Here is a 72,089-nt window from a genome sequence, read left to right as displayed (position 1 = left end):
TCTGGAAGTTGTTGGGAGGAATGAATTATTGTCAGCCTTTCAATAAGCTACTGCAGATGCAATCAATTTTTCAGAAGAATAGTGGCCATTTTACTATCCTGTTTCTTATGCCATGAGAGGGTTGAGAGCAAAAGTGTATTTGGGTAGATGAGAATATAACTAATGGCAGTGATACAGCATCAGTTCCTAGGGTGAACTTATTGAAGAATAAATGAGCCAGAAGGAAAGGGTGGTGAATGTACACTGAGCATGCAGAGACATTTCTGCTCCAGATCGTGATGTGTACGCTCTGCCCGACTGCTTCTGCTCCCCGTTGCTGGAAGCTCTCCACACACGCATGTGCTCTTGTCTATCCTGCAACTCCACTTCTAGTCCACTGGCTTTCCTATCTGCTGTGCCAAGGAAATCTGTCCCCTCTGTTCTATCTGAACAGAGAGCATTGACAAAAACACGCACGCAACTCGAATTCAGGCCTGAGGTTGGCTGCTTTACAGAACATATAAAAAGCCCAAGGCATGGATGTGGGAGAGATTCCCGGTGGCAGAGTTCCCACTCTTTCCACTTTGACACTGTTCATTCAGCAAGCTGAGGAGACACGGCTTCCTCTCTTCTTCATTTCAGTGGGCTTCATGAGAGCTCCTCTCTGTTTCATTTCCTCACAGATTTGTTGTGCTGTTTATTTTAACTATACTTTATAGGGAAGAAGAAAAACCAATTTTGATTTGCCCCGGGTCTGATACCTCTGCCCTTTGGAGATCATCATTACACTGAATTTAAAGAGCTTACAAATGGTCAAGGAAGAGCCTAAAGATGATAAAATTAGAGGGAAATAGAGCCCTATGAGAAAATATGTTTACAGAAATTGAATCATTTATCATAAAGAAATAAAAGAAGGGCAGGGATGTTGAAGGCATGGCAGCAAAGATCCCAGACAATGAGCTAATGGTGTGTAAACAGAGACACAGAACCCCTAAACATACATAGGAGGGAAACCTAAACCCCGAATTGTGTGATTGTACCCACAGGTAACAAGGCACTGGAAGGGATTCCCTGGTTCCCATATGTCAGAATCACATCCTTGTGTATATATTGTTATTACATTATTAAATCGTATTTCCCAATCACATTTTTAAGACTCCCCTCTGATGCTACCCTTTTGATGGTCCCTTTTGTTTCTCCCGCTAGTTGGCCTGTCCATCTACATCCCCGAGACTCTTCTACTGTGCACAGGACCTGCCATCATTTTTATAGTAGTTTGTATTCAAGTGCATTGCTCTTGTGGTGACTTTCACAGGGACCTTGAGCTCTATGAAGGTAACAATCTCATCCTTTTAATATTTTTATAATTGAAGAGATATGGTTCTTCCTGTATAATTGGTGCTCAATGAGTAATTTTATTTTTTTTTAATCATCTGAAGTTGTTGGAGGGATAGTTTGATTCTGAAACAGACTTTTACAGAAGATGTTTCATGCACCTAGATCTCTGCAGGGTGCTAGGAAGCCAGAAACCCAGCTGCTCACATCCCTGCACCAGCCTTGTTTTTTCCCCAGATTTTTGTTTGTTGGTTTTTTTTTTTCTTCCTGCCATCTTCTCAGCTCCTTCTGAAAAATTCCAACAAACTACAGAAACCTAATAATTAGCATTCAAAATGAACTCAATGTAAAATTTTAAAACCCTAACTAATGGAACGAAAAGGAGGACATACAAGCGGTCCTTTGCCACTTACCCACATGATTCATTGACTTTTCCATAGAATCTGGGGCACCATATGGATGTGCTGAATGAGCTGATTCCCTGAGCAAGAAGTCTGAAGCAGCAACCCTTTGTGCTTCTATGGGAACAAAATAGTACAAATAATATGTTCATTGTTTGAAACTGGCCTACAAAGCCAGAAAGTGTCTATTTGTTCAATATTCCATTATTTTTATGACCAGTCATAAAAGACTGGTCATAAAAGGTCAAAAGACTTATAGTCTATTGTTATAAGTAGCAATTACTAATCTAAATATTCAACAACAAAATAAAGTTCCCTGGTACTTGTCCTAGGTTCCTTGTTACCTTCAGCAAAAAGCAACCAGGAACAAACCACTGACCACTTAAAGTTTGTTTTTGACATTTCATGATCTCTTTTCCTCTGATATTTGCCACTTACCATCCTCACTGCTTTCTTGGAGCATGGCCACAATGTTTAATACAGCATTCTTTCTGCATAAAATGAATTTACTTCTTAAGTCTAATCAAACCAAGGAATTTCAGATTCCTTTCTAAAGGATTTTGGGAAAAGTGAAAAAAAATCAGGCACTTCAATGAACTTGAAGAAGGAAACAGTTTATGGCATTGGGGGAGGAGCATATTTGAGGCACTGAAGTCTGAGCCTGTAGGTGACCACCTCCTCTGTATAGGTAGGCACATCATGGGATTCAGTAACAAGGGGGATTTGGAAGTATTTTTCTTTTTTTTTCTTTTTTTTTTTTAAGATTTTATTTATTTATTTGACAGAGAGAGATCACAAGTAGGCAGAGAGGCAGGCAGAGAGAGAGGAGGAAGCAGGCTCCCTGCTGAGCAGAGAGCCCGATGCGGGACTCGATTCCAGGACCCTGAGATCATGACCTGAGCCGAAGGCAGCGGCTTAACCCACTGAGCCACCCAGGCGCCCCTGGAAGTATTTTTCAAGTTTAATAGCTAATTCATTGCTTTGAATAATTCGTTTCTTAAAAAAAAATTTTAATCTGAGTCTTATTGTATCCTAACTACGTGAAGGAATATGAGTCCCATAGTAAATAAATAGGCTCTGTATGTTCTAAATGCATGGAATATTGACCTCTACTCTGCCGGCAGTGTGGTAGAGTGGAATGGCAGAGATGACTTATGAGGCGAGTCTACTACATTAATTTAGGTGACATAGTCTTCTCTTCACAAATGGCTTCGACATTCTCTGCCCACACAGCAAGTCCCTTCCTCACAGTCAGCAGTCAGCAGTAACATTTGCTCACTTCCACACATTTAAATAACCAGTTCATAAATAGACTCATGAAGAGTTTGTTTATACACATCAAAAGAGAATAGACCCTAGGGTTTGGGAAACTTCATAGTTAGCACTGGCCTTTCAATGACTATTTTTAGTCAAAATATTAATTTTTTGAACATTTTAATTGGGAAATGAATTAGCCATTAAACTTGAGCAAATAAAAGCAAAACATAACATAACATTACTAGAAATGTGAAAGTTGTGGAAACAAAAAGAGAAGTTATGACAAAATTTCATTGCCCTTGCAATAATTGTGCTGTTCATCAGCTTCAAATCCAAAGTTTTCATCTTATTTTAGTGAAAGAACTACATATTTTACAGGGTCTTTTAAGTGCAGCATAGCCAAAAATGTATCATATTTATGGTTTATTTTCTTGATGGACTCCTGTAGCTTTGAAAAGCAAGGTCCGTAATGAATATGACCGCTCTGCATTTTTTACAGTCTTTCAGCTCTGTAAATATTATGAAGTACTTTGAAAGTCAAGATTTCTCACCTTTATATGTACTTTATGTTCAAATTATAAAAGTAAGGTAGATGGGCAGATGAGAGTTTATTTATCTTACCCTTTAGAGGAGAAAGTAAGAGATAAAATTAATAAATGGCTTTCTTCAATGTTAGGAGCAAATTAGGAGACCAGTAGAGTTTTCCTGAAACCTCTAGCTAGTTTTGAAATGACTGTACTTTCAAGAAGATGTACCTAAAAGGGGAAATTTCTTTTTTTTTTATTTAATAATTTTATACTTCTTTGTAACAGGATGTTACACAGGATGTCGAAGTGTAAATAACAGTACATGCTTTAGGGGCACTTGGGTGGTTCGGTCAGTTAAGTCTCTGCCTTCAGCTCAGGTCATGATCCCAGGGTTCTGGGATTGAGCCAGCATTGAGTTCCCTGCTCAGTGGGGAGTCTGCTTCTCCTCCTTCTCCCCACTTGTGCTCTCTGTCACTAACTCTGTCTCTCTCTCTCTCAAATAAATAAAATCTTAAAAAAACAGTGCATCACTTTGATTTTATTTGTATTTATTATGCATACTCACCATTGTTAAAAATAAAAGTATTTAAAGCACCTTATGAGATATCAATTACTTATTTATTCTTTTTTTTTTTTTTTTTTTTTTTTAGAGTGGGAGAGCAGGGGAGAGGGAGAGAGATCTAAGCAGGCTCTATGTCCAGCATGGAGTCCAACATGAGTCTTGATCTCACAATCCTGAGATCATGACCTGAGCCAAAATCAAGAGTTGGATGCTTAACTGATTGAGCCTTGCAGGAAGCCCTAAATACCATTTTTTTTTAAATAAGAAAGTTAAAGAGTGGGAAAATAAATAGGAGGATAGGAGGAATAAGATAAATTTGGGGATAATATTTAATCATAAAATATATCTTATAATATCCAATAGATTTTACTAGGAGCTTAGCTAAAAATTTGACCTTACTCTTCCTGGTAACTAACCCAAAGAGCACTCAAGGAGTATTTTATTCCTGATACTGTTAAGATTTTTCCTGTGGATTATACCATTAGTTTATATGAAATATGTATTTCAAGCATATACTTCCAAAATGATGGACTTAACAAAGGGATAATATAGTGAGAAAAGATTGTTACATTAAGAAAGGCAAACTGAATTTTTATCAAAACATAACCTAAATCAGTCTTGGTATCGGAATTTTAGTTGGGATGAAATGATTTCTTGGCTGTCCAAGAAAAATGAAGAGAATATGAAAGTGGACATTATTGTGTTTTTGTGGTAATATTTATTCAACATCTTCCATTTAACTTAAGATTATAGTGAATCATTGTATTTTGACAAATTATTAAATTGGCCTCTGAGGAACTGTAAGTAAATATCGAATATAAGCTGAAGAGAGCTAGCTATCTCTGTAAAACATACTGTAGGAATGCCAGTGATACTGGCCAACTGGGAAAGCATCCAGAGACATATTTGGACCTTGATACCATTTTCCTTATTTCATAGATCATGCAAATATCTATACCCCATCCAGATATTAGTTAAAATAATGTTAAATTATTTATTGAATAACAATTACACATCACAGTTTGCAGTTGCTATGGCTGATATTAAGAAAGAACGAATCCATAATTTGCAATGTCTATAATATAATAAGTATATGAGACAAATAAACCAAAGACTGTAATCCACAATCTGCCTAGGGAAGGTCACTGAATACTACCAGCCATATCTGTTGGAATGCCAAAGAGGTAAGGGTGGCCTCTTTTGAAGGGATGGAAAAGGTTTTCATGGAAAAGATGCTATTTGGGATAGGTCTTTAATCATGAATATGAGTGGAGCTGGTGAAGGAAAATGTTCCATGCAGAAAGAATGCCACGAAGCACTGAAGTGGCATTTAGTTCCACTCACATCCTTAATTCTCTGTCCTGAGCCATCCAGAGAAGTAGCCACTATAGAAAAAAACAATTAATCTCTCCTCTCCTTTATACAGCGTTAGACTGTGTCTCAAATCCTCCACTTCGAAACTTGTCCCCTTGTTCTATCTCTATCCTCCTGGTGTCCCCACAGACTCCTTATCTGTAACATTTATCTAAACCTATAATTTGGGGTGCCTGGGTGGCTCAGTCAGTTAAGCATCTGCCTTCAACTCAGGTTGTGATTTCCAGGTCCTGGGATTGAGCCCCGAGTCAGGCTCCGAGCTCAGCAGGGAGCCTGCTTCTCCCTCTCCTTCTGCCCCTCTCATTGCTTGAGCTATCTGTGTCTCTATCTCAAATGAATAGATTAAATCTTTAAAAAAAAATCAATAATTTATTTAGATGTCTGCATGATTTTTCTCATTAGCAACTCTAAGAGATGATCTGACTCTTATCATGCCCTTAGTGGCTAGCCAGCTGCCTAGAGATAAGACTACAAGGAACACCTCTTCCTCCCTGTGCTTCTCCCTATCTTCCGTTGTGGCAGGCATCCAACACCAATACTTCAGATGAGTGACTCAGGGTCTCTGATTCTCTGCTTATCTAGGAGGCAGGGCCAGATAATGGGAACAGCCAATGATACAGGAACTGCAAGTTATCTGGTTTATTAGGAATAGGAGATACACTCAGTAGATTGGTAAAACCCAGGCTGCAACGATAATCTAGACTCATAATGTAGAAGGGTTTGAATGACAGGCTGAGAAAATTGTATTTGATTTGATAAGAAATGGGAGTCCAATAGAGGATTTTGAGCGGGGTCTACTCTTTATATTCATTTCTCTCTCTCTAGAGACTGCGTGAATGTGTGTGTGTGTTTTCCATGATACAGTCTTTTTTTTTTTTTTTTTTGAGAGAGAGATAGCGTACACATGAGCCGGGGAAGAGGCAGAGGGAGAGACAGAATCCTTAGCACTAGGTGGGGCTCGATCTCAGAACCCTGCGATTTCCGTGATACATTTTTATAGAAAAAAAGGATGGGGTCTATTAGATTTTCTTCTCAGTGCCATTCACAACTGTGTGCACAAGAGAAAGATTCTGTGGAGAAGAGGATGATTATGAAAGTTGGGGAAGTTTGTTATACCACGGCGTGTTTCAGAATGCCATCTTCATAAAAGGTTCAAGCATCCTTGAAAGGGAAACGTATTGCTTATAAGAGAGAAAGTAGACAGTGCCAGTAAAAATGGAAATATGTATTTGCTCTGTGGAAGTCTTTAGTTTTAACTGGCAGAGACCGGATGGAAACTGAAACAAATCTCAGAGTTTCATGCTCTACTGACAGCAGAGATGTGGTTCAGTTAGCTTCTAGCCGAGTGTTTAAAGGATATTGAAACCCTTCCAGTTTACAGTACATTTGGCAGCTCTCTGTTGGATAATCTTTTTTATGTGTATTCTGTTTGGAAGTGAATTGTACACCAGTTATTTTAAGTAGTATTTTTTAATCTGTTGCTGTGTTAATTATAGCAAGGACAATGGCAACACAATCATAGACTGATGTGAATGTTTTATTCAATGAACCAAAGAAATATCCACCAGGGCTGTATAGAAATTGCAGTGGACTGAAAATAATCAAATATGAATGGGTTTAGGTAGCCAATGGCACTGACAGCTTATGAAGCTGAACACTAGATTTTTTTTTTTTTTCTGCTGCAGTTTATGTGAGAGTCACTGAAGAAAGAAACCCTTGGCATGATTATATTTTCTTGCGGAATGTAACTAATTTCACAGTGGAATAATTTTGACAAGAGTTCTTAGTTTCCTTCCATATGTTTTATTTCATTTTCTAGAAAAGGGGTACTTGCCCTGGCACATTTGAATACTATTGAACACCGTAGGAAAACTGTTTGTTTTTTGTGTAGTCATCAGTGGCAAACAAACAAACAAACACACACACACACACACACACACACACACACAAGACAAGAAGGAAAGACCAAAAAAGAAAGAAACGCAAAGGGAAGGTGAGTCAGGGTGAATGCTTTTATGCCACTGCATGCTAGCTGGGAGACCTAAAAACCAAACAAAGCAAGGGGATATCTCAGTTTCTCATCAAGGTCTGAACCAAAGAAAACATTCTGGATGAACATGTGCGTGGAGTTCCACACCTTATTTCCACCCCTGCTGACCAAGTATATAACAAACTTCGTTCTAAAGACAGCCTGAGGGGTTACTGTATTTTCATTCAACTACAGAAACACTTCAGAAGCAGTAACATGAGAAGGGGCTGATTCTAGAAAATTAAATTTTAACTTTTTTTTTTCTATAAAAAGCTATCCTAAAATTTATGTCTAGGATATGCAAGGAGGAAAATAAAGGATAAATAGATGTAGTACTAACTGATGTAGGATTCACTGAAGGGCAGGTCTCTTGTTTCCTTGAATTTCCTATTGATATACTTCAAAGGTATCATTTCTAAATAGGTTTCTGGGACTAAGGATCTTGGCACAAAATCTTCAATATGTTCCAGAAAGCTTTACTCTGGTACTCAAGTATTTCATAGGCCAGAAAAGAAGCTTAGGACCATAAATGATCCTTCCACCCCATATGCACACAAACATAGACACTCCTGACATTTTTTTGACTTGTACTCCAGATAAAAACCAATCTGCTAAATAACTGCTGCTTGTTATTGTTAAGTATTATAGAATAGGGAAAGGAAAAGTAGAGCTGCAAAAAAGCAGTGCTATAAATGTTGTTACATGTAGCTAACACCAATTTAGTAGCATTAAAGCCCAGAAGAAAAAAGTAAGCAGACATGAATGATTCATTCACAGAAAATTTATTGCTGACTTCTAGATGCCTAGTATTGTGCTAACATACAAATGTGTGGAAAGTGAATGAGAAATGATACTTGAGATCTTCAAAATCTAAGAACAATAGTATTTGCTTCTATATAATAGCAAAGATAGAAACATTTATGACATGATGTAATGAGCTCAATAATAAATGAATAGTTAATAGGCAGAGAATAAAGAGGGTTATTATAAACAGAATCAAAAGCAAACAACACAAATAAAAAAAAAATTTCAGCTCATATTATAGAAAAAGATCTAATTTCCTTAATATAAAAAGATCGTCTATAAATGAATGAGATTACCCAGTAGAAGAATATAGAAATAGTATAAACAAATAATTAAAAAGGAGATCCACAACACTCTTTAGATTTTCTTTAGAAAATCTAGAACTGTGGAAAAGAATCTGAGTCATAATTAAAGAAATGGAAATTAATATTATGCTGAAATAATGTCTTTTACCTATTAAGATTGATAAAGATGCATAAGTTTGAAAATACTGTGTTATCGAAAATATGGGTCAAATAAACACTTCACATATTGGTTGAGAAAGTGTAAATTGCTGCTCAGTTATATGCAGGACAATGAAAAGTGTTTATGAAAATTTTATGCTCTCAGAACAATTCCAATTTATTCTTTAAATATAATAATATGTATTTGCAAGATGACATATTATGAGGCTTTTAATCACTATGAGACTATTATTGCTCAAAGTTCCATCAATAGGAGACGGGTTAAATACACTATGCTCTACCTCTGTCATAAAATACCATATAGCTACAGAATGAAGCATTAATAGGTACTCTACGTATTAAATACCTCTCTCCAAAGCATTTCTCATTTACTAAGAAAAAAAGCAGTGTGCAGAACATACCGAATAGTATGCTACCACTTGTGTAAAACCAGAGGAAAATTATGCTTATCTTGGCTTATTTATGCATAAATATCTTTGGAAATGCAAAAACCAAGTGATGGGAAGGAAAACTGGGTAACACAAAATGGTGGTGCAAAGCAGACTCTTTAGTACATGCCTCTTTCTATTTTCAGCTTTAGAATCCTGTGAATGAATTACCTGTTTAAAAAATTGGGCATATTTTTAAAAAAGAAAAGAGGAAGGAACAAATAATTCCAGTCTAGATGGTCAGGAAGGGCCTTAGAAAGGAAGTGGTATTTGAGATGAATATTGGAAGATGAGACGTTCAAGCAGAGAGGAAAAAAGAAAGAATATCATGAGCAAATACTCAAAAGTATGAAAATATGTGGAGGGTCAGAAAAGCTGTAAAATGGCACTCGGAAGGCAGCTTCAAAGAGCTGAGAAGAGAGCGGTGATATATAAAACAAAGGGAATGGAAGGTTCAGGAATGAGGGCATGATCATTAGCATGGAGAGCTGCAGAGAGGTCACTCAAGGCTAGAGCACTCCCGCGGTTTGCCTGCGGCTGATTCCACTTTCAGCTCTTAGCTTGTTGCCATTGGCCTCTGCGGTTAAGGGTGTTGGTTGTAGGTCTAGTTTTGTTAACCAGTAATCTGCACCTTGTTTTCTATAAATAGAGCTCTTTGTTAGATACCTGCGTAATTAAAATAATAAATAAATAACAGGGGTATAAGAGAGGACTGAAAAGATTTAAAAAATCTATTTTGGGAGAGCAATTGCACGTGCTAAACAAATTATGAATGGCTACAAAGCAGTCTATCTAAAGGTAAAAACAGTACAAATAAATTCTTGATTTTCCTAGCACTGGGTTTATTAAGATACTTCAACACATTTGTTGACGTCATCAAATGAAGTAACATGTCATTAAATGAAGTAACATGTGTGTGAATAAGCCATTCTAGAGTGCCATCCCTTATAAATGTAAGGGGTGATGATGGAGATGTTTGTGATGACACAGTCATGGTGATCGTATTAGTAGTAATGATCCTGAAATGAAATGGAGTTTTCACTCAAGCCTTGGGTTTTCCTTCACACCTAGAGCCAGTTCTCCTCCTCCGCACCCTGGGTAAGTACTTAGCTCTGTGGTTAAATGAATAAAATTGGTTAGAGTTCCAAAACAGTTCCATGGTTTTCTGCTAGAGAAATAAGTAGGGCCTGCCAGGGAGAAAAAGTGTGTTGGAAAATGTAGACAGAGGAACCAAGAGCATGAGCCAAGCCCTAGTCTTCGGAAAGGGCCTGATGGGTTCTAGTGTCCGAAGTAGGAAGAGTTACTGCTGTTCTGACCTGGTCATTAACGAGGTGGATGACATGGGCCTCAACATTTCACTTCTCACAGCTCCAGTTTACTCACTTATCAAATGAGGAGTATCCTAGTCAAGATGCATGGTTTTTTATTTTTCCCTTAGCAGCACCATTTTATTTTTCCAAGAGAACCCTGCTTAAAGAGACCATAAGAGAAGAATGGTGGGAGCGGCTCTGAATGAAGCAGGTGTGGGCAGCTGCTCTCTCTCCTTAGCACCTTTGAAGGAGGTATTGCAACCCATTTGTAAATGACCAAATCAGATCATCTTATGGCCCTCCTCAAATGCAAGGTTTATAACTGTTCATGCCTTCAGTATTCTGAGAGCACTAAAAAGATGAATAGCCTAAGGGGTGTGTGTGGGGGGGGTTAATATAAGAGAGCTTTCATTTTAGTTTTTCGACTTTTCATTGTAATAAAGCCATTCATCTGGATATCTGGGTGGTTTATGCTTGCCGAATGACCTTACTGAAATACCTATATACCAATTTTGAAATCACATAACTGAAAGATACACAGATTGGCGATAATTTATCATGTAGACCCTAAAGGCAAAGGCAACGTGAGACATTTAAAACAATCTTATCTTATTACCAAATTATATTTACTAACAATGTATTTTTCTCCTATATTATTCTCCGGTTAATCTCTTGTATTTTTACAAGATGATCAATTACTTTAGGACAAATAAATAATGTATCAAAAGTTTGTTTTGTTTTGTTTTGTTTTTTCCACAGTGTGGCTAGATTTCTATTTATAATTGATTAGGGCACACATGTGAAAGTTCATGAAATTAAAAGCCTACATGTTGTCATGAATTGAGCTAACCTTGTAGGCTGTACTTGAAGTGGTCCAAGTTGTTTATCACAGAGAAACGGTATCACGCAAATAGTTAACTAATCTACATTTCTAACCCTTATACGATGCAAAACTTGGTAAGCCAGCATCTTGCTTGCCAGAAAGATCCATTGATGGTACCTTACTAAAATTAAACAACATTCTCGGAGCATTTGCCAAAGTGGATCCTGTAGGAGAAAAATTCAAGGTGCTCAGTGGCCACTTTATTCAATAAAATTGACTGCAAAGGATTAGAAGCTGGTGAGTGAGAAATGTAGTGGCTTTGGCTGCCCTCCGATAGCTTGGGCAGGTGTGTGTCAGCGGCATGTTTTTCTTTGTGCAAGGGAGTTAAGGAAGTCCCCTTGTGTATATGTCCAAGACTGGCTTCTGTTGCTGGAGTAAATATTGGAATGTTGTGCAGTCCTTGTAGTTCCTAGTAAGTACTCTGTATGATTGGCATGTGCTCCAGAAAGTAGCCAGACTGGATAGGAGACAGAAGGGAAAGGGAGAATGATATGGATAGCCTCCAGGGGGATTTATTTTAAAGCCTGCCATCTTGTCAACATTGTTTCAATTCGACAGCTGAGTCTGTTGCCAAGTATTGAACATCTGACCCACTTGGCTCATCACTTTAAGCTGTGCCTTGTTCTAAATGGAAGGGCTGACCCTCAGAGAAGCCATAGTCTGAATCGGAGTTTGGTTCAACACCAAGTTCAAGATGATTATCTGAAGTTTGTTTCAACCTCAAGGGAGTTTAAAATTGAACTGAAAAATCTCACCGGGACAAATTTCTCCAGTGATTTTTTTGTCCTTTTAGCTTTTGCTTAGAAATGACATGAAAGCAGCTTTTGTCCTCTGGCCATTTGGGATTGGATGGTAGATTCCAGATATATCACATGCCAATCTGGTGATATCCCAGCAGGGAAAGACATTTCTTTAATCATTTTTGAAATGAGCACTAGGATGTGGAGTTTAGTGTCACGTTCGAACATTGTTTAAATTGTGTTTCTTCTGCTGACAGACATTTTCATATGCAGCAGTTTATATATTTCATTCAGCTCCCAGAGACCGAGATTTTTTTTCCCCACTAAAACTTTAACAAGGATAAGTCAAATTAACCCTCAGAAATAGTTAATAAAAGTGTAAACTTCAGAGTTAGACCTGGGTTTGAATTTTGGCTCTACCACTACTTAGAGATGAAACCAAGAGCAAGTTATTAACCTCTTTGAACTTCAGTCTACTTATCTTTAAAACAAGGGCAGGCAATGGTCCCCTTACAGGCCTGAAATGAGGATTAGATAACCTCTAAGAATAGGGTCTGGATCATAGTAAATTCTTTAGAAATGGTTAATTATCTTTATGTTAATAGAGGACACAGTAGACAGGTAATATATGCAATTAATCTACCAACTTTTTAAAGTCACTTAGCCACCATTCTTTCCAAGGCAAGAGATTTTATTGAAAACAATAGTGGCAGTAATGCAATAATTTTGGAGAGGGATTATGAGACTAAATATTGCCATTATATTTTATATGTTTTTGTAAGACAGGACTCATACCCTTATATTTCACTACATACTGTTGGTATTTGCTATTTTTTCCTTAAAAAAATCTGCCATGCTACTGTACTCCATCAGCCAATATTTTAACTATTTTATTTATTTTTTTTATTAACATATAATGTATTATTTGTTTCAGAGGTACAGGTCTGTGATATTTTAACAATTTTTAAGTAACAATTCTTTTCATCATGATAAGATGTGACAGGCTTTGTTTAGTTGGAGATTATAATTTAAGAGGTTTTGATCCTCAGAGTTTTGTCTTCCTAAAAATGGAGGAACATGGCCATTTTTAGGGTTGTAAACAACTATGCCAGGCATGATAATAGTCCCAAGCTGGCTGCAGAATTTGGACTAGTATTGAACTGGTTTAAAGTGGAAATTAAGGACCAAAATTTATTAACTAACTTGTGACATTTAGGCAGGACTGTGTAGGCAACTTTTCTTCCAAAGTGTTTATCTGGTGATACAATGTGCCCTAATGTAACCAAATCAATAGTAAAGTGGCAGTGGGTTAGTGAATCCATTCATGACCACTCACATAGGTTATTTAGCATACCATGGTACAAAAATTTAAGAATCATGAATCTGTATTTAAATTGGAAGTTCTAAGAGTTTAATTATTTATTTATTTTTTAATTATTCAGTTTAATTGTATGGCTCTGTCCACGAAATAAGGAGGCAGCAAATATTCTGAGTGGAGAGTACTTATTTTGATATATTGAGGGAGGCAGCAGAATTCAAGCTATTCCATAGGATATGGGAAGTTAGAGAGCCTGATTTCCTATATAACTGGAATTATGCACAATGTCCATTCCAAAAAATGAGGCTTTAAAAATACTTAGAACTTATTATTGGCTTTTGTGTAGGTCACTTTGAAAAGAAATACTCAATTAATTGATAGGTAGTTTAATGCTTAAACAATTTTGTTTCTTTACCATGTTGCTTTTATTTACAAATCTAGTCTTTCTCCTGAACACTAGCCTTAGTCTGTGTATTTCCCCTATGTCTCTTTATTTAGAAAACTGAAAATATGAAATAGATTCTTAAAAACTCATTTCAATTCCATATCAAAAGAACCTGATACTAGTAGCCAGTCATTACGCCATCCTAAGTCACTCTTAAACATCAGTCAATTTTCACAGGAAAAGAACACTGTGGATATTTGATTGTCTTTAGCTTTCTAAAAATAGGTCCTTGATTTTCTTCAAAGTAAAATGAACATTTCCCCCTCAAAGTTGACTAGTTAAGTGTATGAGTAATGAAAGCAACCAACTATAGAGCAAAAGGCAGTCGCTTATGATTTGGTCCATTTACTAAGTGCACAAACTTATTTTCTAAACTGCATCATAGGGAATAATAACGGGACTAATCATGATTAACAGGCCCATAAGAAGGATGGCCTTCAGCTATTCAAAACATCACAGTATATGCATTTATTAAAGACTCAGAAGAAAGGCTGGTATCTTTCAGGTACTGTGTACATTTTGCTTGATTAAACATCAATCTTTCCTACTATATTCTCAATTTCATATGTGTGTATGTATTCTTAGGAACTATGAAAAACAGAGTTATCACCTTTTACCAAAGTCTGTTCCATGGTAGAATATCCTCTGGGTTCAATGCATTCTATTCCTTTTAGAAAATACATATCATATCATTATATGTGTGTGTGTGTGTGTGTGTGTGTGTGTGTATTCATATGATATATATCATACACCTTAAACTATTCTCTCCTCTAAACTCTGTGAATGTTTCTATCTCCCTGATTACTTAAGGACTATAAAATGACCAGACTATTTTGTCAAACATCTAATCATTCCAGTGGCTCATCTCCTGAATTATCTAATTTACCCCAAGGAGAGATGACTATATTCAATAGGAAAATTATGTCATCATTCTTATTCATCACACATAGGCTAATAATGTTTTTGTTCTTTTTAGCAACAGCATTACCTTGTTGGTAATTATTTCTGTTAATCTGACCAAAGGCATTTAAAAAAACTAATTGTACTCTGCCTAGTCTCTTCATAACTGTGTTCTATTAGTTTCTCATCACTTTTTGATTTAATCAGTGCTGTTTTGAATACCACTCCAATCTGCTAAGAATGGCTGGGTACCTGGAAGGTTAGAGGGAAAAATTGGGTGAAACAGATTTAATGATAAGTAAACCTTCCCTGAACATTTTATTTTTTTCTGTTCTTTATTAATGTGTATGGTCCCATCTCAAAGGGGCTTTATCTTATCTTACATTGAATGATGGAGTTGACTACGAATACTATAATGCAAATTTCACTCAAGTTTTCCTTTTAAAAATGTAATAGATTTTATTTTGCACAATTAGTTTTAGTCTTCAGATCTCTGCCATGCTTTCTAATTTAGTCTCACAATGCCATGAGCACAAGCAACACAGGTCATGTCTTCTATGAATTATTATGAAATAAAATGAAATGGTTATAAACTATGCAGTACCACTGGCCTATTTTTTCTTAATAAAATTCCTTCTCTTGAGTACACCCTACTGATAGTAGGAGGGTGCTTCAGACCTATTTTTCCTCCTTCATGTTCTAGTACTTCTTTCTTTCGTTTTGCTCATTCATTATTCATATATTCTAAGGAGTCACACTTTCAAGGCGGGCTGTGTTCTTTTATTGAACCAGGAATCTTGGTATTCTCATCTCCTCTTGTTCCTCCCTCCTTGCAAAAGTTCTGTTTCTCAGCTGATCTCATAGGAGGATGAAGAGTTGGTTCCTCCCTGTGCTTTTCAGAGTCTTCTTAATGACTCTGCATTGCTCAAAGGCTTTTCTCCCAAACTCTAGTCTTCAGAAAACATGATTCCACTTTTTTTCTTGTTTGTCCTTATAACTAGTGGGTGTTGTTTGGAGAGTTAAAGTTCCTAGTCTAACACTTGAAAGCGACAAGCCTAATATAAATTTCATAGTCATTATTTCCTAGAAAATATACCAACATAACAGGGTGATATAATTAATTTATAAAGAAAACACAGACAATTTGGTCATGGATACTGAACCAAAGAAATAAAGAAACATGACAAATGGAGGTAAAAGAATGTTTTCCAATTAAAAAGAAGCAATTTATATCTTAGGTCTATAAAAATCCCTTCTAAGATAGTGCGGAGGCCAGAAAATATACAATGATTTCTCTACCCAAGAATGGTGTGTGATTGGAATGCTGGACTAATTTGGGGAAGAAACTCAAATTGCTTTAGTTATATTACTGCTTTGTTCTCATAAGCCAGCTCCCTTTGCTACAGCCAAAGGGCTGTTAACCTAGAGTTTGAAGTTTTAAAGTGTCCTGAATCCTGTTTTCTGTGAACAACTGAAATCCTCATGTACTAGACAAAGTGGAATTTCAACAACTGAACATACGATCCGAAGATCCTCTTATGAGGGGTTGATAATGAATGAAATTAATGGCAGCATTTGATATCATGCAGCAATTTTCACAAAAGACAGAGAGCACACAAAACTCCACGAGTTGCATTGTAATCAAACTACTCTTGTAATGAATGCAGGCCCTTAATTTATTGAAACTAATTTTGAAATCATGGTACCATACATACCATCTACTGTAGAAATAATTTATAAACATTAATTGCAGGGAAGAGAGGAGCCATTTGCTTCAAAGAGCCCATCAGCAAGCTGTCCTTCCTGTTTTATCAGTAAGCAAAGCTGAGAGCAAATAACAGATGGAACTGTCCCTTGGTGGTGGCACAGAGCACTCATGAAATATAGCACAATCTTCCTCCAGTGTGTTAGGTTTTTAACAGCGGAAGATCAGAAGCAGGCGAGGTGTGGGCTAGGATGAATGACTGCCTCTGATGAAACATTCTTTTCCTCTAAGAAGATTCCTGGAGCAACTGGGCTTTGGCAGTTGATCTCACTGGCTTGAGACAGTGTCATTACAGAATGCATCTGGAAGATTCTGTAGAAAGGGACAAACTTCGGAAGACCAAGGTGAATCTCAGGCCTGATCTGTGCTCTTAATGAGTGGTTAAATTCTAGTTCCTTTAAATAGCCATCAAAGACGCCACAAAGCCAAAGATAAAGCTGCCCCAGACACAGAAATTTGGGACTCATTTACCATCTGCCACAATCATTTCATCCTCTTGCAATATTTTATCCTACTTACTAAAACTATAAGAAGGTATTTGTGCATTGCACGTGTGTGGGTGTGTGGCTAAAATCTCCTTCTGCGTCTGTTGTTTGTGTAATCACATTGAAGGCTGTTACTAGGGCTGGGGAAGCTGGATTTAGTATATCCTTTTTTTTCCCCTAATGGAAAAACCTATCAGCCCAACTTCAGGGGTTGTTATGAAACAGCTTTTTAGGCAGTGAGATAGGAAGTATTCCTCAATTCTACCAGTGCATCATTTATTCATGCGTCGTTCACTATCGCTTTTCATCATAGCTTTACTAAATGTTTTCCACTCGCCCCAGGTTCTTAACTCTGACTCATTCTCTCAGCACTGAACACTGTTCTTATCTTCTGTTTAAGTGAAAGGATCAAGACTATTTGAGAGAACTTTTTCTTATAAACAACTGCAACCTTCCTTCCTCCAACTTACAGTATCCCTGCCGTAGTTAGTTCTTTCCTCTTCTCTAATTTTGGGTAGAAAATTACCCTCCTCCTCCTCATGAAGTTAATCCAAACACATGTGTTCTTAATTTTACCCAATTCCACTCATTTTTCCATTAATCTCTCAGTTACTGAAATATTCAGCCTTTTTCTCATAAGTGTGTCCTCTGATTGACTTGTCTTTATCCCTTATAAAGGAAAAGAAATAAAACAATACATTCAAGACCGTTGTCCTTCAAGCTACTATCACTTCTATTCCTCCAAAACTTCCGGGAAGATTAGTCTCCAGTTCCTGTCATCAAGTTTCATGGACTCTGCTCCCATTTTCTGCTCCCCCATTCTTTGAAACTCTTCTATAAAAGTGCCCATTTTCTATCTGTTGAGTACAATTGCCATAGTTTTATACTATGCTGCAGCTGAGTGCTCTTTCTGCTTGATTTAAATCCTTGGGTTTCTACTTCTTGGCAGAAAGCAGAGTTTCATGTTCAAGAAAAAAGAGATCAGATGCTCCTTGTACATCTCAGAAGCTAGGACAAAGGGACCAATTCTTGGTTTGGCAGTCATAGGGTCCCGCGTAAGGATAGAGGAGATTTTTTTTCCACAGAGGGGCAGCCATGGAGTCTGGAACACAGGAGATGATGCTAGCTACAGAGTCTCTGGTGTCCTAAACTAGACTTTCTCTCTTTAGTGCTTCCTGTTGATTATCTCTCTTGGTTCCTTTCTGTATTTCCTGTTCTCTGAACCTGATTTTCCAAGTTTTACATAATTCTGAATGCTAACTAATATCTTTGTCATAAATCCTGTTAATTTTACCATATTTGGTTCATGTTCTTTTGGGTTAGAGACCTCACTGATACACAGAAACGTACTTGGGAATGGGTTTAATGTAATGGAGCCTTAGGGAGAGGGGGGTGAGGAGTGAGGATGTGGCTGGTTTTCAGACTGGGGCTGAAAACAGTGAAATTCCATTCATCTTTGGGGACTTCAGCAGCTCATTGCCTGCCGTGGTGAAAGAGCTAATTAAACGTAGCCTCTGGTCTCTGGAATGAAAGACTCCCTTGGAATCAAATGCCTATTCAAGGTAAGGCTTTGGGAGAACCAAGTTGCCACTGTCATTAAACAGATAAAATAAAAGGCTATAGGGATACGGGGATGTTTTGAGAGCATTGAACAGATGACAAAGGTAAATGGTAAGTTTCTCTCCTTAGATTCTTGATGATGGCAAAGACTGAATCGCAGAGACTCTGACAATGAAAGAGTCTCTGAATTCTTTCGGCTTCTTTCAACTTGCATGTACTTGAAAATGAAACTCAAGGTTTGATATGGTTGCTGAATTATAATAAAAATTAACCTTACAGTCTTGCTGTCTTCTTATGTGAAAGTGAGAGCACTGATCAGAAAAACGCAGCATCCTAAGCCTCAGAATTAGACCATGAGAGCTGATCCCAAAGACTTGCAAGTCCTTGAATTCCTACCCTCCTGCACACCCAGCTTCACCCTGCCCTCTGTGGTGGTGTCCTGGACCCAGTTCTTTATGGCTCATGAGTGTGATTGTATTCATTTCCTCACTGTGTTCAGTGATACCATGTTGACCACTTGAAATCAGCCACAGAAGAATTTTAAATGCCGAAAATCAGGATTCCTTACCCCACCCCCCTTGCTGCTAAATGTTTAACTCGGTTGTTAAATATTTAGCAGCACATCACTGTTCTAGGGATTTCTGAAGTACTTCCTTATTGTTTTGATGGGGCTATCACTTCTTGGCTGGAGCCCCTACGTTAGGGGTTAATTTAGCAAGAGAGAGCCAATTTACCCATTGGAACTGCAGTGGAGGAGAAATTTTTCCTTCTTCCCTTTTAAGTTCTTTGGCCTAATAATTAAGTTGGTCTAAATAATTAAAAAATAAATTAAATTGACATAAGACAGAGTAACAGAAGAAAAGCAAATTCAATTTCATATGTATAGGAACCCATAGAAATATGAAACTCAAAGATGTGGCCAAAGCAGGCAGCTCTTACACCTGTTAGACAAGAAAACAGTAAACTTATGAAGAATTGACAAAATGAAGGTGTTTGGGCTTTGGGTAGCTGATTGGCAAAGAAGCAACAAGACTTGATTTTATAGCCTCATAGCCCTGAATTTCCTATACCTGGCTCTAAGGATAACGTATATCTTCCTGATATCAAGAGAGCACTTCTGTGTGAAAGATTCAGGGTGACAAATGAGGGTCAGAGTGCCCTACTTGTATTGGCTATGACTCAAGTAACTTTAATTCAAATTAATCAATATGCCAAAGTGGCATATTTTGGGAGGGCATATCCTGCTCCTCTTCAGAACCTATAAACCTCCCATTATTTCCAAACTTCTAACTACTGGTCAGATGCCAACATGTTCCTGAGTTTTCAATTGCATCGTGAAATGTGCATGAAGTTTTTTCCTTTTCTTATATGATGACAAAACTTGGGACTATTTTGAGAATGATAAAGACTACTAACAGTGACTGACCTTGGACAGGTAAAGCAAAATTTTTCAAAGTGATGACTATGTCATTCTGAGCTAGCTGGTGTGGGTCTGTTTCTTGGTTCATTTGCTTGACTATAATCTCAAATCAGTGGAGGCTAAAGATAGTGAAGATTCTAGAAATTCCTTAAATAACACAGAGAAGGAGAGCAAGTACTCTGGAGTGAAATTACCATATACAATTTATCCTTCCCCTAGTTTGTCCCCCCCCCCCACAAATTCTGGATCATTTCCAAGGTCTTCAGAAATGTGATAGATAGGGGAGTGGCAGGAGTGTTGGAGAGTTTGTACTACTGTTTTTCTAAGCTAAGGATGTTAGGGGCAGATGCTTCTGTTGAAATGGCTTCCCTGATTGAAACGAGGAAGAAATGAGTGTAGGGCAGTAGAGGCCAAGTGGCAGCATTCGAAAGTAAAAGAAAAATTGTTGTGGTTACCATAGTATGTCAATCTCATCAGTCAGGATGCTCTGAATTACAGGAATCTTTGATAGTGTTTGGCTGATTATGAGGTCCCTCAACTGAAATATGTGATAGTGCATTAGTCCTTCTTGATTTGTGTTATGAAAACACTCCACAACTGGGAAGCAGGGGTTCTGACATGGGCCATCAATGCAGGGAGCTGCTCATTGTAGCCCAATTCTCAGATTTGAGTTAGTTCCATCATCAAGGATTTCTTACTGATGGACTCAACAGTATCACTTGTATGTGCAATTAATCTCCTTCCTAGCCTTCACTGAAGGCTATTTGGTGGCCATTTACTATGTATTGCAGATAAATAGTTGTTAATCTGGTTAGCCTGTTCTCTGCTCTCTGTTCATTCAGAATGGCTGGGAAATTCTGTCCCTTTGAAGAAAGAATTCCAAAAGACTATTGCTCTTTTATACCAATGATCTAGCAACCATCAAGAATAGTAGTATTACATTGTAAGGATAATGTGCTTTTAGGGGTCAATGTTCACATAAACATTATCAGGTACCAAATGTTATTGTTTCGACTTTGTGATGAAAATAGACTGTATTACAGGTCATGTTGCTACAAACACATCCTAGAATCTGGGTACACAGACATTCCATGCCAGATATTATCTGTGTGTGAATAGAATACAAAGAAGGCATAAAATTCCTTATAGTAAAAATACATATAGTAAACATGTCCTGGGAAAGAGAAATGACTGGAGCTTTGGGATATGGTTGAACACTGATTCTGAGGTACCTAATTCCTGACGACTGAGAATACCATTGTGGTCTACTAATCAGAATGAGAAATTGTACTTCAGGTTATAAATTGAGTTTTGATTTGAGTCTCTCTCTAGGCAGTCCAGTCCCGTGGTTATTTTTCTGAGTATATAAGTGGAATAAGTCTCATAAGCAATTGGTACCGTCCCCCACCATATCCCTGTACCACAAACAGGGCTATTGAGATTGGAATTGCCAATCTTCTGGAGTTGACCTTACCTTCTAAAGTGTTAAAATCCAAAATGATATTGAATCCATAGGTGAATCACTAAAGTTAAAAGACATCATCAAAAGCATGAATGATGTAGGGTTGATGATTCCATTCATGTCTCCATTTAGGTTTATGTAGAAGACTCAGAGGTATGTTGAGTGATTATTTTACCCAGTTGTCCCTTTCATAATTATTTATTCAGTACCCACCAAGATTCACACTTTGCTAGATGTCATGGGTGCAAATATGAGCCAATCTTAACGTAGTATTTGCTTTTGTGGCACAGGTGTTTTGGTGTAGAAGACTGGCATTGATCAAGATAATTCCATGAGCTTGTGTTACAGGGACACCTGTATTGTCCTGGTGTTTATGTGTAAGTGTGTGCAGGAAAGGTTTGGAAGGGAGATCAGGAGAGATAAGGAAAGTCTTCCTTCAGCAGTGGCACTTCAGATGAACTCTGAGGCAGAGGTGAGTGTTAGCTAAGCAAAGGGAAAGGGCCAAACACCACCCACGGTGGAAGAGAAGAGAGCACCTAAGCATCCCAATGAAAGATAGTGTACTTGGTGTGGTGGCTGTGAGGGGCCAAGTGGGCAGAGAGGATACTGAAGCAGTAGACAGGGGTTAAGCTGGCAGGATTTGCTCCTATCTTAAGAGCAATGTGAATCAAGTACATGATTTTAAGTAGGGAAATGTCATGTTCAGATATTTGAAAGACTTCTCAGACTTCACTATGGGTTTATTCAGAGAGTGACAAGACGGGTTTAATCAGAGAGTGACAATAGGTATGTGGTATTGATCTATTGCAGCAATCTAAGTGAGACTTTGTTGTATGGATCTAGAAATAGGTAGGTAAATTTATGAGATCTCTAAGAGGTGATAATAATAGGATTGGCAATGGACTATTGATAATGAATTGAATATTGAGCACATGGAAGTAGAAAATGTAAAGTAATACTCTCATATTTCTGGCTTATATAGCAAGAGATTATCTGTCTATCTATCTATCAATCAGTCTATCACTTACCATCCATCTAAAATTTCTGGCTTTTATAGTAGTGTGTATATATATGTGTGTGTGTGTATATATTATATGTGTGTATATATATACATATAAAGTAGTATGTATCTGTATGTGTGTGCATATATGTGCATATATATAGATACATACACAGTCTGAACTAGCTGGAGTAGGTCTGATTCTTAGCTTATTTGCATGGGGAGAGAGTGGATAAAATTGGGGCAATGATCATTAACTTCATTCTTGGATCTGTAGAGCCTGAGGGGCTTGAGACGTTTATATGAAGATGCTGAGTGAAAACAGTCATGAGTGTGAGGAATGAGAGCTGATTTGGTGATGAAATACATAACAAACACAGGGGTCCCTGATCCATGGATAAGAAGTGAGGCCAGAGCTATGGAGAAATGGCAAGGAAAGAAGAGAGATTCTGAGACCTGAGACGGGAGCACTGCGGGACTCAGCAGCTAAGGTATGCGTGCCCCCCTGGGGGGCGGTCTGTTCCATACGCTGCACTTTGCAAGAATTCACTAGAGGTTTATGGGCTTAAAAACAAACAAACCAAAACAGATAGAGAAGGAGAGCACCGTTCAGTCCCTCTGGCCTTTTATTAGCTTACTCTGAAACAGTGAGTACAAAACAAAAACGCTCCAAGTTGGAGCGTCATGTTCGGCTAGACTCCTCTGCTTTTGATAATATTGGCTTTTAGGTATTCGGTCTGGCAATTCAAATAAGGTATAAACTATTTCTCATTTGTAAAATGACTTCCTAGTACTCTCTATTTTGTGCTTTTTTCAGTACTTAGTCAGTACTTTACATTTAAAGTACCCATCTGGGAAGCTGTCCATCTTTCCACCCTGGGAAGTTTGGCAGAGGATGGCCACGCTTCACTCACCTTTATGTTCACGTTGTTGCCTCTGTCTCTTATGAACATGATTTTTTACAGTGTTCTTCGATATCTGGCGTTAAAAAGTATGTATATGCTGGAAAACAAATTGGAAAAACTTATTTATTTATTCTTAAGTAGTCTCCATGCCCAGCATGAACCCAGTGTGGATCCAAATGTGGGTCTTAAACTCAAGACCTCGAGATCAAGACCTGAGCTGAGATCGAGAGTCGGGCACCTCACCAACTGAGCCCCTCAGGTGCCCCAACCTGGCAAAAGCTTAAGCACAAGCTCTCATTTTTATTATTCGGCTTAAAAAGTAAATGGGCCCATTAATGAGCTTTCTGTGCCCTTTGATGTTTCATCAGATTGTCCCCAAGTTTTCTTTCCTTGACAAAAAGATGCACTTCCAAAACTAGGCCACTGGGGGGAAGCATAGTGCAAAGTTAGCATTTAGTTATCCTGGTGCCCAGTGTAGACTCTGAAAAGCCTGTGGGTCAGACTCCTGCTATGCCTTCAGTGTAAGCACAGCCTTTGTCTGACTGTCTGTCCATTAGTCTTTTTCCCTTTATCAAATTCTTTCCTCTTTCTCTTTTTTCAGGGTACTTTGTGGGTTAAAACTTTTATTTTGAAACTTCTAGGAGCTTAATTAATAAACATGAAAACCAAGTCAAAGCGGGCACAATGCCCATTTTTGCTCAACCACATGGGCATGCTACGGTAATTGGACTTATTTACATTTGGCATCCAACTGACTCAACGAGCAACATTGCCTTTTTTTCCTAGAGTACCGAAGCTATTAAATTAAACAGGTTAATGTGGCTACAGCATTTCACCCCCTACTATCCCCATAGCTACAGTAAATCTGCCACCTGTTTATTTCCATAAAAATTCAATTAGGAACCACCAGTTATTCTTCTTATGTGAGCAATTAACCTCAGGCAGTTTCAGGCCCCAAAGAAAGGCCGGGCTGGCCTGTTTCTTTTTTCCCTCTTGGCTCCCTTTAGCTGCCGGTGGTTTCTTTTGCTAAGTGACTGCACACCTTCACACCAGTGAAAAATGAAAGAGTAGACTAGACTGCTGTGCACTGTCATGCCGGTGAAAAGAGCAAAAACTGAAAAATTGCAAACAACCTTTCTGCCTCCCTCTGTCCGAGCAGTGGGGAAGCCTCCCAGCCCAAGGAAGCCAGCAATGAGCCTGCAGCCAGGGCCCAGGGGACTCCCCAGCATTGTTGAGAAACACACCAACATGAAGAAGAACTTGTCTTAAAACTGGTTTATTTTCTTCCTTCTTTATCTTTGTATTAAAAAAAAAAAAAAAATGTGACCATGTAGGGAAAGGTTGGCAAAATGCCGCAGCATCCTGGTGAAGGCAACAACACAGTGATGAAGAGAAAGAACCACACTCTTCTGTGTTTCGCGGGCAATATTGGTACAACTGAAGGTGATTTTCTTTCACTGTTTAAGAGGAATGCATCTTTACTATACATTGAAAATGCTGACTTTCTTTTTCCTTCTCCTTTTTTTTTTTTTTTTTATTTTTTAAATGTCTGCTTCTCTTTGCTGCATTTCCTTCCCTGCTTTCAAGGTCTACAGTAAAAATAAAAATGACTGAATCTCACATCTAAAGATTTCTTACATGATTGTTGAACAGGGACCGGTGTCCCGGCTTCTCATTAAATCCCTTTAGTGTCATTGACACTGATTGTGTTTGAAGAAATAATAGTGAATGTGCAAATATGTTTTAGGAGCAAATTAGATTGAAATGATCATTAATTAAATCACACCTGGGTTTTAAGATAAAACAAATATTTCTTCATTAATGAGTTGGTACCAGCTACTATCAATGGGTGGTTATTTCAATAAATTCAGAGAATGAAAGGACATCAAAAAAAGAAAGAAATAGGGTATAAGATGATAGAACCCATGGTGCCATGGTGACTGTGAGATCCTAGCTAGGCAGGGGGATGGAAGGCTCAGGTTACTCCTGTAAGCTGTCACATGTCCCAGCTCCTTGAGCAACATTTGCTCAGGTGTATTACTGGGCAGGCGTGGATGTCAGATGTCAACCATTCCCAAAATGCTTCCAAGGGATTGAGTAAGTCTATACCTCTATCTTTCCTTTCCTTCTGAATTTGAAGGTGCCTTGTGCCCGCTAGCATAAGCACGCTGCTAGGGTAGAAGAATGTAATAGAGTAGACTTTGAAACCGTCATGTCACAGGAAAAAGATGCAGTCTAATTAAATTTAATATTCTTTTAAATGGTTACTCAGAAGAGAGACTCTATTAGAAGTTCAAAAGTGCATATATAAGTCCTCCCCAGGCAAGTCATACCTAGGGCTAACACATGGCAGGTGGAAGAGTGGAGGAAATTTTAGAACCTATGTTTCATCTTGATAGGGCTGGCGAAACTTTAATGAAGAAAAACCAATATTCTGTGGCCCTGAAACCATATCCTCTCCTGCCAAATGGGTTCAAGTTCATGGTCTTGAAAATTGTCCTTTTCCTGCCTTCAAATGTTCTCCTGAATCCTTTTCTTTTCAGTTCAAAGCAGAAATTAAAATAGGTTTTAAGTGTTTATTCTTCATCCTAGATTTTGGGCAGATGCCTAATTTCCACTGCTTCCTTACCTCCTGAAGAGTTTCAGGCTTTTTGCTTCTGCCAGAATGAAGCAAACGTACAGCTTGGTACTTTGAAGTCTGAGTTAAAGCAAAACTAAATGGACCATGTTTATCTGATCAATTAAAGCATTGCCTACATCCTTAGAACTGATGTTTCTCATTTAGGCAGCATTCTATACAATCCTCAGGAAATTAACAACAGAGATTGAGTTTGGGGAATGGAGATCATTATACAAGGAAATTCAGGGAGAGTGGGGAAGAATTTGACCAGGTTCCAAAATAAGCTAAAGAAACTGACTGGGCTCCAATGTAAACTGAAGAATGTCTTCGTAGAAGAGGGACTGTAGAAAAATATTAATGACAGTTTCCAAAATAGAAGTTTGACTTAAAAATCCCTATTATGTAAAGGGATCTATTAGATTTAATAGTCTTTGGCATGATTGATGTTTATAGTTACAAAAACTTTGTCTCTCAGAGATTAGGGTGTGTACAGTTGAGTTTAAGCATAGTTCAGCAGGGTGTGCTCCAAAAACAGAACCATGCTAAGCAGGGTATTAGATTTAGAAAAGTAAAAAGAGCCCAAATGACAACTTTCTGAGAAGCTTCTAGGTTTTTTTGGGAACCAAACTGATTAACGCCAGTTAATTAAAATGATATAAAATAGTAAGTAATTGGACCTAGAGGCCATCAGTCAATACCCTGTTCCACTCTTCTCAAAAAAAGTTTGAAGTAACACGTTTACCTTCCTTTTCAGCTTACACAGGACTTGTACACGTGACCTATTCCAGAGGGACAGCAAACTCCCTTTCTTCAAAACCCCTGCTAGATTACTTGTCTTTGGCTGCAGTAGGTTACATTACCTTTTTGGTGTCAACAGATCTAACTTCAAGCGGCATAAAGATAATGGTAGAATATTTTCATATTTCTTCCAAATTCCAAGATTTATCTCCAGAAATGTGGCTTGGATGGACAACTAATGTACTGTCTTCATGTGTAGATTCTTTGGTTTCGGGTGGATTTTAATACTATAGATATAGAGACAAACTGAGAGGATATAAAATAGCTTTCCTCAAAGGCTGTTTTAAGCCTTTTTCTCTTCAACTACAAAGGGGGAAAAATGGCAAAGATAAAGTATTAAACTCTCTGAACCATAGCTGCCTGAAAAAGTTTTTTCATCCCTAATTTGGTTTTCTCTATGATTTATTTTAAGCATGTATCCCTCCCACCAAGGCAGAGGGTGCCTGTTTAGATTTTTAATTAAATTGTCACACCTTTTAATCATATATCATACATTATAATATATTATTATATTTGTATATAACTGAGATCATTACTTGTCAAGACTTTTGTAGGTATAAGGAAAGCTGTAGAAGAAAAAAAAGTAGCTTTAGGGAAGATTGTTTTAAGATGGTACATTTCTTGGGAAAGAGCTGTGTCAATTTAATGGAGCACTTAGTTCTCAATGCATTTACACATAAAATTTTGTGCCATTAAATGGCAGCCTATGGGGCAAATCTGGAAGATAAATTACTTGTATTTAGGAAAAACTCACATGTATTTTAACTCCCGAGACAGTGTTACTGATTATATTATAATGAACTCATCATTTGCTTTTTTGTGGGCTTCAATTAAATATCTTGGTTTATTTGACATGATTGTAGGTGTTCTTGAGACTGTCTAGATCCTTGTGTAGACTCATGAGATGATGATCTTGAAAAGAATGAGAAAGAATAAGGAACATTTTTATTCTATTCTATTTTCTAGAATGTTTCAACCTGCCATGAATCTTCTGAAGGGGAAGACCCTTCTTCTTTTATCAACAGATGACTGATAAAATTTGGTCTGTTCCATGTTTAAAAAGACATGTATCTTTGATTTTAAGTTCCTCTTTTGAGAAGTGCTGTGTGAAAAAGAGGAAAAGAACAACAGCAACAAAGACAGTCACTGAGGCTAGTGAGATGAAAAGGGCTCAACTTCTTATTCTGTTTGACCTTTTTGTGTACTGCTACCAAATACTTAAAATATTGTAAGTTCAGGGGTATATACTGGCTTTGTCTTCTCAAACCAGTGTTGATCTACATTTAACTTAATAACTTTCCATCTTGATAAAACAGGAAACTGAAAATTTTGTACATTTTAGATCCATCTTTAGTTGGAACTCTTCAACTTCTACATATAGTGTAATCGACTAAAAATTGTAATTAACTGAGGGCACCTGGGTGGCTGAGTTGGCTAAATACTCAACCCTGGCTCAGGTTTGGGTCTCTGGGTCCTTGGATGGAGCCCTGGATCTGGCTCTAAGCTCAGGGAGGAGTCTGCTTGAGATTCTTTTTCTACCCCTCCCCCCACTTATGCTCTTTCTCTCTATTTCTCAAATAAATGACATCTTCAAAGAAATGTAATTAATCAGGTAACTCAAGGACTTGGACCTTTAGTTACCTGTTTACTGAAGAATTTAACCAATATAACACTGAGAACAATATGATTAAACCCTTCATGAGTCACTTTCACATTTTATGTTTATATATACTTCTCTGAATCTTCATTGATTTTTTTTAAAGTATTGCATCTAAACTTTGTGACTTTCTTCTATAAATTACAAGAATGAGGATCTTTGATCATTATGTTGCATGAAATGTAAGGAATTTTTAGGTTACTGAATTTATTGGCCCTCATTACTCTATTACTCTCCAGGGACCTCAGGACAAGAACATGATATGACTCTTTGGGTCAGAACTGGATTCCATGGTGGGGACTTTGTGTTGGTTGTCTTCTAAGAACTCAATATAAGCTTCTAGTCACTGTTTCTTCTACCAGCTACCAGCCAGAACTGCTGGAAGAGTTAAGCCAGTAGAAATGCACTCAGGACAAATTAAATAATAGTTTTGAGATGTCTGATTCTATCTGATTTTAAAATATTTTTCAAGACTTACTGAACTTTTCTCCTCACTTTTCACATACTTCTGGAATAGTTCTGACAAACATCTTTCTATTTGTAAATCTGATGTAACTGGCTCCATTTTCACAATGCTTTTTTCTGTTATTGTTTGTGTTTTGGAATTGGTCAACTTGAAAGCAAGTTCAGTACTACCTTACACTCTCAACTACTGTCATCCTTTTCCCCTACCTTACACTCTCAACTACTGTCATCCTTTTCCCTTTCACCCTACCAGGCATTATTGAAAGACATAGATTTTATCAAAATAAAGAAATCATTCATCTTCCACTGAGAAAAAGAGAGATAAACAACTACTGGATTATGAGGGGAGAATTTGAGAGATGAGTGAAACAATATTAAAATAATTGGTATCCCAGAAGAAGAAGAAAGAGATAGAGGGACAGAAGGTGTATTGGAACAAATTACAGCAGAGAGATTCCTTAATTTGTGGAAGGAAACAGACATCAAAATCCAGGAAGCACAGAGAACACCTCTCAATATCAATAAAAATAGTTCAACACCCTGGCATATAATTGGGAAATTTGTAAATCTCAGAGACAAAGAGAAAATCCTAAAAGCAGAGCAGGACAAGAAGTTGGTAACCTACAAGGGTAGAAATATTAGATTGGCAGCAGACCAGAAAGGACTGGCATGATATATTCAGGGTAACAAGTGAGAAAAATGTGCAGCCAAGAATGCTTTATCCAGCTAAGATGTCATTCAAAATAGAAGAAGTGACAAAAAGCTTCCAGGACAAACAGAAAATTAAAGAATTTGTGATCACCAAACCAGCCCTAAAAGAAATATTAAAAGAGATTCTGTAAGCAAAGAGAGAGCCCAAAAGTAACATAGACCAGAAAGGAGCAGAGACAATGTACAGTAATAGTCATTTTATAGACAATACAGTGACACTAAATTCATACCTGTCAATAGTTGTTCTGACTATAAATGGGCTAAATACCCCAATCAAAAGACACAGGGTATCAGATTGCGAAAGAAAAAAAAAAAAAACACCCATTGATATGATTAGGATCATTCCCTGTATATTTTCAGACCACAGTGTTTTGAAACAGGAACTCAATCACAAGAGGAAATTTGGAAAGAACTCAAAAAACACGGAGGCTAAATAGCATCCTACTAAAGAATGAATAGGTGAACCTATATAATTATAGAAAATAATTTAAAAAATCATGGAAACAAATGAAAATGAAAACACAACTGTTCAAAATCTTTAAGATGCAGCAAAGATGGTCTTAAGAGGGAAGTATATAGCAATACATGCCTTTCTCAAGACTTAACAAGAAAGGTCTCAAATATACAACCTTACCTTTCACCTAAAGGAGCTGGAGAAAGAACAGTAAAGAAAGCCTAAATCCATCAGGAGAAGAGAAGTAATAATCATCAGAACAGAAATCAATGAAACAGAAACTAAAAGAAGAGTAGAACAGATAAATGATATGAGGAGTTTGTTTTTTGAAAGAATTAATAAGATTAACCCCCCCCAGCCAGACTTATCAAAAAGAAAAGAGAAAGGGTTAATAAAATCATGAATGAAAGAGGAGAGATCACAACCAACACCAAAGTAATCAAACAATCATAAGAATATATTATGAGCAACTATAGACCAACAAATAAGGCCATCTGGAAGAAATGGATTCATTCCTAGAGATGTATAACTAGCAAAACTGAACTAAGAAGAAACAGAAAACCTGAACAGATTCATAAGCAGCAAGGATATTGAAGCAGTAATCAGAAATCTCCCAAAAAATAAGAGCCCAAGACCGGATGGCTTCCCAGGGAATTCTACCAAACATTTAAAGAGGAATTAATACCTATTTTTCTGAAGCTGTTTAAAAAAATGGAAATGGAAGAAAAACTCCCAAACTCATTCTATGAGGCCAGCATCACTTTGATCCCCAAACCACACAAAGATCCCACCAAAAAGGAGAATTACAGATCAATATCCCTGATGAACATTGATGCAAAATTTCTCACCAAGATACTAACCAATAGGATCCAACAGTACATTAAAAGGATTATTCACCAGGGCGCCTGGGTGGCTCAGTGGGTTAAACCTCTGCCTTCGGCTCAGGTCATGATCTCAGGGTCCTGGTTCGAGCCCTGCATTGGGCTCTCTGCTCAGTAGGGAGCCTGCTTCCTCCTCTCTCTCTGCCTGCCTCTCTGCCTACATGTAATGTCTGTCTGTCAAATAAATAAACAAAATCTTAAAAAAAAAAAAAAAAAGGATTATCCACCATGACCAAGTGGGATTTATTCCTGGATTGCAAGGTTGGTTTAACATCCACATATCAAACAATGTGATACAGTACATAAAGAAAGGACAAGAACCATATGATCCTCTCAATAGATGCAGAGAAAGCATTTGACAAAGTACAGCATTCTTTCTTGATTAAAACTCTTCACATACCTCAATATCATAAAAGCCATATATGAAATGCACATAGTAAATATCCTTTTCAATGGGGAAAATCTGACAGCTATTCCCTTAAGGTTAGGAACACAGCAAAAATGTCCACTATCACCACTGCATTTTAACATAGTACTGGGAATCCTAGCCTCAGTAAACAGATAACAAAAAGAAATAAAAGATATCCAAATAAGCAAAGATCTCTCACTTTTTGTGGATGACATGATACTGTATGTGGAAGATCCAAAAGACTCCACCCAGAACTGCTAGCACTCATACAGGAATTCAGCAACATGGTAGGATATAAAATCAATGCACAGACATCAGTTGCATTCCTATATACTAACAGTGAGACAGAGGAAAGAGAAATTAAGGAGTTGATCCCATGTACAATTACACCCAAAACTGTAAGATAACTAGGAATAAACCTAACTGAAGATGCAAATGATCTGTACTCAGAAAACTATAGAACACAAGTAAAAGAAATTGAGGAAGACACAAAGAAATAAAAAAAACATTCCATGCTCATGCATTAGAAGAACAAATATGGTGAAAATGTCTATGCTACCTAGAGCAATCTACACTTTCAAAGTGGTCCCTGTCAAAATACCATCAAGTTCTCTCAGAGAGCTGGAAAATATAATCCTAAAATTTGTATGGAACAAGAAAAAAAACCCAAATAGACAAAGTAATGTTGAAAAACAAAACCAAAGTTGGCAGCATCAAAATTCTGGACTTCAAGTTATATTATAAAGCTGTGATATTTAAGACAGAATGGTACTTCACAAAATCAGACACATGGATCAATGGAACAGGATAGAAAAATCCAGAAATGGACCCTCAACTCAATGGTAAACTAATCTTCAACAAAGCTCCAAAGAATATCCAGTGGAAAAAGAAAGTTTCTTCAACAAATGGTGTTGGGAAAACTGGACAGCCACATGTAGAAAACTGGACCATTTCCTTACATCATACACACAAATAGACTTAAAATGGATGAGAGGCCTCAAAGTGAGACAGAAATCCATCAAAATTGTGGAAGAGAACACAGACAGCAACCTTGTTGACCTTGGCTGCAACAACTTCTTGCTAGACACATCTCCAAAGCAGGGGAAACAAAGGCAAAAATGAACTACTGGGACTTCATTAAGATAAAAATCTTTTGCGCATCAAAGGAAACGGTCAACAAAAACAAGACAACTGACAGAATGGGAGAAGATATTTGCAAATGATGTATCAGATAAGAGGCTATACCCAAACTCTACAAAGAACTTACCAAACTCAATACCCAAAGAACAAAGAGTCTAATCAAGAAATGGGTAGAAGACATAAACAGACATTTGTTCAAAGAAGACATCCCAGTGGCCAACAGACACAGGAAAAAATGCTCCACATCATTTGGCATCAGGAAATACAAATCAAAACCACAATGTGATACCAGTTCATACCAGTCAGAATGGCTAAAATTAAGAAGTCAGGAAATGATCGATGATGGTGTGATTGCAGAGAAAGAGGAACCCTCCTATACTGTCAGTGGGAATGCATGCTGTTGCAGCCACTTTTGAAAACAGTATGGAGGTTCCTCAAAAAGTTGAAAATAGAACTACCCTATGACCCAGCAATTGCACTACTGGGTATTTACCCCAAAGATACAAATGTATCTACATTTGTATCTTTGGGGTAAATCTTCAGGGCTCTGAAAGGGCACCTGCACCCCAGTGTTTATAGCAGCAATGTCCACAATAGCCAAACTATTAGAAAGAGTCCAAATGTCCATCAACAGATGAATGGATAAAGAAGATGTGGTATATATATACAATGGAATAATTTGCAGCCATCAAATAAATGAAATCTTACTATTTGCAAGGACGTGGATGGTGTTATGGTAAACAAACTAGGTCAATCAGAGAAAGACAATTATCATATGATCTCACTGATATGTGGAATTTAAGAAACAAAACAGAGAATTATAGGGGAAGAGAGGAAAAAATAAAACAAGAAGAGACCAAAGACAGAGAGACAAACCATAAGAGAGTCTTAATCATTAGAATCAAACTGATGGTTGCTGGAAGTGAGGAGGTTGGATGGATGGAGTAACTGGGTGATGGACATTAAGAAGGGCATGTGATGTAATGAGAACTGGGTATTATATAAGACTGATCAATCACAGGCCTGTACCTGTAAAATCAATAATACATGTGTGTTAATTAATTGAATTGAAATTAAAAAAAAATGTTTTTAAAAATAATAAAACAGAAATCACTCAGTTTCCAAAATTCACACCAAAAAATCAGGCTTTGGGATGCCTGCGTGGCTCAGTTGGTTGAGCATCTGCCTTCGGCTCAGATCATGATCCCAGAGTCCTGGGATCAAGTCCCACATTGGGCTCCTTGTTTAGTGGGAAGCCTTCTTCTCCCTCTGTCCTCCCCTTCCCCTCTCTCTCTGACAAATAAAAAAAATAAAATCTTTAAAAAAAAGAAAAGAAAATCAGGCTTTGACATCTCTTCCTAAATTCTCTTCTCCATTTCTCAAAACAGTCCTCATGTTTCTTAGGAGGCAGATCATATATGTGAGAATTGCTGTAGTAAAATAATAAACTTTGTTTTTCTAACTGCAAATAAATTTTATTGGTCATATTATGCTAACTTATCATTTTACTGGGCTTGAACATACAATCCGTCCTCTCAGCTAATATTAAAATGAATGCCTTAATATGAATTGATTTGGAATTTACATCCTTGTATGTAATAATGTTTTCTAAAATAAGTCATTTCATTTGGCTACTTTTGGACATGTTAAGCAAATAATTAATCCTAGAAGATACTTCAATAAACTTATTTAAAACAAAATTTTATATAATTTTATTAAGGGAGATTCTTTATGGCTATTTTAAGCAACTGGTAAAGCTTTATTTTAACTTTCCAAGGTAAACCACTGAGGCCAGAGCTTCTTAAGCATCTGTAATAAGGGACGGCTTTGTTGTTCTTCTTCCTTAGCTTTCACAATCATGTACAAATACTTTTGTGGAATTCACTGATCATGTGCTTGGATGGCATGAGAATATGAAATTGACATATAGGACTATTAGTTCTTATACCCAATTTCTGTATTTCTGTCACTGTGTACTGGTAACAGTTTGCAGATCATTATGAGTCCATGCACCATTTTTGGAATGACATTGATGGAGGCTGTTATCTCTGCTGTAGAACTTTGGAGACTTGATCAATAGGTTGTTTTTATATTATAGCAAAATTATAGTATGTATTCCGGAAAGATTCATTTCTCCCTGAAGGAAAACTTTTAGCCCTGAATTATAGATGTGAGATATTCGTTTATTCAAGATGGAATTGTGGTTAGGCTGTGGATTTTGTAAAAAGTACGTCAATACTGCCATTTACTAATTTAGTCTGCCATTTCTTATGCCATAGAATCCTGTGCCTATAATCCGGTGCCTTGCAGAGAATGTAACTTTGGAATCCAACTCCTGTCAAAAGTCACTATAGAAGAAATTATTATATTTCTAGATCTCTTTTAGATACTCCAGGTTGTAATTGAAGTTTCATTGTTCATTTGTTTTTAGCTTTGACGGAGTCATACCATCAGATATGTTTGTCAATCACAGTGCCTTGACTTCTAGAAAATTCACTTAACTAAAGTAATTATAAATCATGCCCTGAGCCCTATATGTAGAAATGCTATAAAATATTAATATCAAGCTTGTAGTACATTCTTTTCAGGGATTTTTTTTTTTACATTGTCCATTTAGTATTCTCTATTGGAAAATTCATGTGAAAAATCAAACCAATTTCATATTTGTAGAGAAGGCCCTCTTTTGCAAGTTACTGTTTTAGGCCTAATGCACTTCACTATGTAGAAGAATGAGTTGTTAATCTGTCTAGTCCAGGTTCAAATGTTATGAGAGCACTGTTCATTTCTCTATACAGGAAATCAGTATTAAATGCCTACTATATGTTAAGCATGATACTAAGTTCTGCTAATTTGATAGTGAATAAACCAGACATATTTTTTGTTCTCAAAGAGTAAAGAGTCTAGTTGGGGAGACAGACATATAGTCAAGTAATAAATAAATGTAAAATATGACTATGATTAGTACTCTAAAAGGAAGATACATTTACATTGTTATAGAAGTGTATTTAATTATTGGACTTATTTAACCCAAAGTGATGTAAAAATGTTCCTCTCTTCCATTTCCTTGTTCTATACTACTAGGTAATGACAACAGTTTGGTTTAATACAGATGCAAATAAATCATCCCTAAGATATTAGCACTCTGTGTGATGGGTGATGTTCTAAAAGAGAGAAATCATCTGGGACAATATTGTCTGCAAGTAGATGGTTGATGTACCAGTGGCTTTTGACTAATGTGAATGTTTGTTACCATATGTGCCTGGAGTGCTGCCAGAGATGGTGCGGTGGTTGATCGTGGAGAGGCTAGGTGGTAACTTCAAACAGAGTAAGAATGGAGTTCCCTTCTAGAGGGCCAGCACTCTTATAGACCAAGACCCAAGGCTATCTTTTAGAGCTTAGAGAACCATATGAACATGGAAAGGATTGTTAGAATCAGAAATTTTTGTCACAAAATCAGCTTTGCTTCAACTGTACCTACAAATCATGAGTTTTGTAGGAAGTTTTATAAGAAGATTGGGGATTTTGGATTATTAGTACTGAACTTTGGTAGGCAGCACCAGATTGACTAGATTCTACCTCTCTTCATCTTGTTGACAAGAATTATGTTAACTTCTACGTTTTATCCTGTTTCTTGGCCTTGGCTGAGGGAGTGGTGAAGTCAGGTCCTGCTGCAACAACAAAATCAAAGTTGGGAGAGAATCTGTATGCTGGCATCCGGGTAGTGAAGCCTATCCAAGAGCTAGGGAATTAAATTTTGAGGAAAGTTGAGATTAGGCATAGCATCTGGCCAAGGTAGTTGCTTCTCTTTGGCTCCTGAATCCTCCAGTTTGGGAATCGTCAAGGAGAAAGGTCCAGCAATAAGATACCCTGGGGCTTCCTCAAGGTTTATGGGAGAACAAATGTCAGCACAACTAAACTGGGGAAATGAATATCATAAATTTAAAGAAACAATAATTTTTGCCTGGTTAAAATAAAAATATATTACAACTGTTGATGATAAAATCTCAGAATAAAAGTGGGTTTGTAAATATTCTCCAAACCATGAGCACAAATTTATTAGAGAATTGCCCAAGAAGAACAAAGGCCTTGTTCAGATATAATCCTTATGGATTCTGTAATTTATCATTATGATTTTGCATTGCTATATCTTTTTTTTCCATTAAAAAAATTATGCATTGCTATATCTTTTATCAAGAAGATCAGACTCTCCTCTCACTTTGAGCTGATAGCTACAAAGGTTCTGTTGCTCTCCCTTAAAATGTACCCTTTGAACTATAAGCTATGATCACAAACAAAGCTTATATGTTAGAAAGTGACAAATATAGTCTATAAATTTAAGTAAATTTACTTAAATTAAACTTAAGTTTACTTAAATTTATAGACTATATTTGTCACTGGTAATTGAATTTTCTCACTAACCTTGTGATAGTTAACCTATGGGCTATGATCTCATGGTCTTGTCTTTATTTAACCTACCATTGTAAAAACTGTGTAAATTTTTTTGTTAGTTAGAAGGACACCTTGGATCTTGGGTCTGTTTTTCTTTTCTTCTCCTGACCATGTAGGGAAATCAATATGATGGCCTGTGGCAGATAATCATTCCTTTCCCACAATATCTACTCCCTTTTTCCCTTAGTAAAAGAATTCCCACTTTATTCCGTCAATGATATGCCCAGTTATTTCAGGAATTGTTTGTGTTTTCTAAGCATTATTAAGAGTTAGGGACCATTATATACTAGCTTGTCTCTTGACAAACAGAAACTATCATGGATTATTTTAACCTTGGAGATGTTTAAAAAGTTACATTTATTTCAGTGAATGATGTATTTTCCAAGCTTCATAATGCCAGATAAAAGTCTTTGATTTACCCTGACTTCTGAATGAAATCTTGGAGCTGAACTAAGCCAAAAAAGAAAATTGTGAAGGGAAGAATATTGGACTTTAATATTTTACTACTTTAATTTATAAGGAGACAGAATTTTCATTGAGCATTTTATTTTCTGGGTAGTAGAATGATAATAGAATATTAGTCGTTATATTCAGATTTGGGAAAATGTTCCATTCTTTTATGTAGAATCATAATGGCTGATTGGGTGCCTGAAACATTTGTTATTTTTGTCCAACTGGGTATCACTTCTTCCTTCACTAATAAAATGTTCCTGTTCTGCTTTGTTGAGACATCCTTCTCTAATTCTTAGGTCATGTGATTGGGAGGGGTTGATCTACTCCCCCACTCCAGAGCAGAGACAATTCCAAGTACTGGCTAATCAGAGTCATGGGATTATTGTTTCAAGAATAAACATGTGACATAAACTTCCAGGTTTTCTCTCTTGAGGAGTCCAGAGTACTAACTGTTACTACACAATGGAAAAATCCGTCTTTCAGGATTAGTATGGTGGAGAGATGTGCACACTGAGACAATGCTGATTATCTTTTCAATGGCATGGAAAGAGCCGGCTTATGAATTAAGTCAATACAAAAGTGGAAGAATTACAAGATTGAGAGCAACCAAGCCCTGATGTCATACTTTGCAACACATATCTGAAGCTGTGCCGCATCTGGTTTTTGTTTTTGTTTTTTTCAATTAAGTGACAAAATAAATTCCTTTCTTTGCTTAAACTTCATCTGGGATGATGTTTGGTTACTTGTAATTGAACGAATGGATCTAACACTGATCTGTTTACTGTAAAACTCATTCTTGAGAGCCATGTTGGATAATGTAGCTGGCATAAACCGAGATTTGAAGCAGAAAAGGGAGAAAATTTAACCCAGTATTAAATATATTGCAGAGTTAAGGTTTAATGTTTGTTCCAACATATGTCAGAAACTTGGTGGGCAAAAAACCCAATTTGCCACCTCACTAGACCTTGGAGGCAACCAAAGAGGTCTTCTCCTACAAGAGACACCATTTTCCTGGTTGAACTTGACTTAGCTATTTTTATATATAGATTAAAATAGAATAAACATGAGAGTGCACAAAAGAGAGGTGGGGATGTTAGGCTGTCCTCAGACCACACTCATCTCTGCTGAAACCTCTCAACCCCACTGAGGGAGATAGACATATTAGTTCCATTAGTCAGTGTACAGAGCAGGTAGCCAGGCCACACTATTTGTGGGTGGAGTTACTGGGTGATGAAACTCTGTGCACAATCCAAGTTCAGCTTCTAATCTCTATTCCACTTTCCAGTTTCGTGTAGCCTGCAGGTTTATTTCTGGGAAGGTTCTTAGGATGTGGTAATTTCTTCGGCTCTCTTTCTCCCTTTGTTGTCTCTCATCAACTACTGTAATATATTTTTATTTTAACCGGGCAGGAATTAATGTTTCTTTAAATATATGATATTTAGTTCCACAGTTTTGTTGTGTTGATATTTGCTTTCCCATAAACCTTGAGCAGGGTGTTCTATCCCTGGACCTTTCTGTTTGACAATTCCCAGACTGAAACTATCTGAGGGACAATGAGAAACAACTATCTTGCCCAGATGCTATGCCCTAATCTCACCTTACCTCAGAATTTAATTCCTTAGCTCTTGGATAGGCTTCACTACCCGGGTGTCAGCATACACATTCTCTCCCAACTTTGATTTTTTTGCTGCAGCAGGACCTGGCTTCACCACTCCCTCAGCCAAGGCCAAGAAACAGGATAAAACGTAGAAGTTAACATAATTCTTGTCAACAAGATGAAGAGAGGTAGAACCTACTTAATCTGGTGCTGTTTACTGAGGCTCAGTACTAATAATCCAAAATCTCAAATCTTCCTGCAAAAGTGCTCTATCAGTATTAAACTTGGCCTTCATGATTTGTAGCTACAGTTGAAGAAAAGCTGATTTTTGTCACTATTGTTATTTATGTGAGAAAGAAATAGTATGTTTATACAACAAAAATGAAGTTAATAATTTTTTTTTCTTTTTACATTTTCTGCCTGGAGGTTGAAAGCCGCCAGGCTTAATATTTTATATGTGAAGAAATCTTAGGCTTTCCTAATCTGTTTTCATAGGTGGCACTCAAGCTATCATTGGTTGAATTCTCATGTAGAAGCTCGGGTGGGGAAGAATTCACTTCTATATTTATTGAGGTTGTTGGCAGAATTCATGCTCATGTAGCTGTAGGACTGAGAAGAGACTTTTTGCTGATTGTCTGCAGCAGGCTGTCCTCAGCAGCTAGAGGTTGCCTGCAATTCTCTGCCACATAGTTCTCTCCAGAGGTAGTTCAAATTATGGCTATTTGCTTCATGGCTGGCAGAGCAGTGTCTCCTATTAGTCTGCTAAGGAATCTTATATGACATAGTGTAATAATGAGGGTGACATCCCATTATGTTCGCTATGTAATGAAACCTAACCAAGGGATGGATATCCCATTATCTTTGCTAGATTAAACTATCTAGAAGAAAGTCACAGGTTCTTCATGTACTTAGAGAGGCAATTTTGGAGAATGTAAGAGAAAGGAGTAGAGATCATGAGGGTCATCTTAGAATTCTATCTACCATAATCAATATTTCCCAAAGTGCATTTCATTGAAGATTAGTTCCATAGTCTATATTCATTAAGAATCTTTTTAAAGTAACAGAATGCAAATGCCAGAAGACTGATTCAAATAATCCTAGGAAAATATGTAAAAAAGTGATTTTATTTGCTCATAAGACTTAAAACGTTAGCTTTAGGCAGAGGACATGACAACAATGTGATTAGGATTAAGAAGGATACTGCCTCAACAAAACCTCAATATAATAAATAAAAGGGTATGTCAAAAAGGGGAAGTCATGAACACTGGATGGCAATTGGGAGAGGATCTGATAGAGGAATTAACCATAATGCGGAATGTGCTGAGGTTAGGATCAAGGGCAGTCCACTTGCACTCTCTATGACTGACATTAAATCTAAAAAGACTCTGTCATGTGCAAAATGAGAAAGGAGGAAAACAGACTTTTGTCCTTCTACCTTGTCGTATTGCCCTATATCAATAAATCATTGTCTCTCTTACCTTTCTGCATTTGTAAATCTTATTTTTTCTTCTATGATAATCTCTGCTCATCTTATACTTGTCTACAATGCACCTGAAAAACTCTCATTCATTTTTGGGTGATGACTCTAAGTTATCAGTGCAATAACTCCAAGAGGTCTTCTCTAACCTCTGCCTGTCACTTAGATGGAGTTGGGTACCACAGTCCACCTGTCCATAATTTGACAGATACTGTTAGTAAGCTTAGCCAGTCTGCATTTCAGTCCCCTTCCTTGATAACCTCTGGCCAGTTATGGTCATATGACACGGTTCTTACAAATGACATAAATAACATTTTAATGTGGGGGAAATTATTTTCTTGAGAAAGGGATCCTCCCTTTTCTCATACTATTCTCTTTCTGGCACTGAACACACACACATAATGTCTTACGACCATTATAGGAATGGCAAGAGATTTAGAGAGGCCTGGTCTCTGTTATGCTTAAGATGACAGAGCAGCCTAGCAACCAACTATACTGACAGGTAAAACAAAACAAAACAAAAACCAACCTTTAATTGCTTAAATTGGGCTCTTTATTATAGTTGGACTCTTATTACCCACAGCCTAATAAGATACTAAGTGAAATATAATTTTATGTATTTCTAGATGATAGCACTAATTACAAACGAGTTATTTATTTATTTTAACCTATCCTATGGTACCATGATGTTACCTTGTTATTTCTATCTTATTCACTGTAGCATCCATAGTCTTAGAAGGATACCTAGCACATAGTAAACATTCAGAAAATATCTGTAAAGTGCTTTGTCTTCCAAACTTTAACACCTAATATGGAGAGAATAATGTATTCTTATTAATCCAAATGAAAGATTTCTAGTGGTATGACTTATCCAGGTTTTTTCACTGTCGACTTATTTTATTTAGCTTGTCAACAGCTTAGTAGAAATAAAGGAAAGACAGGCAAATACAATCTATAGGTGTTGGAAGGACTGTAGCTATAGCTGAACTCTTAGACAATAAAAGCAATGTTGAAAAGGAAATACAGAAAAATTGGGGGAATCGCTTATCCTAAATGAAGTAAAATCAGTAGGGACAAATGAACCTGGCAGTTAGACACACACACAAAAATAAAATTCAGATCTATGATTTTGGATTCAGAGTAGATCAGAAGCAAAACCTAATAAACCCAAACCTGTTTGCTGAACATTAGGCACGTCTAAGTTAAATCAGATGAAAAAGCACTGACAGGATGAAGAATATTTAACTTGGGGACGATGATTCTTGTAGATATGGAAAAGGTAAGGAGAGAGAGTGTTTACAACATGTGACATATTTGAAGCACTATCTTGTAGGAGATAAGTTAGATTTATTCGATGCAGTTTCAAAAGGACCAAGAGAAAAATTTGGAGCAAAGTGTGAAAGCTTCAGGTTGAGAAATTGGAGCTCAACATGAGGAAGATGTTATCAATACAAAATTTTTAAAAGTAGATTTGCCTTGTGAGGCCCAGAGCTGTGCTGCCTGGCAGTGCCTTGTCACGTAACCACCTGTTAAGGATAATGACAGAGTTCCCTGCTTCGGTTAGGGGCTTGACTAACTTTGCCTGTGTGGGTGTTTTCCTTTAGGTTAAACCAATTCAATAGAATCTTTTTTGTTCCACAGAATGGTATTTTGCGGTATCTTCTGAAATAAACTGACAAGGTAGTGGTGGTTATGGGGCAAGAACTTATCATCCATATTATTTTTTTCACTTGGTTTTTGTAACTCTAATTTTCCTATCCTTTTACTTCCTTATCTCAGGATAAAAGTGTGTCTAATGCTACCTGCCGATGTTGGATGTCAGAAATTCTATGGTACTTGACTATTTCGGGTATGTGTTGGCAGCCGCTTTTGCACAAACATAAACATGTCCACATTCTGAGAGGTGTTGAATTAGAGGTCATGGTAGGCATGCCTGAAGGATTATAGCATCTTTTTAATTTGACTTGAACAGTTTTGGACTTTTTTGAATTTAATGCTTTCAAAGATGTAATCAACAGTGGACAAAGGGGAGTTGGTCACAAGTTTTTCAGACCCTATTGTATTTTATTCTCACGTGGAAGTGTGGTGTTGGCACACTGGGTGACTCAGTCAGTTAAGCGCCTTCGGTTCAGGTCATGATCCCAGGGTCCTGGGACTGAGCCCTGCTCAGCAGGGATTCTGCTTCTCTCTCTGCCTGCTGCCTGCTGCTCTGCCTACCTGTGCTCTCTTTCTATCTCTGTGCCAAATAAATAAATATAATTTTTTTAAAAAATGCATTATAAATAAAATCTTTTTAAACATGCATTTAAAAATGCATTATATATGGGCGCCTGGGTGGCTCAGTGGGTTAAGCTGCTGCCTTCGGCTCAGGTCATGATCTCAGGGTCCTGGGATTGAGGCCCGCATCGGGCTCTCTGCTCAGCGGGGAGCCTGCTTCCTCCTCTCTCTCTGCCTGCCTCTCTGCCTGCTTGTGATCTCTTTCTGTCAAATAAATAAATAAAATCTTATAAAAATGCATTATATAAATGCATTACACATTAAAAAAAAAAAAAAGAAAGGAAAGAAAGTGTGGGCTTTTGTAGTCTGCTTCATCTTCCAGGGATAAATTTGAATTATGCAGAATAGAGATGAGTTATTGATCTGATGACCCATGTATTAGTACTCCTGCTTCTCACTGCCTATACCTAAGCCACATTAGCCATATTTCAAGTGCTCACTGGCCACATGTCACTAGCAGCTACTATATTTCATGTTGTTGACCTAGACCTTTAAGGGTGGGAATGACACATAAACTTCAAGGAGTTTGTCATGTAAACAAAATCTCATTCTCAACTCTACCTCTTCTTTCTTTCCTCAGTATCTCTCTTGGGTTATCTATCTATCTATCTATCTACCTATCTATCATTTATCGATTATCTTTCTATCTATCACTTATTTTTAATAATCTTTAAGTTTTCTATTGTCCTATCTTCCTCTCTTTTTTCCCCATTTTTGGAAGCCATTGAACCCAAGCCTACTCTTGTGTCTCATCAATTATAGAATAGGAGTTTCTTCTGTTTTATTCACTGCTATATCCCCCAAACCTAGAAAAGTTTCTAACACATAGATAAAGATTAAGAAAAATTAATCAAATGATTGGGCAGATAAATGAATGACTTCATGCTCTAGATTAAACCATGGGTTGAAAGTGTTTCCAGCTCTAACAGATTTCTTCACCTATTTGGGGAGAAGAGTGATCTCTTGGGTAGAGAAGGGACAAGAAGATTACCCAACTTAGTAAGACTTTTTTTAATCCTCCAAGGAAAAATTATTTTTATTTATTTTTTACTTTTATGTTTTTTATTTTTTATAAACATATAATGTATTTTTATCCCCAGGGGTACGATCTGTGAATCACCAGGTTTACACACTTCACAGCACTCACCATAGCACATACCCTCCCCAATGTCCATAATCCCACCCCCCCTCCGAAACCTCTCCCACAGCAACCCTAAACCTAATATCCTACACTGTAGAGATTAATTTCCTCTGTCTGATAATCCTATTCCACCTGTTAACATAATTTTGATCTAATTACCAAGAGATATTGGCTGTTTTCCTGATGTAGGTTATGTTAGAAATCCTCTTTAATTAATTTGAAGATAAAGGGGCTGCTGCTAATGATGATATCTTGTTATAGTGCTAAAATAAAGGCTAAGCTTATCAAATGTATTTTATATCTATATATCTTGAGGACTGTAACCCTTTTTCCTTTATCAGTTTAGCTCAGTGCCTTAAATGTGGTAGACAGTCCATAGTCTTTGTCAATCATTCAGAAAAGCCAAGCAGTGCCCTAAACACATAGAATACCTCAGTCTAAAGATTAGATAAAAATCCTGGCTCTTGTGGAGCTTACATTTAAGTAGAAGGATAGGAAGAAAGAAAAATAGTAAGCCACAATCACAATAAATAAGGAAAAATATACTTTATCACACAGTGATCAATGTAATGGGGAAAAAAGTAGATCAGGAATAAGAAATTGTTTTGGGGGAGGGATGGGTTGTAGCTTGAAGCAGGTGATGAATTAAAACATTTTAACTGAGGACCCTATGTTCTGATCGCATACAATATATTATTCTTTTAAAAGAGAAAGGTAGAGAAGCAGTATGTACACATTATTTATATGTACAACAATCAACTGAGTATTTTTTTTCTGCTCCAAGTTTATTACAAATACATACACATGCTTTTTCATAAATGACTTAAATAATAATTTATTTTTGGATATGTAGAAAGCCAAGTATCGGCTTTATTTCTTGGTGACAGCTTAATGTCATTCATGGCTATTTCATATCAGATATAATTTTTTATTTACAAAATTGAAGGCCAACACATATATATATAAATGTATAAATATGGGAATACTTTTCGCTGAAAGTTAAATGTTTCCCCTTCTAGACTGTCTCTTGAGGACATTGATACATATCTTCGTATGTTTTCTATTCCAAGTATATAACATGTGATTAACATGTAGAACAATCTAGTAAGTGTCTACTAAATGGTCATATCAAAATATCTAATCCAGTTTTATGTATTTTAACTTTTCTAAAAAGAGGGTCATTTTAATTAATTTGAGGTACTGGTTTTGGTTAGCAACTGAGTATTTTTTAATAAGAAATTTTATTTGTATAATATTACTTGGCAGCCCTTGAGCCTAGATGAGACTGAACTGGTATTAGCTGAAAGGTAATGATAGAGGGTTATGCAGCAAACTGGGGAAAATATAATCAAGGAAAATATATATGCCTTTCTCAGTAACCTTTATTTAGAAAAGAATAGAAAAGAGCATGTCAACCAACTTTGAGGAGTTTAATAAATATGTTGCAAATTCCAATTACAGTAAAACAATAATGACAATGACCTGATGAGGGAAGAATTATAAAATTATATTTAAAAAAGACACATAACATATAACATCAGAATAATAGAGATTTAGAAAATAGTAATGAAGAAAGAAGAGCTCTATCAACTTAGAAGTTACAGACCTTAAATGGGGCTCTTCGGATTATATGTCAAAAATAATTGATAGGAACAAGGAGCCACCCAGATTTATTCACATTCATAACCATATGAAAATTAACTTTCTAGTCACATTATATTAGGACAGCCAACAAGTTGAAAATAACAGATAGAGAAAGCAGTATGGTCAAAGACATTACAGTGCTCTCTAATCATCGATGTGGATTTGGGCTCAAGTCTGGCACTAACAAGTGGCCTCCCATGTTTGCTGCCATCAATGAACTGGTTGTACCCAGTGCTCAGTAAGATCATTTCTAACTCTAGAATTATATGATCCAAGCCTTCCCAGAGATTCTTCTAGACTATTTTTTTTTAAATTTTTTATGAACATGTATTTTTATCCCCAGGGGTACAGGTCTGTGAATCGCCAGGTTTACACACTTCAAAGCACTCACCAAAGCACATACCCTCCCCAATGTCCATAACCCCACCCCCCCTTCTCCCACCACCCCCCCCCCAGCAACTATTTTAACTAAAAGAAATCATTACCTGGGTTTAGAGAACTGGACTGATGCAGTTGAACATCATAAAATCCCCCATCATGAACCCAAGTTCACACAGCTATTTATCAGCATAAATTTTCCTTTTAGTTGGCCCCTTAGGCAATTTGAAGTTTTTATTTCATTTCTGATACCAGTTTGTTCTGTCATTATGTTGGAAATGTAATGGTAAAGGATTAGGTGGGTATAAAGCTATAAGGTTCATCCTGATTCAAAAACACATTTGTAGAAGTTTTTTTTTTTTTTTTCCTAAATCAAATAGGTAGCAGAGAAATATCAATACAGTTAATCATAATGACCTCAGGGATTTAACAGTAAATTAGTGGGATACAAAAAAATAAAAGACCGTGATATAAAGACTTGAAATAGTTTCCGATCATCATTATGTTGTCTTACTGTTCCTCAACAGAGTTCCACTTTTAAGATGCCAGTGTGAAGAGGTCTGTGGACCTAATCTCCAGTGAAACAAGCAAAAGTAGTGAAAACTATATGACATCATCCAACCACTTAAAATGTCTGGAAAAAAAAACATAAGGGTATACAGCAAAGAAGCAAAGGAAGAAACATTATTCAATAAAATCTGCTAAAGTACAGTAAATGATATATGTGAGCATCTGTGAACCACAGCCCACCTTCTCTTTCTTTCCCCTTCTAGCTCAGATTAATAGAAGCTTCATCCTGGGGCTGAGGGGCTGGCTACCTTCTACTCTGCCCCTAGCCACAGGATGGGGACTCTATACATGCAGGGAAAGTTGAGAATATTTGGACAAAGATGGCCCTCACCCTGGTTCCCTCACAGGATGCAGGTGCCATGAGGGGAGAGGCAAGTGGAGAAATCCAGAGGCTAGCACCTTGTCTGGTCCCCGGAATAGTGGCTCACAGAGTTTGTCCAGGAGGAGAGGCATCTCATGGGAAAAGAAAGCTCTGTAGCTCTTCCTAAAGGAACAGTCAATTTATGCATTTACAGAATAAGAGGAAGATCATACAGTCTTCACAATAAGCACTGAAATAAGCATTTAGTGAATTAATAATTTGTGATTAAAAGAAAGAATTGGGAAACTAAAACTAGGATAAAATTTTCTTATTCTAGTATAACTTTTCTAAAAGAGAAAATCCTACGGCATGCAACATATTAATGGTGAAATATTGAAATCTATTCCTCTTGTATGAGGAAGGGAAGACAAGATTGCTCTCTATTATTACTATTCACTATTGTGCTCGACATAATAGTCACCCAATAAAGCAAAAGTAAATATCCAAACACATACATAAATAATTTTGGAAAGTAGAAAACAAATTGTCATTTACTCATGGATAATTTTATTGTATATATAGAAATCTGAAAAGACTCTGTAAATAAGTTATTAAAACAAATACATGCATTTAGCAAGATTGCTGGACAGAACTTTACATTTATAAATTTTATTTGATGTAACAACAACTTTAAAATTTTTCAGAAATCATTAAAAGAATAGAAATATATTTTCTACTTCAAAATGAAGAACAAGAACAGAATGTAAAGTAAAGAATCTGAAGACTACCAAAGACTGCCCTCAACAAAAAGATATTGAAAATTAGCAATGACTTAGAAGGTGGGAGAGGGTCATTTGTATATCTGCTCTCAGCTCTTTTTTCTAATCTTCTGTGTGCCCGAAAACTCCTTTCCAGACTTTTTTTTTTTTTTTTTTTTGGCCAGCTGGCTTCTCTTAGGCTCTGACATTGTGGCAGAGGCACTGACAAGTGATTGGAAAGTGGCTGGGAGAGAGAAGCCAAAACCCTACACTTTTTTGGGGAGAAGAGGAAGGCAGAGCTCTCAGCGGGGTCTTCAGCAGCAGTGGCAAAGGGTGATGCAGGAGAACCAGGTGTCTCCTCAGGCAGCAGGGGTTCTGGAGGGGTTCTGCAACAGTAGCAGCAGGTGCTTCTGCAGCTCTGGCTAACCTGCCTTGTGCCCATTTGCCCCCATGACAACAGGGAGGAACTTTGTGCCCCAGGGTTCCTGCACTACTAGCAACAGAAGGATGGGCAGTGGATTTTGCAAGGCTGCCTCAGCAGTGCTTCTGAAGAGTACTGGCTCCAGAGGGAGTCCGGTAGCTGCAGCTGGGCAGTGACTGTGTCCTCCAGGTGATATCATGTCCCCTCCACTCCTGTAGCCTAGGATCTTGGCAGCTTACTGCAGAGGCTAATCATCGATTAACTTGTCCTTTTCTAGCTACTCCAGCCCTTTGGAAACCTTTGGTACCTTACTTCCTGTCTTAAATGTCCTCCAGGTGAAACACCAATTGAAGTTTGTATTTTCCTGACTGAACAGTGATACTGATATAGGATGGGAGTATAATACTGCAGAAGCGGAACCTGCTTTTCTTTTGTCTTTTCTTCCACATTTACTCAGACTTAATTTAATTTAGTAGTATTTCTTTTTAAATTTACATATCTAGAATAAGTTCTTTTGCTGATTTAATACATACCATGTAAGCAAATCGAAAAAGTGTGCAGTAAAGTGGATCTCAAATAGATAGAAGAATCTTAAATCCAGAAAAATATTACATTTTGTACTTTGTGTTGTACAATATTAAAATACAGTAAGTCCTTCTGGAATTTAACATATGGAGTATAAATAATAACTTAAATAAAGATAAGCATCATATGGTAAGTAAATACATTTTTCTTTCTCCTAAATATTTTTGGGGCACATATAGAGAAGAAATATGATTATACTTTTTTCATTTATTTCTAAAATTTATTTATTCATTTTTCAGAGGGAGTGAGAGAGTGCCTGTGAGCAGGGCAAGGGGCAGAGAGAGAAGAGAGAGAATCTCAAGCAGACTCCCTACTGATCAAGGAGCCTGGCCTGGGGCTTGATCCCAGGACCCTGAGATCACAACCTGAGCAGAAACCAAGAGTCTAATGCTCAAATGACTGAGCTGCCCAGGTGCCCTGATTATACTTTTAGAGTAGAAATTGCTCATAATATTGCTTAGAATTCAAGTTTCATATTTTGATTTTTTTATGACTTGTCACAGTGTACCTATTACGAGGTATTATATTTCCTGATTATGTTTAAAATAAGATAACTTATTTCTCTATTGAATTTTAAGGAACATGATATGATTCACTATGTATACTTACGAGTTGTTATAATTACACAGGGAAACAACACACACACAAAAGAAAACATAATTTTAGACGTAGGAAAAAGAAAAAAGGCTTTACTTTTCCAAACATTTATCAGTGAGAACTGTGACACAGCAGGAGTGAAGGAGAATGAAAACAACTGATATAAGAGAATGGGCTTATGTACGCATCTGTCTAGGGAAGTTCTACACATTAAGAAATAATAATAGGTATTTGTATAAAAGAGCTCTTTAACCCAAGATTTTTTAAAGATGACTGAGAGATTTGTTGAGAAAGATTGAAACCTCAATCTGAATTACAACTATACATTTTAATACCCATTAAATTAGGCATGCAGAAATTATATGTATTTGTACATAGATGATATTTTGATATGGGATTTTTTTCACTTCTTTGTTTATGGCTGACCCCCTAATGGATCAATATAGAGTACCTTCAGAGGGTATAATGTAGAGGAAAAAGAGTAAGTCCTCTGGATGTCAGCGGTGGGACTTCCGATCCTGGTTTCATTACCAGCTGTGCAGTCTTGGGTGAGTTCCTTAATCTCCCTGTACTTCAGGAATGTTACTGTTAAACGTTAGGAGTGTAAGATTGTTAATATACACGACTACTTAGCAAGGTGTCTGCTTCAGTCTCTGTATATCACCACATTAAGATTCTTACCACTGGCATGTGGAGGACAAAACAATCGAGGTCAACCCCTTGCACTTTAGAATAGTTTCTGGAAGTCCATTACATAGACTATGTAATTAAAACTGGGCTTTCACTTGCAAAGAACAAACACTTGAAAGCCACTTTCTAAATTCCAGAATCGTTCCTTTAAACGTCAGGAAGAAAAGTTTGGAGGATTGAGCATGAAGTTTTTCCTACATACTATGAAATAGGAAGGATGATTTAGGAGAAATTTCCTGCAGAATAGAGATGAGATGAAAGCCCCTCCAGCTAGAGGAAAGCAGAGAAGAGTACATTCAGGCTTCAAAGTGGAGCCTACTTCCATATCTTTGGTAATTTCAAAAGAGAGAGAGTATGTTTTCTGTTGTCACATGGGAGGCACAGCTTCATAATGCTCCCCAACTGGAATGACCAGAGAATTTTATATGAAGGTTTCCCATTTCCAGGCAGAAAGAGCACTTGGATTGCATCTTCTATTACATCCCAAAGTTTGGAAAGAACCTGGTGTGGAGGAAAATCAAGAAATTTCTTTATGTGGTAATAAAGAACATTTGATTGCCATGAAGGTTGCTATATTATAGGAGGTCTGGGGTTGAGGTAAGGAGCAAAGAGAATAATACACAGACTTCAAGGCCATACTAGGGGCTCTGGTCCTGAGCAAGGATGCTGTCCACCCACAAAAGCCAGATGGGAACACTTTACATCAGTTGCAGACAGAGAGAACAAATGTGGTCATAAAAGATTAACAAGGAGTGTGGTATAGAAACATTGGAATGTGAGGAGTATCCTTGTAAAATGCATTCCCCCACTCCCTCTGCTGTGATGACCTGTCAGCAAATTCTTGCTCTCAAAAGGTTTCTCAAGGAGGGGCATGTCAGGAGGCAAGTGCACAGAAAAGGGCACATCACTGATACTTCTTTTAATTAAGAATTGATACCAACGAGAACATGTCAACCAGATGTGGCTGAGCTACCTGCAGAAGCCTAGATACATTTTTTAAAGACATAGGCTTTAGCTTCTAGAGCAGTTTCAGGTTTACAGCAAACATGAGCAGAGATATCCTTCAGAGCCCCAGTATCTTCATGTGCAGACGCTTCATCATTATCAATAGCCCCTCATCACAATGGTATCTCATGACGATGACAAGGGATGAACCTACACTGACACATCATTATTATCCAGAATCCATAGAGTACCTGAGGGTTTCTAGAGAGTCTTAATTTGTCCTTCACTGTTGAAGGATACTTTGCAGGGTACAGGTTAAAAGGTTGGTGTTTTATTTTCTCTAAATACTTCTTAAATATTTCACTCCACTTTCTATTTGCTTGCTCGTTTCTGAGACATCAGATGTAATTTTTCATTCCTCCCTTGGTAAGGTGTTTATTCTCTGTGGTTTCTCTAAGGATTTCTATTTTAAAGATTTTATCTATCTATCTATCTATCTATCTATCTATCTATCTATCATCTGTCTGAGAGAGAGAGTGTTCATACAAGCAGAGGGAGCCACAGGCAAAGGGAGCCGCAGTCTCCCTGCCAAACAAGCAGCTTGATGTGGAACTAGATCTCAGGACCCTGGGATCATGACCTGAGCTAAAGACAAATGTTTAACTGATTGAGCCACGCAGGAATCCCAGAGCCCCTAGCATTTTAATAATTGTTTTAAATTTCTGGTCTGATAATTCCAAAATCCCTATATGTCTGCTTCTAAAACCTTCTTTGTCTCTTTAAAGTGTGTTTTGTCTAGTAGAATGTTTTGTAATTTCTTTCTTTTCTTCATTTCTTTTTCTTTTTTCTTTTCTTTTCTTTTTCTTTTTCTTTTTTTTTTTTTTTCTGTAGCCAGATGTGATGTGCCTGTTAAAAGAAGCTGTTGTAGGGCGCCTGGGTGGCCCAGTGGGTTGAAGCCTCTGCCTTCTGCTCGGGTGGTGATCTCAGGGTCCTGGGATCTAGTCCCGCATTGGGCTCTCTGCTCAGCGGGGAGCCTGCTTCCCCCCCCCCTCTCTCTGCCTGCCTCTCCGTCTACTTGTGATCTCTGTCAAATAAATAAATAAAACCTTAAAAAAAAAAAAGAAGCTGCTGTAAATATGCCTTTAGTACCATGGGGGGAGGGGTTGGGGGGAGGGGTGGCATTACACAGTCTTTTGAGTAGGTCTCAGTCCTTTCCTGAGTCTCTGCCTCTGGATTGTGAGCTTCACTTGTGCTTCTCAGTTGCACCCCTTCACTTTACCCTTCTCAGGTGGGACAGGATAGCTAGAGTGGACTGAATTTGGGTACTTCCCTTCCCCCAGGTCAGTTAGACTCTGATAATACCAGTAGGTTAGGCTGCAGTTAAACAGTTCCTCCTGAGGGCAGACCCTGGCTTGTTAAGGTGAACAGAATGTCTGGGTGTATTTCTAAATGTCTTCATTCTCATCTCCTGCTGAAAGAGGATTTTTTTCGTAGTTATTTACTGTCAGAACCTGGTAGAACTCCAGCAGGCACCGCTCAGAAAAGTGTGGGATCCTCCTAATGACTGAGTCCCCCTGAACTTTTTATCTTTCAGGCCTGTCCACACTGACAACCAATTCATCCATTGCAGGTTTTCATATTTCAGCACTGCTTCTACAGATGTTTTAGCCCCTAGGTTTCTGCTCCAGAAGTTGTGTTTCTCTACATTCACCTATCAGTGAATTTGGTGAGAGCCGTTTGCCCTGTGACCCGAGTTCTCTTAGGGAATCTAAGAAGAGTTGTTGATTTTCAATTCAGCTACTCACTTGTTAGGGCAACTTCCAAACTTCTCATATGTGGAACAGGAAACTGAAAATCTGGGTTACATTTTTAAAAGAAGGCTCAGAGAGCAAGTTGAACACAGCAGGGAGAAATTCAAAAAGTTGTGTTTCTGCACATCTGAATGATAATGGATAAATATCAAACTTGCTGTAAATCAAACTTATGCACACTCTACAACACACACGTATGAAACATCCTCACTAAAACCTGACTAGGTTGCTAGGGAAAGCACAGGGCTCCTCTTCCAGGCTCCTGCTTTTCCTCTTCCGTCTGCCTGGGCTTCATTTTGCAGCAATTCTTGCTCTCACCTGCTCTTGCCTCAGCCTGAGTAGGACAGAGCAGTCACTTCATTTCAAAACCTTTCATTCTGAACTCTTTTTTTTTTTTTTAAAGATTTTATTTATTTATTTGACAGACAGAGATCACAAGTAGGCAGAGAGGCAGGCAGAGAGAGAGGAGGAAGCAGGCTCCCTGCTGAGCAGAGAGTCCAGCTCCATCCCAGGACCCTGGGATCAAGACCTGAGCAGAAGGCAGAGGTTTAACCCACTGAGCCACCCAGGCGCCCCTCTTTCTGAATTCTTAGTCCTCACATTTGCAAACACTTGCCACTCCCTGCCTGCACGGTGTTTATATTTTCATTGTTTCACAGTTATGTTCTCTCCTCCTCATTCTTTAGCCATGGTGATGGTTTTCTGCGAGTTTCTGTGTTCCATAGCTCTCTATCCAAAGCGAACACCTTGAATGCCACATCTGGCTCCTGTGTTTCTGTATTTTCCTGCTATACAATCAGCATTCTGGACGATAGTCAGTGGGAGGGTTCTTGTTCCTCGCCTTTGGCAGGATGAATTGCTTTGTGCCCAGAATTGAGCTGAAAGGTGGATCTTTAGTGCCTAATGAGGTGGGGTTTCCTTCCTACCTACAAGGTGTTAGTTAGCTCTTAAATATTTTCCACCCAATAGTAGATAGGTAGCAAGAGTTCTGTTATTCCCAACTAAAGATCTAACATAGAAATGATGATACTTTTCATTATGAAGATTGAGAATACTGTCTCATGGTGTTCATTCTTTAAAGCAAACTAAATATAGTATTTCACAACCAAAAATCGATTGCCTGTTATCGTATTCCATTTTCAATACTTTTGAGTGCATTTGGAAGGTATGAACTGCAAGTCACGGAAGAAGTTAATTTTCCTGGTTGAGGAAAGCTAATCACAAAGGAACCAAACTCCAGTTTCACACACCAGTTTTGATTACCTTTCTACCAGCAGTTAGAATGTTATTTTCGAAGCTGCAGAGCAATTAATGGCTAGAACTGCAGGAAGTATTTAATTGAGTATTGATTTAAGGCCAAGCTGTTGTTTGGCTGAGGCATTGCATTATAATTAATGGACCTTAACCAGAGTTTAATTTTTCTACACTTTACCTGATTTTCAAGCATTATAATAGCAACCCTCCAACAATCCGTAGAAGAGCCTGGAATTTTTCCTATTCACTTTTTAAAGTTTTGACTCAATATTTAACATACTGACTTCTGACTTCCGATGGTAACTTCAAAGTCTATAACATGTGTAATATATTTAAGATTAAATTCTCCCATTGACATATTGCCAATTAGTCAATAAGTTCATTCATATGAGTTTAATGCAGTGTAATGGTATTGATGGCATGATTTACTGAAGAGGATTATGCCTGATACTTCCCTGGAGTTCTGTAGACAAAGAACAGATTTTCACTTCTTTGGGATAATGCTAAACGCTTAAGTAATGCTGCATGCTTACTTGAAGGGCAGAGGATGGGGAAAAATTTCCTTTTAAGGGGTCCTCCCTAACAGCATCCAATGATTAATCCCTATGGAGAGACAGAAATATATGAGTTTGTAAGTTTAAAAATAGCCATCTGGTCACTTTCTGATTTGGCATTTTACTTAAAGTCTAGTCTTGTTGCATTTAAGATAACCTGAATTTTTATCAGTTTAAGTATGTATCCAATATATAGTTTCATTAAGAGCTATAGGTTCCCAAAGATGAATGAAACATAGGAATGATCCTCTGTGCATGGTAACAGTCTATTTTGAACACAGACATTGCAGAAAGAGCTAAACCATATGGCAACATGTAATACATACTATAGTAAGGAATAAGTTACTAGTTAATTTTATAAAGTTTTTTTAACAGATTTATCAGCCATCTCATTTGCTTTGTCCTACTTACAAGTCCTTCTCTTTCCCTCCAGTTGCTAGTACAGCTAAATCTCCTTAATTTCCCGTCTTATCAACATTACCCAATAGTTGCTGCAAAGAATTCTGCATGCAGTGTAAAGGTTTCTGTCTTTTCAATCTCCTCTTGCTATCTTAACATAGGAGACTCGCTGTTTGTTTCTGCTGTAGGGTAGTTTGGGGATTTGTTGTAATCCCAGCGGCAATTTCAACTCTGGCAACTGCTACTCCCTTTCTGAAGCGTGGAACAGCTACTTTGTGTCAGCTCCCCTGAGAGCTCACACATTGGGGAAAAAGCAATGGAACACTCACAGGATGGGTTATACCTGCTGAATTTTAAAACACTTCGATGGAATCAAGACTCTGGTACTTTTTAACGATCGTTTAGCCCAGAGCATAATTGGTTGATCTATCAGAAAGTAGGTGTTCAGGATTAACCGTGCAGATTTTCGCCATGAGTCATCGAGTGACCTTTAATTTATTCTGCATCTTCAAAATTAAGTGGTGTGAAGAAAAATAAGAAGGAAGGTTATGGATTTATTTCCATTTCAGATCAACCAAGTCACTTGCTGGTAAAGCAGCATAAAAATTTAACATGTTTATAACTATATACATTTTGGCCACTAATCAGAAAAATTTTAGGGGGTGGAGCTATGTTGGAATAGGTATGTAGAAATGAAAAGGATAATTCTCATCTTTTTTTAAATTAACACACAATGTATTATTTGCTTCAGGGATACAGGTCTGTGAATCATCGGTCTGACACAATTCACAGCGCTCACCATAGCACATACCCTCCCCACTTTTCTCATCTTTTCATGAATATATTTGATACATAACCAAGTCTGAATGTCACTCAGTATTTGCAGAATCACTAGTTCACTTGAATTTTTCCTCCTTATACCCTGATATTTATTCACTTGGACTTCATTTGACATATATGATGAAAATTCAAAACCTTTTTGAGTATGTGTGTTTATTCAACTTAACTTGGTCCTACAGCAATGCTATAGGAAAACAATTTTCTTAAAAACTAATTATCAACATACTGGTTCTAATAGAATTGTGCCTTTTATTTTTGCATTGAAATGTTTTCACAGTGAACACAAAAAATAATAACTTTATCATAGTAGCAGAGGAATTCTGGACTCTGCTCTTTTTTCTGTCTGACTGATTTGGAGACTGGGAAGCAAACATAGAATGAGCTGCCGAGAACATGGCTTTATCTCAGCAAGGATGGGGGCATCTGGGCCTGAAAGTGCTTGTGAATGATATAGTTACCATTGAGGGCACAAGTAGGGTAAACTACAAAAGGACAGGCATCTTGTTCAATGAATGAATGAATGACAAAATAAAAAAAAAATAGCCAGCACTGTTGTTGACCACCTGTGTTTTCTCACTTTGCATAGCAGACTGGGGAAATACAATTAAGGAGATTCATCTAAGAAACCACAGCAGTGATATCAAAAAGAGTGTTTGAACCCTTATGGTGGGGGGGTGTAGAAACCCAAGCTGCATCCCTTCCCTGCCAGGGATTCTGTAGTGATTGAAAGCACAGACTAGGGCACCTGGGTGGCTCAGTGGGTTAAGCTTCTGCCTTCGGCTCAGGTCGTGATCTCAGGGTCCTGGAATCGAGTCCCATGTCGGGCTCTCTGCTCTGCAGGGAGCCTGCTTCCTCTTCCTCCTCCTCTCTCTGCCTGCCTCTCTGCCTACTTGTGATCTCTGTCAAATAAATAAATAAAATCTTAAAAAAAAAGAAAGAAAGAAAGAAAGAAAGAAAGCACAGACTACATCTGCAATATCCCATTTCAAAGCCTAGTATATTGCCTTTTTTTTTTTCTTTCCCCCATACAAACCACAGGTAAATAACTTAAGGTAATAACTTAACTCCTCAATTTCCTCATCTTAAAAGAGGATAATACTTGTCCCTACATCATAAGGATGGCTTGAGCAGTAAATGAGATAATTTATATAAACTATTTAGAATTTCAGAATAGTTCTTTAAAAAAAATTTTTTTTCTTTGTTTATCCATGAAGGACAGAGAGAGAGAGGGAGAAGCTCCATGCTGGGGGCTTGATGTGAGACTCAATCCCAGGACCTGGAGACCATGACCTGAGCTGAAGGCAGATGCTTAATAGACTGAGCAACCTGAGCCCGTATTTAGAATAGTTTTTGACAGCAGGGCATCTACTTGGGATTTTCTTTCTCCCTCTGCCCCTCCCCACCCTGTTCATTCACTAACTCTCAAAAACAACAAAAAAAAGAATAGTTCTTGACAAATTTGGAGAATTTTCGACTTATCAGCTGTTCTTGTCATCTTCATCATCATTATCATCATCATTATTTCATCTGTGGATTTTTTTTTTTTTTTTAAGTAGGATCCATGCTCATGTGAAGCCCACTGTGGGGCTTGAACTCACAATCCTGAGATCAAAGCCTGAGCTGAGATCAAGAGTCAGATGCTAAACCAACTGAGCCACCCAGGCAGCCCTTATCTGGGGTTGAATGTTTCATCCATTCCTTTCTGTAGCCTTTTGAATTATTTTCTGAAAATGATGTTCACCATTTGCAATTCTGATAACTGTTATTGTTATCTACTGTGTTACTCTGATCGCCCCTCATTGCTGCTCTCTGGCATTCCAGCTTCGTTGTCATTTTGCTTTTCCTTGTGTGATTCCTGTCCTTTTTCCTCTTTGAGATTTCTTGCTAAGGGAAAGAGCGTCCCTGTTTTCACTAGTCTTAAGGCAGGCCTGGCTTTCTCAGTATCATTCTCAACCCACAAGAACGACACGTAGCCTGGTATCTTGTTAAAGTTGCTTCTCCGGTTATTTCGTCAACTTCCTTAGCTTATATGCGGCAGGGTGACCAATAAGGGGCCAAGCAATGGGGAGAGTCAATCAGAGTCCTGTTACTATGCCGATTAAATTTGAAACAGCCAATGACTATGTCCTCCTTTAGGCGGGTTTCACCAGAACGTTTGTCGTTTACTTGCAGTGTATTTTGCTGGCAGTGAGCCAAGCGCCATCTTGTAATGGCGGGCACTTTCCTGGCCCAAGGCAGTCCCCGACACTCAGTTTTTCATAGTCCCTAGATAGTCAAACAATACTTATTAGCCTTTCCCTTTCTCTTGCAGATCTCTCTCAAGATCCTCAAGAATGGGTTGGAAAACAACCAATGTGGACACTTAGAATGCCGGATTCACAAATACCTCTCATTCCACTAGTGCCAATCGGTGGCCCAGGCTAGACCTCAACCACGATCTCCCACCTCAGGTTCACTTGCTGATTGCTCAGACCACACCTTAAGGGTTAATAGAATGTCTCTCCCAACCTCTTATTTGAAATTCATAATTTTGATACCATAAGCTCCAACTATTACTTCAAAAGATCTTTTTGATTTATCTGAACTTGCTACTTCTATATAATAAAGGGGGCAGAGTAGAGATATGGGCAGGTTAAAAGCTCAGGCAGACACAGGGATGTAACAGAGCTGTTGCAACTGTAGGAGTCTCTGACTCTCAGTTTCAAAATGAAGCAAACTGCTAGGACTCTAGTATGTCACAAATATACAGAAGAATATGTTGGGAAACCCCTTGAAGACCTACAGAGATATTCTACATAATCATACTTTGTTCAAGTGGACCCCTATTCCATTGACCCCTGAGGCTGGAAATGGTTTAGGGAAAGAGCACTCTCTAAAGAGCTTATAATGATTTACTTTTCAACATGTGTTTAATTTCTTTCTGGAGGACTTGTGCCTTTGCCTTTTTGTGATTTTTGTGTGTGTGCATGATTTTTGTGATCATTTTGGAGAGAATGAGTGTAAATCTAGTTAGTGACCAAACAGAGAAAAATGTTTTTTATTTTAATAGTAGAAATACAATTGAGTAGATTGAGAGAACAATTCATCGCTCCATCATGAGAGATTTCAGAAAAAAATTGCCACCTCAGTTCAACAGAATTAACTTGAGCATCATTATGAGTTGCAAAAATATGTGAAAGAATGGAATTCATGGAGAGTCAGAAATGATAAAGGCATGCTCCAAAGCTACAATATTTCTCATTCTTAAAAGAGATATGAAAATATGAAATAAAGTGATAACTTTGAAAACAGATGTATGACCCTGTGTGTGCTGTTCTGTTGTTATAAATCATAAAAATGCTCCACAATGTAAATGTTTAGGATACTTTTCTTGAATTACTGCAACAATAATAATGTGCCATGAAAGAAAGGCATCCATATATATGCTAATTAAGAAAAGGCTACACACTGTAACTACTGCACAAATCATAAAATATTCAGTTCATGTTTGTTGAGAATCCAAAGAGGTTCTGTTTTAACTTTATAGGTGCAATTTGGCTGGAAAAGAGGTGTATGTGAAGCAGATTGTTAAATGCTCTTTTACTGTTACTTGCTGTTTAACAAGGTGCTCCAGAATGATGAGAGGGAAGGACAACTTGGACTTGAAATACTCTTTTAAATCACTTTGATGAGTTTGAAGAAGGATATTGACTCAAAAGGAAGTATTTGTGCTTTGCAAATCACTTTGATGAGTTTAAGTCTATTGGGTAGCTATAGACCAAGGTGATGTGGTTAAATAGTTGGAATAGTTGGCTATAAGTTTGGTCGTACTTATTTTTTATCTACGTGTTAAGCTCAGAGTGAAAGACTGTAATGAGACCCATAACTCATTCCTTAAGTGGCCTTAAATGTATCCTACCAAACTGTCACTGCTCTTTCTACATGCAGGCATGAGGGTACTTAACTATACATGACATAAAAATGTCATTTCTACAGTCAGATCTGAGAGTTAATTGAAGTAATCTGCAAAACACACTGGAGATTTCCTCATTTGTTTTTTTATTTCTCCTTTACAATGTCAATATTTCTAGTCTTTGAACCAGACTGTATGTTATAAAATTTTTGGACCCCGGACTTCACATTTTGTAAGGAGCATGTTTGAATTACTTTTGCTTTAGTGACTTTGTGGGTAATAACATTTTCTCCTTAATGTCTTCCCCTTTCATAGTGATCACACAAGCTCGCTCGTCCAAGTTGGTAAGGAGATACTTGAAAACGGGTCAAAAACTACTCTCAGAACTGCTATTTTGGGAACTCTGTACCTCTTCACCTGCTGGCAATTCTCTTTGTGTTCCAAGTCCTGTAATGAGCCGGGCAGTTTTAGCCCGGGTGCTAATGACTCTATAGACCAGTTGCTTTCACTCTGTTTCCTCACTACTTCATGCGTCTGAATCTTAGCAAGATTACTAGAATAGCCATGCAATTGCCTGGGTAATGTTGAAGGTTTTGCACCAAGCTAGGGCTTTGGTTGGAGAAATTCCTCAGAGGGCATGTCTACAGGGACACTTTATAAAAAAGCACATTTTGTGCGCTGATTGTAGATTTGTTCTTAAAAGCTATCAGGACTAGAAAAGGCATATAGATTGAGCTCATGAACTGAAAGCACCCAGTCTTACCCAAGCTCATTAGAAATATATCTGGAGACCAGACTGCAACACTGCTTTAGTCGTCCCCTCAGGTCATATGTAGTTGGTTTAGAGACTATTTTGAATCTGTGCTGGAAGGATCATCTTTTGAATCCTTTCTTGTTCCTTTTTTGTATCTCCCTATCCAAAGTACTGGTTTTATCCTTCTCTTTCCTTTTTTAATGAAACCAGCTCTACTCTTTGTGTCTCACCTGGAATCGATATCAGAAATCTTTTGCTCTGGATGTCGATTCTTCAGATTGGATTTTTTTTTTTTAATTTTTTTTCAGTGTTCCAAAATTCATTGTTTATGCACCACACCCAGTGCCCATGCAATATGTGCCCTCCTTAATACCCACCAGGCTCACTGTATCCCCCACCCCTGCCCCTCCAAAACCCTCAGTTTGTATCTCAGAGTCCACAGTCTCATGGTTTGTCTTTCCCTCCAATTTCCCCCAACTCACTTCTCTCCATCTCCCAATATCAGACTGGAATTTTAATGATAAAAATTCACTTTTATCATTAAAGTGGGGCATGAAGCAGCAGTCACTTATGTCTCACAGGAGCCGCTGACCTGCCATCTCCATCGTTGGTGTGGCCAGTGGTGGGACCTGCCTCTTCCAGTCAGCGATGAGAGAAGAATTAGGCACAAACAAGTCAGCTGCAAAAGACTGGGAGCAGGGGACAACAGTCGAAAAGGACTGCTACCTCGAGCAACTCCACAGTCTCACTTTTATTGGATAGAAAACAATAGCCTACAGAAGGATCCATGAAGGTCAAACGTTAGTCAAGTCTTGCAGGCAAGCAAGAAGGAGAATAAAGTTTATAGTTAAACAAGCACATTCAAAGGACTCATCTAACTAATAATGGGCGCTTCTGGGAAGAGAAAGGAGCGATAATGGATAAGGGAAGCAGGCGCTTTTCGTTCCACCCTGAGCTGACCCGACGTTCCGGGTGCTCGGCTCGGCTTCCCTGAAGCAGGCGGCGTTCTGCCCTGGGCGGGCCAGGCATCCCCAGCTGCCCAGCTTCATGGTTGTATATCATCCTTCTCCCCAAAGACCTGTTGCCAGTATATGTATTTCTTAAGGCCATATCTAAATGTGCTTGGTAACTAGCAAAATCCTCCAGGGGTTACAGTTTAAGTAACAAATTGTTCCGAGGGGCAGCAGCAGGGACCAAAAGTACTTCACCTTCTTCCAGGTCCTTCTTCAGCTTCCCTGACTCCTGGGCCAGGTGTGTGTACTTAGCTCCCAGTCTCTGTAGGACACCCATTTCACCAGGATCACAGAGTATCAAAAAGGGGCAAAGGTTTCACTTTATCTTGTGAGGCCCAGCTTGCTTTTTTTCTCTGCCATACCATGGCCATCTTTCCTTCCAATGACTTGCCCTGTGGGTTTCAAGCTCCAGAATCAAATGTGAAGACAAGCACTTAATCAGCTTCCCAAATTCCATAGGGCCAAATCCTTGTGATAATTACTTAATATTTATATACTTTTATATCCATATCTATCTATCTGTCCTAGTAGTTTTGCCTCTAATAAAATCCTGACCGATACTAATTTGGCAGTAAAAATGGTTCTACAAGAACAGATTTTTAAGAATGATTACTCTAAATTGGTTCTGGATTTTCTTGAACTAGTTGCTTGATCTGATTAGACCTAATGATCTGATTAGACTTAAAGGCATTAAGGGATTCTGTTTCCAGTGTTTATGAGAGTACTGATAGGCTGATCTATGCGATGGTAAAACAGTTACATAAATTATCACCTTTAGATGTTTGTAACCAAGCAACTATAGAAGGTTCAGCTCAGGGTGTGGAAGTATCAGCTGTCATAAAAACTTTTACTAACAATAGGAGTGTAATGGTATTGGTTGGTTGTAACTGTGTTGGGGAACTTGGGGAAAATAAATAACAAGACAAGACTTTAAATTCCCAGCTGCAAGTCTGCATAAGGGACCCAAAAGCATCTTTGAGCTCTCTAAAGAAAAAAAAAATCCATATATACTGTTGTTACGATGCTGAGATTTCTGGAAATCAAACGTAAAACCTAATCTTGGGTGACTGGATTATGAAGCAAATGATTTCTGAAACTCATAGAGTCTCTTTTGTTAAAGTTAGGGCATTAACTGGGAAGAAATGGGATTGTGAGAATTGGGATAGGGACATACGGATAAGTTCTAAGGATGGAAGAATCTTGTATTTCTAAATTTTTTAAAAAAGATTTTATTTATTTATTTGACAGACAGAGATCACAAGTAGGCAGAGAGGCAGGCAGAGAGAGAGAGGAGGAAGCAGGTTCCCCGCTGAGCAGAGAACCCGATGTGGGGCTCCATCCCAGGACCCTGGGATCATGACCTGAGCCTAAGGCAGAGGCTTTAACCCACTGAGCCACCCAGGCGCCCCGTATTCCTAAATTTTGCCAGTTAAAGTACTCTTGTCTGAAGAACCTATCAAAGATTCCCCCGAGTTGGTTGACTTTGCAAGACATGGCTGATCCTTCTCAGAACATATTCCACAATCTTCCCTTGCTTCTGGATCTATAATCAGACTCACATCCCCGCAGGCTCCAAATGGGTGTGGCAGAAGTGTGACCTGGGTGATTTGTGAGGGGTACAAGACAGACCAAAGGAGCTACACGACATTTCCAGTTTATAGTGACAGACATCTAGGGCGTTTGTGAGGGAAAGGAACTTGAATGCACACGATCAAAGTAGAAGAAACCTAAAATTATATCAGGATGAATTTGCAGAGATGAGCTTAGTGAGCAAAAATCCCAAATTAAATGTTTTAGCTTGAGGGGCTCGGAATTGCTCTAACACTTTGCTTGGCTGGTTGACTCAAACACAGACTCAGCGGTTGCCTACGCTAGAGAATTGTGAAATGCTGGCTTCTCCCCAGTACACTGAAGAGAAAGGTATCTCAAGGCCTAGGCACATTGGAATTCTAGAATAGAATTCCTTCTCAGCACTCTGGGAGGATCCAGAGGACTTTCTTGTCCATGTAGCTTTGGCAAATGTATTTTTAAAGAGCTCTGTGATGGCTCTTTTCTGGAGACCAGAAATTACAGGGGGGATCTTCTGCCATTAAACTAAGATCCTGAAATGTAATGAGGATGACAGGATGCCATAGTGGCAGGGGACAAGCAGACGCATTTATGCAGACAGCAGAGCCAAAGCCATAACCAGAACAGTCTGACTCCCAGAGCCGTTTGGCATTGGCTGATTGATCATGGTGTTCCCTAGAGCTAAAACAGAGTTAATCCTTGTTATCTGCAGATTCTGTTTGGTAAACTCTTTTTCTAACCTCAAAAGCAATCCTAGCAGAGTTTGCAGTAATTCATGGACACATGCATGTGCAGAGTGGCAAAAAAATTGAGTCGCCCTATGCTCACGTTCCAGCTGAGGTCGAGCAATGCCACACTCTGCTGTTTTGTTCAGGCATGAATTATGATGCTTTTGGCTTTGCGTTCAATGTTAATGAATAAATAATACATATTAAATAAGGTGTCTTTAAACAGAAATACATATAAAATAAGGCTTTATATTGAGTGCTTGACAAAACTGTAACCAGAGGCTAGCACAAATCTAACTCTGTATTTTCCTTGGGGAGCAGTGGTTCAGTATTTGCTAATTTAGTGTCTGTGGTGACTTTATAGAACACAACTATCATGAATAATGGAATCAATAAAGTGAAGTCTTACTTTTACATGTGCAGAAAAGCTCCAAATCTGGTCAGCTTGATTCATGAAAACAGAGTTGCAGACTCTTAATTATTTCCCATACTTGAGCTAGTTTACAGACCCAGAACACTTTGAATAAAGGAAAGATTGGGTCTCTTTGAGGAAAGATCTTGCCACACTGACAAAAATGAGTAGTTAATCACCTTCCCAGCCTTCCTCCTGTAGCCCTTGACCAGGGTTTTGCGCATTTTCATGGATTACTGGATGTCTCTGAAATCACATTAATTCCTAGAAATCCAAAATGTCACTGTGGTACACTGGTGAGAGTAGGAGCTTATGAAGATTGGGTGATCAATGGATTTTGGCTTAGGTTCTCATACAGTGGGCCCCTAGAGTCCCCACACTTACTCCATGGTCGCTTATCCAATACTGAAATGTGTAATTGGAATAGACAACAGACTCAGAGCCTGGATCCTGATCTGTGAAGCGAGAGAATTCACAGGATTTGTCTCTATCTACAAAAAGAGCGAAGTAAGAGAAATACCACATTGATGGAAGGATTTTAGTCATTAGTGGCACTATCACGCACTTGAAAGTTATAGCAGTTGTGATTTAATTGCTACCTGGTATATAGCCACTGGTCTGCACACAAACCACAAGAAGTAATATATTTTTAACTGCAGAGGCAAGCAATATACTTGCAGGGATATATGATTAGCCCTGTGTTATAATCTTTGTCACATGGATTTTGACCAGCTTCCTCCCACAGGATAATCTGTTCTTCCATTACACTGATTATATGCTTCTGCTCCAGTCTGATGTGCAGGAAGCAGCAACTACTCTAGACACTGGTAAGCTACTCGAATGCTGGATGGTGAGAAATAAATCCCCCAAATTAAGCGGTCTGCTAGCTTGGTGAACTTTCTAGGTATCCTGTTACATGGGGGCCATACAAGGTGAAAGAGAAGTTACTATAAAAGATCCATTCAACCACTAGAAAAGTTATAGTCTCAGATAGACATTTTTGGATTTCCAAAACAATATAGTTCATTTGTGTAGGTCACTCTGACCCACTAATTGAATGACCCAATAAGCTGCCGGTTTTGAGTGAGTCCCAGAACAAGTCCATACTCTGCAACAGGTCCAGTTGCTGTGCAAGCTGCTCTGTGCTCTTGGGCTATATGATACAGTAAATCTGATGATGCCTGAAGTGTCAGTGACAGATAGGGAGGCTGTTTGGTTGGCCAAAGGTGACATACAACATAACACTGAGGATTTTGAGGCAAAGCCAGAGATTTTTCCATTCTCTGGAAGAAACAAAACAAAAACCCCACCAAAAAAAAAAAATAAAAAAATAAAAAAATAAATAAAAGAGAGAGAGAGAGAAAGGCCTATTATCTTCATTTGAGAATAGCTTCTGTCTTCCTACTGGACCTTAGAAGAAACAGAATACCTGACCATGGCCTTCTAAGTTATCATGTGACCTAAGCTGTCCTTTATGAACTGGGTGTTCTATGACATATCATACCACAAAGTCAGGCATGTGCACCAGCGCTCCATAACAAAATGTAACCAAGTCCTGAAGGCACAAGAAATTTGCATGAGAAAGTTGACCAGATGGCTCTTACTTCTGACTGACTATCTTCTCCTCCTCAACCTACATTTAAGGCTTCTTAGAGAATTTTCTATGATCAGTTGCCTGAGGAAGGAAAATGCAAGTATACTTTGGGAAGGCCTTAAAAGAGAGTGGTAGAGGGAACCTCTTCTAGTGGGTGGAACTTGAGGGTGTTCACCTGGTGGTTCATTTAGTTTGAAAGAAGAGATGGTCAAACAATAGGGATGGACAACAAATCATAGACCATTGCTAATTTGTTGGCCAGATGGATATGTGAAGATATTTGTGTCCTATATGAACACTCACCAAACAGTGACCTCAAGACAGAAGGATTTTAATAATCAGGGAGTGAAAAGCTTTTTTTGGTGGATGCTAGCAGCCTCCAACCCTGTTATCTAATGGGCTCATAAACGGAGCATTTATGGTGGCAGCATAAAGGTTGTGTATGCTTCTCCATTCACCAACGCCAATCTGACTACGGTCACTGCTGAGCACTCAATCTGTCAGCAAATAAGATCAACACTGAACCCTGATATGTCCCCATTCCCTGGGGGTACCAGCAAGCTATATGTTGGCAGATTGATTGCTCAGGACTGCCTTCATAAAGGAATGGGTAGTGTTTTGTTCTTACTGGAATACACACTCTGGATATGATTTGGTTTTAGATGTCCTCAATGTTTCTGCCAAAACCACCATCTGTAGAATTATAGAACATCTTGTCACACTTTCCTTGTTTTGTCATTGTTGTTGTAGTTGTTTTAAATGGCAAATTAGCTATCCTATGGCTTAGCTTCTGGCTCTGATGAAGCTATCATCTTCCTATTGATTGGTTACCCCACAAATCTCCATTGTTTCTAACAGCCCTTTTAGTCTTGAATCTCCCATACCCCATAAAATCACATCCTTTGGAGAAACCCTCAGTGTGCTCTGTTCTTACGTCCTGTCTCTTTGTACAAAACTCAGGGCCATGCTCTAGTGCTGGGACAGTGACTTACTTTTTGTAGTGTGAACGTCTTTGTTATAGGTAGGGCCCTGGGCAGGGTTTATAATTTCTAGTTTTGGGGCTTGCCTCCCCTAGTCTGGAGTCTTTATTCACCACATGAGCTGGGCTAAGGAAGATGGACACCCCAGTATTCTCAGGCTGCTATGCATAAACTAGAGTCTGGGGGGCTGGTTTGAGAACCCTATCAATCATCTGCACTCATCTGGAATTTAGCTTGCCCAACAAAGGCTGTACGGGATAGGAAGTACTAAGCTTATCCCTCCTGGAAAGATATACAGCCCTTGAGCAGAAGAGAAAGGGTGCTCTTTTTTCTTGGTCTTCCATTAGTTGAACTGTGTGGGTAGGTCTCCATTAGTTGAACTGTGGTGGGGATAAAGTCATGGTTCAAGTGCCACATACTCTTGATGTTCTTAAAAGAAGTAATAGATTTTCTTGATAAAGATTTATTCATCTGATGTATGTTTTTAGGATAGTTTCTGAGACTTAAATATTTTTTGTAATAATTTTTACCAATCATAGTTGATTTACTGGGGAGCCAGTCTACAAGGTGCTCATGCTACCTTTCTGGGTATTTCTGGGTTAGCTGGCTTTTGGTAGCACTTGGGATTGTCCTATCTTGTTAGGCAGAGGTGTCACTTTGTTCTTTATTTGGAGGCTAAGTATTGTCTAATGACATATGTATGTGTGGCCAGATGAAAAGCAGTTGATTGTAGTTGCTTTGTACTGTGTCACTTTGGCTAGGCTGAACTGCATTTCCCAGAACACTCTTTCCTACGTTTCTGGTTGGGGTGGGTCACATGAGAGGTACTTCTGGGATATTTGGAGAACAAAAATATAGCAACAGCCATTTTGTACTCACACACACTGTCGCTTATTCGTTGAAGCACCTCACTGTAGTGAGATGGCAGTCAGACCTGCAACTGTTCCACCCTTTTCTGGAATGGAACTCAGTTTCTCTGGCTCTGGGGCCAGATGTGTATATTTAACACGTCCCAGCCTCTATAGTTCTACCAAGCTCCAGGGCAACAAGTCATGGGTTTCTGTTTGTCTTCATGGGCTCTAGCTCTGTTTGTAGCTTCCAGGGCTTCTTGTTCTGCTTTAATCACACAGGACTCACTCACAGGACCAAGTCCTGTGGTGGCCGAGATGCTCTTTCATTGGGAGCATCTGTGACCAAGATGGTGTGTGTGTGGGGAGGGGTAGATGAATGATTAAAAAAAGAAAACAAACAAACAAAAAGCCATTAGGTCCTCTTGTCCCAGACATATTTGGCCTGTTGGCGACTTTTCTACAGAAATGTGTAATGAGTAAGAATTTTGGCTTTTACTGGTTTTAATTTGGAGACCTTGGCAAAGTTTCTTCACTACCTTGTGTCTCAGTTTCCTTGTAACTCATAAAATTTTTATACTGATTGCAAAAGCTCATGCTAGCTATTATCATTATTATTTACCCCCCTCCTTCAGCCCTCAGTCCCCTTCACTTTGAGAAATTTGGGATAAGCTGAATAGACTGTCGGCAATGCCAGCGAGCCCTCTCACATCGCAACGCTCAAGGCACACTGTGAAGATGGCTGGTCTGCTCAAGCAACAGCTTCTGGATTTTGTAGTTTCTAGACCTTGTTCTGTTATTTTGGGTCTCCTGATGTTGGTTTAATATTCAAGACCTTTGCTGCTGAAAATGATAGATTTTTTTTCTTCTCCAAGAGGAAATAGTCTTTTTCTACAATGTAAACTTCTTTTTTTGTTTGTTTGTTTTTGTTTTTGGTCTTCTGAGGGTTTGGGACCTCTGGGACACTTCAGAACCTGGCTTTTTCAGGTGTATTGCTCCCTCTGCTGGTGGGATTTATAATACTAGCCAAAGCGGGGGACTGAGATCTTGCTGTGTGCCCAGCACAGAGCAAGATTTGTACAGGGTTACCTCCTTTGCCTTTCACCCCAGCTCTCAGTCCCATCCTACAGATAAGGAAACTAAGACTCAGAGGGAGTTACTTTACTGTCCTGCAGCTGGTGAGCCAACATCGGACCCAGGTAGTTTGACTCAAGAAACGGTGCACTTCACGTCTATTCTATAGGAAAAGCTGCTTTGAGCTCTATTAGGATTGGAGTAGAAATGTTTCCTACCTGCTAACAAGTATATATTGAACTTTTATTCCATCTGTGGCATTCCCAAAGGAACTTAAACTCACACATTCAGAGAAAGTATCTGCCTCATGAGATTGTTGTGAGGAGTCAAGGAAATAATTTTAATGTAAACAATCTGGCATTTTATCTGATGTGCAATAGGTTCTAAATAAATATTACTTTATCTTCTTTCAGATTCTTCTAGAGCTTTTCCACTTCTGCCTTCCAATTCTGGCTATAGGGAAGATTTCCTATAGCCTTAGAGCTTCTTCTGAAGAACTGAAAATGTTTTAATCCTCTTTTATCACAGAATCCTAAACTTCTCGATTTAACATCCTCAGCTCTAACATCTTGGTTGGCCTCAGTTTCCCTACTCCAACCCTCATCATAAGACTTTCAGGCCTTAATGCAAATAAGACTCCTGATGACCTGCCTTGATATTTCAGAATTAACAAGGCAAATATAAGTTCTATTTGCTTGTCATTCATAGCTTCCTATGTTCTCGATTTACTAAGGTCAACACTAGCTCCTGTTTGCAAATCTCTTTTTAAGTCCAGGTCTCTTCCCATGCAAATGAGGTGATTCAGGATGCCTGTCACTTAGATTAGTATGTAATGCACTGTCATTTGGATTAGTCAGTGGTGAGTATGAGTCAGCACACCTGCTACCAGATCAAAATATGAATGGTAGAACAGTTATATCAGAATGACTTGCAACATAGATGTCCATTATTTCAAGAAGTTAGGGAGTTCGCCTTTGTTTCCAGTGCTGAGTTTGCTAAAAATGAATGATATTAAATAGTCTATGCCTTTGTCACTTTAAACTTTGTTCAAATTAAGGAGGTTGGACCCAGCGATCTCTAAGATTTATTTATTCTAAATTCAGTGGTTTGTATGTTTCAGATCTCGTCCTTCATTTTTACTCAAGAATAGCCTTGACACCCAAGTGGGTGTTTATTAATAAGAATCAGACACAGTCACTGGGTTACCGTTTGCATATAACTTGAAAACTATAATTAATAACATGAGTTAAATTTATCATACTTCCAGTGACATTTTACAATGTTTTTATTGCAAGTGAATTTTTTTTTTTTAGATTTTGGGGTTATCACTGCTCATTTAAAATAGCTCAAATATATTAGATCTTATATATAGTTCTTGATAGAAAAGTGTAATAGGTCTGAAATACAATGGAAAAGGTAACTGTGGATTTCACAAGTGTAATTTAAAATTATAACATATATTATTTCTTATTAATATACACTGTTTATTAATATACACTAATATACACTAATAATATACACTAATTACACTGTTCCATATGTAATTACAGATATTTCTGAATAATTTAAGTAGGTTAGTTATAATAAACCTTTAAAGAATGTTTTAGATTTGTCCTCTTTGTGGGAGGATAGTGGGCCTACTTGAAGAACGGGATCCATGTCTCTAATCCAGATCCTCTTTATGAAAAGAGAATAAACTTCAAAGAATTTGGGGGATAATCTTATCAAAAAAGATTAAAAGATATGTTAGAGGAAATATGATTTGTCTGGAGAATTGAATGGTTCACATGATTAGTACTTTAATTGTAGTACAATAGACTGATACAGCTTCCTGCTTACCAGTATTAAATACTATAATTTCTAAAATGCCTAGGTATATTAAACCCTTGCTCATCTATTCTTTTGCTTTTTGACATTTTGTGTTGTAATTAGTATGCAGAGAAAGTCCGCATGTGTCCATTGTATGACCCTCTACACCTGCTCTACCGTCTGTCTCTTTCAACAGATTGCATTAAGGACCCTGATTTTTCAATCCAAAATAGTCCTATTGGTAACATGGCACTACTTTGCTAACTAATAAATTATTCTGCATCTCAAACCATGTGACCTGGAAGACAAGAAAGGTCCAAGAACAGTAATTAGAAAGGGGGACATACAACAGCAAGATTTGCATGTCATTCTGCATGTATGGATATGGATTTAACTGTATATTTAAAAAAATAAATCAAAGAAATTTGAATTCATGTGTCTCAGGGGAAGCCCAGTACACTTTACTTATATTAGAAAGGTAAGAACTACCAGATAAGGACTTCCACCTCTCACCATTTGCTACAGACTATAAGAACATTGTACCCTTCAAAGGCTATTCATTTCCCTCCCAGGACATGGGACCTAATGTTCTATGGCACATTAATCATGCACCAGCATGATTTATATGCCTACATATTAGAATTCCCTTGCTTCAGAGATGAAACAGCAATTGAATACAAAGTTATATATTTGGGGTTGGAGTGTAGATAGACATAAACAGTAAAAATCTCAATATTAATTACTATGTAACTTAGATATAGATAGCAAGAACCAGAATGAAGTTTAAAAATGTAGAGAAAATAAAATAAAGCCCTTAAGTCATTTTGCTTATCAGAATTTCTTATTCTAACTATGGTTCTCCTTATAAATCAGTACTTTCTAATCTCACTCTTGATGCAATGCTAGAGCTAACTGTGCTGAATAATAATTTTGTCCTCAGGTAGAGTGGAATGAAGAAGGAATAAACAGACCTTCTAGATAATTGCATCAGCCTTGCCCACCATTCCAATGCCATGCCAGCATTTCAAGTAATGTCTCTTTTGTCTCGCTGAGAAAAATCATTTCATGATTTATTACACTGGATTAAAGGGTATGTACACTCAGGAGCTAGAACATGACTGAAGGGCAATCAGGCATAAAGGATGTCAAAACAGTTGCTATGTTTAAATTTTTCTGAATTCCTTAAATATACTTTTTGGGCTAGTTTTCCAAGAAAACAGACATAAGTTGCATGAAGTAAAAATGATGGCACCTAGTTATCTCTATATTTTAGAATTAAGAAACTGGTTCTGCAGAAAACTTTCTTCTATTGAGGCTTCTGTTTCAGCAAATTACCATTTGTCAAAATAAATTCAATATGTGGCTTCTTTGAATATCGTTGTCACTGAGGTTGAGAACCTGAGTTTTGGCAGCAATTGTGTCAATGCACAGAAGTGCCATAAAAATGAGCCTATCCCCCCCTCCCCGATAGCACTTTTAAGAAGTATAAAATCAAAGTTTATTATAGTTTTCTATGCTCTGAATACCTGAAATTAGAGGGGGCTTCAGTCAGTATGGTAGTGATGAAATTTGATTTGTCGTGTCTAAGTAGCTCTCTCGCCTGATAAGTTAGCTATTTCACCTTTTATTTCCGAATTGGTGAGCTCTCTGTTTAAGATGACAATGTTCCTTTTCCATGTTAACTTTAAATTGTTAAAAGTAAAGGAACATTTTAAGTTACTCCTTCCTTCCTTCTTTCTTTCCTTCCTTTCTTTCTTCCTGATACCCTCTTTCTTTCCTTCAGAGAA

Source organism: Mustela putorius, unplaced genomic scaffold (assembly GCF_011764305.1).
Source record: "Mustela putorius furo isolate JIRA1106 unplaced genomic scaffold, ASM1176430v1.1 tig00000083_pilon_pilon_pilon, whole genome shotgun sequence".
NCBI classification, from domain to species: Eukaryota; Metazoa; Chordata; class Mammalia; order Carnivora; family Mustelidae; genus Mustela; species Mustela putorius.
The sequence above is the reverse complement of the archived record's forward strand: the minus strand, read 5'-3'. Positions refer to the sequence as shown.